Source organism: Zeus faber, assembly GCF_960531495.2.
Source record: "Zeus faber genome assembly, chromosome: 19".
Classification (NCBI taxonomy): domain Eukaryota; kingdom Metazoa; phylum Chordata; class Actinopteri; order Zeiformes; family Zeidae; genus Zeus; species Zeus faber.
The window spans coordinates 18071453-18141861 of record NC_137206.1 but is presented as its reverse complement, the minus strand read 5'-3'; the positions used below and the strand labels follow the sequence as shown (position 1 = coordinate 18141861).

General features: G+C 45.8%; 8 protein-coding genes across 8 annotated transcripts in view; 1 reads left to right on the top strand and 7 right to left on the bottom strand.

Moving 5' to 3' along the window:
- Nucleotides 1–8565, bottom strand: part of flt1 (fms related receptor tyrosine kinase 1) — a 40557-nt gene extending 31992 nt beyond the window's left edge. The window contains exons 1-6 of the mRNA XM_080019846.1: nt 8362–8565; nt 5054–5150; nt 4519–4730; nt 2899–3026; nt 220–385; nt 1–95 (exon numbers count right to left, since the gene is read on the bottom strand). The exon at nt 1–95 is cut by the window's left edge and continues 42 nt beyond it. Of these exons, the coding sequence (XP_079875972.1) occupies nt 1–95; nt 220–385; nt 2899–3026; nt 4519–4730; nt 5054–5150; nt 8362–8419 (756 nt within the window). The 5' untranslated portion in view covers nt 8420–8565. The remainder of the gene's footprint in view (nt 96–219; nt 386–2898; nt 3027–4518; nt 4731–5053; nt 5151–8361) is intronic.
- Nucleotides 8566–10629: 2064 nt separating this feature from the next.
- Nucleotides 10630–19656, bottom strand: LOC307244995 (suppressor of tumorigenicity 14 protein; the record flags this gene model as incomplete). The annotated part of the gene is made up of 19 exons (XM_080020406.1): nt 10630–10797; nt 10884–11020; nt 12121–12392; nt 12889–13072; nt 13227–13346; nt 13507–13620; nt 13747–13857; nt 14100–14204; nt 14526–14659; nt 14920–15029; nt 15153–15250; nt 15628–15770; nt 15880–16099; nt 16323–16418; nt 16622–16812; nt 16967–17034; nt 18235–18359; nt 18492–18678; nt 19573–19656. The coding sequence occupies 19 exons, from the start codon at nt 19654–19656 to the stop codon at nt 10630–10632; spliced, it is 2667 nt and encodes an 888-aa protein (XP_079876532.1).
- A 656-nt stretch (nt 19657–20312) lies between these two features.
- tmprss7 (transmembrane serine protease 7) lies at nt 20313–27268 on the bottom strand (the record flags this gene model as incomplete). Its single annotated transcript, XM_080020635.1, has 16 exons — nt 20313–20474; nt 20575–20711; nt 21122–21390; nt 21501–21696; nt 22579–22695; nt 22813–22920; nt 23030–23137; nt 23347–23483; nt 23799–23905; nt 24392–24504; nt 24629–24753; nt 24970–25198; nt 26528–26563; nt 26664–26857; nt 27005–27072; nt 27176–27268. 16 exons carry the CDS (start codon nt 27266–27268, stop codon nt 20313–20315), a joined length of 2199 nt encoding a protein of 732 aa, XP_079876761.1.
- A 2378-nt stretch (nt 27269–29646) lies between these two features.
- Nucleotides 29647–40283, bottom strand: spata13 (spermatogenesis associated 13; the record flags this gene model as incomplete). Its single annotated transcript, XM_080020405.1, has 12 exons — nt 29647–29914; nt 32479–32553; nt 32685–33060; nt 33171–33300; nt 33602–33834; nt 34041–34220; nt 34728–34907; nt 35802–35981; nt 36302–36426; nt 37745–37889; nt 39017–39484; nt 40212–40283. 12 exons carry the CDS (start codon nt 40281–40283, stop codon nt 29727–29729), a joined length of 2352 nt encoding a protein of 783 aa, XP_079876531.1. The 3' UTR covers nt 29647–29726.
- Nucleotides 40284–52779: 12496 nt separating this feature from the next.
- On the bottom strand, nt 52780–54212 carry c1qtnf9 (C1q and TNF related 9; the record flags this gene model as incomplete). The annotated part of the gene is made up of 3 exons (XM_080020404.1): nt 52780–53549; nt 53832–53894; nt 54026–54212. 3 exons carry the CDS (start codon nt 54210–54212, stop codon nt 52780–52782), a joined length of 1020 nt encoding a protein of 339 aa, XP_079876530.1.
- Nucleotides 54213–55572: 1360 nt separating this feature from the next.
- On the bottom strand, nt 55573–58231 carry tagln3b (transgelin 3b). Its single transcript, XM_080020185.1, has 5 exons — nt 58164–58231; nt 57388–57605; nt 56912–57086; nt 56667–56769; nt 55573–56542 (listed from the first exon to the last, which is right to left on the bottom strand). Exons 2-5 carry the CDS (start codon nt 57565–57567, stop codon nt 56401–56403), a joined length of 600 nt encoding a protein of 199 aa, XP_079876311.1. The 5' UTR covers nt 57568–57605; nt 58164–58231; the 3' UTR covers nt 55573–56400.
- Nucleotides 58232–58628: 397 nt separating this feature from the next.
- Nucleotides 58629–65002, bottom strand: abhd10b (abhydrolase domain containing 10, depalmitoylase b). Its single transcript, XM_080020568.1, has 5 exons — nt 64891–65002; nt 62446–62629; nt 61496–61607; nt 61061–61198; nt 58629–60257 (listed from the first exon to the last, which is right to left on the bottom strand). Exons 1-5 carry the CDS (start codon nt 64982–64984, stop codon nt 59916–59918), a joined length of 870 nt encoding a protein of 289 aa, XP_079876694.1. The 5' UTR covers nt 64985–65002; the 3' UTR covers nt 58629–59915.
- Nucleotides 65003–66701: 1699 nt separating this feature from the next.
- The window catches only part of ythdf3 (YTH N6-methyladenosine RNA binding protein F3), a 10190-nt gene continuing 6482 nt past the window's right edge, over nt 66702–70409 (top strand). Inside the window, exons 1-4 of the mRNA XM_080020153.1 lie at nt 66702–66937; nt 67800–67824; nt 68084–68163; nt 68512–70233. Coding sequence (XP_079876279.1) covers nt 66914–66937; nt 67800–67824; nt 68084–68163; nt 68512–70233 — 1851 coding nt within the window. The 5' untranslated portion in view covers nt 66702–66913. The remainder of the gene's footprint in view (nt 66938–67799; nt 67825–68083; nt 68164–68511; nt 70234–70409) is intronic.

Here is a 70409-nt window from a genome sequence, read left to right as displayed (position 1 = left end):
CTCCCCAGTGGCGGTGCAGTTCAGCACCAGCCTCTCTCCCTTCAGAGCCTGCACAGGTCCGGTGCTGTTCAGATACACCTCCATGATGTTATTCACTGGGGCAGGAAGACAGGTGGAGAGACAGAAGGAGAGGAACTTGCCTCAGGCTGATGGAAGAGGGCGATGAAGGACGTGTTTGGGATATTTGCAAAATATATATATTTTGTGGTGGAGACTGACCTTGTCTGTGTACATAATAGATGTGTGAAGAGTGCGTCACACCACCGGTGGTGGCCTGACAGCAGAAAAGGCCGGTGTAGAAAAACGTGGGACTGCGAATGGTGAAACCTTGCTTGCTTTTCCAAACTATATTCCTATGGTCTGGCTCCAATTTGCGGTCATTAACCTGTTGGGAGAAAAGACAAGAGAACTCTCAATCGGCAATCTTTTTTTTTTTTCTTTCTATAAAACTCAGTTCAAGGAACTTGGTGTCACTGAAGATTAACCAACGACGCAACTTTGGTTAAGTTGTCAACAATGACGGCGGCCAATATAATAGCAGCATGATGCTGTATGCTGTAATGCCTCCAGACAGTCATTGTCAAAGAGACAGTTTTGTCAAGTTGGACTCTCCACTACTTGAAATGGATGCTTGTATAACCCTGTTGTATTTTAGGAGGTGGACTCAAGGAAATGTTTACTTGAGTTTCTCTGACACAGTGGAGGCTTCCCACCCACTCTCCAGGGAATAGATGGACCCCCCAACCCCTTCACCACACGCACATGCACACGCACACACAGACGCACACACATACACATACACACACACACACACACACACACACACACACACACACACACACACACACACACACACACACACACACACACACACACACACACACACACACACAGTGCAGAGAGGTTGTAGAGGTGAAACCTTCGAGGCGCCACTGGGCTCCACCCCTTCCTGTTCCATTCCTATGTACAGTATTAGACGCTCCACCTTCCTCCCTGACTTCCACCTCGCCACGCAAAGGGCCCTTCGGTGGCCCCTCACTAACAACATTTTTTAATCCATTTTTAGACAGGTGAGCTGCAGAGGAGAGGTGTGGCTTGAGTGTGGTGGTGGAGGGAGAAGGTGGTGTGGGAATGTAAGCGGAGGGCAAGCGGACTTAGGGCAGTCAGGATGTGAGAAACATGACTCCATCTCCTCACATCCTGTTACGACAGGATATAGTCACTTTGACTGGAGCCCCAGGTCACCTCCACCTCGACCACCTCCACCTCTCCATCGTCTCCCGGACCGCCCTGTCACCTTCACGGCAGGAGCAAGTGACGAGGGTCCCGCTGGGTATTGTTCCCAGTGAGAAGGGTCAGATAACGAGCCAGGCAAGGTGCAAAATCCTCCCAGGAAAATAACACTCCCGACTGTGCGAGAGACAGCGGGTTGATCCCAGGTTGGGAACCGGCCCGGGGTGCTGCAGGGTCGCGAGGGCGGGCGTAGTAGAATCGCGAAGGGATGGGAGTTGCAGGAGAGGTATTTTTAGAGCCTCTGCGGCTTCGGGCATTGCAGAGGAGATTGGAGATGGAAACAAACACCGGTTAACCAAGGGAGAGAGATCAGACGTTCAGTATGTGTGTTGGCGTTTGTCTTGAAACTATTTGTGTGCTGCGTGAACCCTGTATCATGAGAGCTGAGGATATCATGCAAAGTCATCAAGGTGCATCTTCAACACCTATTTGACTGTTGAGTCCGTTTTTGCTCATTTGACGTGCCGTATGGCCGCCCTACTGCAACAAAAGCTTCCTACAAGCCTTACTGACATTTTAGCCAGCCTATTAGCGATCAATGCTGCGTGAGCCTGCCAAAAACAATTCCAGTGGTGATTAGAGAGCGTGTGCTGCTCTTTGATGTGCTCTGGTGGGGCCAACAGTAGCTGACCTGGCAGCCATTGTGCTCGGGCCACCTCTGCTTCCTCCACTAGTCATACCAGCTGTCTAAGGCATCAGGGGGAACTTGGCAGCACGGGCATCTCCTGGAAAGGAGGTGGTGGTACCAGGGTGGGCACTGGCTAGGGGCCAAGGGGGGGTGGGGGGCCCCCACGTCCTGTCTCCGGGGGAAAGAACAGTGCCAACAGGACGTTCAGAGGAAAAGCCGCAATAGAGGCTCATCTTTGACACACTGTCTAAAGATGCCTGTTCCCTTGAAGGCATAAACGGACACGCTCTTTTCTCAGAGACTTTGGGAGACATGGCCCGATTCACGACTGTGTGAAGTCGCTCACACATGTGCAGACACACAGGCAGACAGCGAGCACTTTTATGCACTTCATTGCACTAAGTAAGCGTCTCCAGTCGCTCGCTCACTCAGCACTCAAGCACCAACACTCACCGACACATCCGCCCACACTTTCACACGTAGTCAAACAAAGAGAGGAACAAACGGACACACACACATGCAGGCACGCACGCACGCACGCACGCACACACGCACGCACGCACGCACACACACAACACAGCAGCACGGCTGTCAAGATAAGAATGACGCGATGAAAGATCTGGAGAGGAAGAAACATCAGGAGCTCGGATGTTTTGGCCGCGGTGGAAAAATCGGCTGGAGTTGCAAACTTCTCCTTGCTAATAATTAAAGTGATTGTTTGTTGTAAACCAAGTTAATTATACTCTGCAATGTTACTACTTTAATTTTACTACTGTAATACTAGATATGAGTGGGCGTCACGAGACAAATCCAAACAAAAATTTTACTGGACTCCCATCACCACATCACCCTCTCCATGGTGGGTTCCAACCATTCCCTTCAGGGCAAGGGTTTCTCATTCCCAGGTGTGGCTCCAACAGGTAGAGAATCTCCTTAATCCCAGCCGCACACGTACTCTAATCTATTACTCATCTTACCTTGACTAAAGTGACGTTGGTGATGTTGGGATGGGTGACCCGACAGGGGATGACCAGCGGCTGTCGCTCCTCCATGAAGAGCACATCGGGACTCCTACCTCGCCCTTTCACAAATGGCTGCTGGCTGTCTGAAACCCAAACACTGCGGTCAGGGACGCATACAGTGCAAACAACAAGCTTTATATCATGAAACTACTTCATTCAAAAACAAACAAACAGGCGTGCACGCTCTGAAGCATAGGTACACGTACACACACACACACACACACACACACACACACACACACACACACACACACACAAACACTACTGTCAACAATAAACAAAAATAAACATACACACACCCCTAAACATATACAGACCCCCCACACCCAGTAGTTGAATACCCATTCAGCAAATAACTGTCTAAGGTCAACAATAAACATGCAGATTGTTTTGGAGGTAATCAAACAAGCCTTTTTAAACTCTTCCCAGGTCGGCTACTGTAATATTTCTGTGCCATTGAAAGGTGTGGGTGTTGCTCCCTGCATTGTTTGCTACCGTGGGGTGTTATTCAAGGAAAGCAGATCTCTGAACATTCAAACAAAAGTACCCCAAGGACTAGTGGATGCAGGGCTTCCTTCTCCTGCTTTGATTCCATATGGAGGACCAGAGGGGGGAGGTGGGGGAGGCGGGGTGAGAACCGTGGGCCAAGTCTGCCGCTTAATGGACATGGCGACCAGAGCGATTGATAGCTCCCTGGGGCCCTGTTGGCCAAACAGTAGCCTGGCCTGTGACCCTGGCCTCCAGCCCGGCCCCGCCCGGACAGCGGGCGACACCCTCCGGACTGGGCAGACATCGTGCCTCCTCTGCCGCTCCATGTCCCCCTCCCCGCCCTGCCAAGCCACTGGCCTCCACCCCGTCCTCTCCAGCCAGCGTCACGCAGATACACACACACACACACACACACACGCATGCAAATACTTGCCAATATACCTCCGTAACACCACCTTGCAGAGAGAGAGACAGCGACATTCCCGTCCTGCTTGGAGACCCAGCACCACCCCCCACCCCACCCTACACCCCAGGGCCCTCCCCGCCCCCCCAGCACAGGATGCTCCAAACAGGGCTGAGGAGAGCAGATAAGGCTGATGCCCTGGGAAACTCTTGCCCAGGCCTGAGCCTTTCAGCAGCTGCACTATTCCTGGCCTGGAGGTAGCACGTAAATGAAAGTAAAAAGGGGTTTAAATTTAGAACGAGAGGCAGGTTGGCCTGGGCTAAGAAGAGGCAGAGAGTTGGTGGTCGGGTGGTGTGTGTTGGTGGGGGGGGTTGTTGTTGGGACAAACAGGGTTTAGATATAATTGGCTCTCTGGCATTGGTCTGTATTTAGCACCCACTGCATCCTGTTTGAGCTGGGGACATAAACAATGAGAGCGGAGGGAGAGCAGGGGTGGTGAAGAGGTGGTGGTTGTGGCGATGGTGGGGGGCGGGGGGCGGCGACAATTCAATCATTGACAGAAAGAGAGTTTGCAGCACAGAAAGGAAATAAAAAAGAAAGAAAGATGATCTGCTTTGCAAAAGCAGCAGACGCGGGAGACAAGGGAGGAAAACACTCGGTCATCTGGCTATAGAGTGTCTTACCTGCGACGAAGACGTAGACGGAGGCTTGTTTGTGGGTTCGATTTTGGTAGTGGCAGCGAAACGGGCCGGTGTGCTGGGCCAGGGCTGGACTGACCGTCAGCTGGCTGCAATGCTGCTGAGCTGTCCGACCACAGCGAGACTCCTCCACCCGTATGCGCTCATCCTCTGTGGACAAGCCATCTGGGAAGGCCCACCCCAGCTCCCAGCGACCCCTGTGAGGCACCAGGCACAGAGCGTTGAATGTCTGTATCTATCTATCTATCTATCTATCTATCTATCTATCTATCTATCTATCTATCTATCTATCTATCTATCTATCTCTCTCTCTCTCTATCTATCTATCTATCTATCTGCCTGTCTGTCTGTTTGTCTGTCTATCCATCCATCCATCCATCCATCCATCCATCTCTCTATCTACCTATCCATCCATCCATCCATCCATCCATCTATCTCTCTCTCTCTCTCTCTCTCTCTCTCTCTCTCTCTATCTATCTACGTATCTAATCATTAATGAGGTCATTGAATAAAAGCTCACCTGCAGTTGAGCACTAGCGTTTGATTTGCCTGCAGGATGAGCTGAGGGGCCTTCACATCCAGAGATGGAACGCTGAACCTCCTCTTCTGGTCTTTATCTGCAGAAAAAGGCAGATGAGACGATCTGAACACATCCGAATAAAGGAATCTGAATCCAGAAAATAAACACACACCCAACAATGAATGGAAAATTGTCTGAGAATTGAATGGCTAAATGGCTGCCTGGTTCAAGGGCCCTTGGGCAGGACATCTGTATATAGGATATAGGAACCTGGCTCCTCTGGTTGAGGAGTGGTGGTGGTGGTGGTGGTGGCCTCTGGTTATTCATATTCAATATGAAACCAAAAACAAAAAGTTCAATCTGACTCAGATCCATTGCAGCAACAGAAATATTGACTCCCTCCAGCTGAAGGCGTGGATGTCATACCATGAAACCAGATCATAACGTGTTGGTTTTCATTTCTTTTTCCGTTGACTTTTTCTGGACTTGTAAGTTTAACCACCGAACCGGTGTGCGTTTCGTCCCAGGCCGGCGGAGCCTCGCTCGTCCATCCCAGAGTAACCCCTGATCCCTCCTCGTGAGGCATTTTTTTTCAGGTCAGCGGGGCCACTTGACAACCTCTGGAAATGCGTAAGCAGTGTCCCTGTTATTTACCAAATAACAGCACCGCTCCGCTCCACCACTCAGGTTTATTAATGAGAGATAAAGGCTGCTGTCAATCCACCCTTCCTTCCTCCAGACTCCAGGGGAAACGTCACTCAGAGAGCTCCGGCCTTGAATTTCGCTCCCATTTATACAGTTGCTCCAAAAACTCAGGGAGTTGAATATTGGTTAGAGGTATAGAGGCTGTTAAATGAAAAGTGTTGTGTATTTCTGTGCTTATTTTCATTATCCCTGTTCATGGTTGGCATTGTTTTTCCCAGTGGATGTCCCATTGAGTGCCTCAAGATTTACTCACCGCTGTAAGTGCTTCCTACACCAGTTCCTCAGTTTCACACACACACACACATACACACACACACACAGACACACACACACACACACACACACACAAACACACACACAAACACACGCACGCACGCACGCACGCACGCACACACAAACACACACACAGCACAACCACACACACACACACACAGCACACCCACACAAGGAGATGAGTCACAGAAATATCTGGCAGACAGAAGGTCAGCTCACACGCACGTTGGCCAATTAAAAAACACACAGCTTGAAGAAAAGGAAGAGCAAGAGGACATTTCTGACCCCATTCCTCATCAGTGAAACTCAAAGGGGTCTTTGGGGATCCCCAAGATCTACAAGTGTTAGAAAAGAAAATGAAAACAAACCCCAAAAAAACCCCCACAAATATCAAAATCTCACGTAGTACTTCTTTGTCATACAATGCATCACTATTAAATGCCTCTTTGTTCGAGACCAAGTTTGTATAGAAGATATAGTTAGAAAGATAGGCGTCATATTTTAGGATTTCAGTATAAAACAAAATATTTCTGCATTTGACTTTTTTATATTATTCCTGCATTTAAATAATTTGTAGACAAAGTTTCCAATCTTGTCTTGAAGCAAAATGTGTGGTTTCCTGAATTTGTCACACAATTTAAAATTAGAGGGAAAATTCGCGAGTTCGGATGATGATGAATTGATGTCTTTGGAAATCATTTCCAACGAAGGATTTCGATTTTTCTTTCTAAATTGCATAATATCTCGAAAGGCTATTTTAAGATGAGGAACTATTTTAAGCAGAACACAGTGTATATATAAAGTGAAGTGAGGGCCTATAATCCTAATTCCATTTTGTAATATATTTTACAACGAACAAATCCAAAAATCGTTGTGGATAACTGTGGAATTTTCTTCGAAAAATTACAATGAAATTGTGAGTAAGCTACACATTGTCACATATTTTACATATTTAGACAAGACAAACAGGGAATAAAAAAAATGAAGACGTGTAGGTCAGAAGGAGAAAATGTTTTTACTATCAAATATTACAGTTAAATATAACATTGTGTGAATTAGAACATTTTTACTCGATCGAAATAAATTCAGTCTCAAGGGACACTTGGCAAGTAAAAAGTCAGAACGAAAAGTTGAAAGAATAAACTTTTGGGGCCGACCATGCAGGGCCCAAATACCAGGCCCGGAGCATCCACGGATCCCTGATCCAAAGCGTCTGTTTTATCAATAAACCCTGATTAAGCCAAAGTTCCCACACACCCGGGCGCTTCCTTGGCTTGGTCATGACCCCTCCGGCATTTATAACACAGGTCCCATGTCCCAAAGCCATCAGCTCCAGGAAGCCACACGCCCTGTCTGTCTGCGCCGTCCAAACCAGTAGGATGGAGCTCTTCCACCCGCCCACCACATCCATAACAGAGGTTTACAATTTCCACAAGTGAGTAAGTTGAGATAAAAGATAAGATAGGGTAATTGATTGTGTAGATATATCTATAAATGTTTCATGAATAGTGTGTAAATCTTGTTTGAAATACTGAGATAACAGTGAGAAGAATGGTAATAATAATAATAATAATAATAATAATAATAATAATAATAATAATAATCTAGTAAGGGTAATAATATTGGCAGTAGCATTAGAAATAGAATTCGCACTAATAATAATATGGAAAACAACATATGGAGATGTTATTATTATTAGAATTATGATAATGATTAGCGACAGTAGAAATATCAGCCCAAACAGGAAAAGAAAGTAAAGACATCTGTTCCAGTTCCACATAATAACTCAAGGATTATAGATCCACAGTTTGGATCACAGCAAAGGGCCGCGCGAAATAACTCGCGTGTTATAATAACACGTAATAATAATAATAATAATAATAATAATAATAATAATAATAATAATAATAATAATAATGATAATAATAATAGGTCTTGTTTTTTATCATATCATAATAATAATAATTATAATAATCTGTGGGGGGGTTTCGTTTATTTTTCAGTAAGCGCACCAAGACGAAAACGATGTGAATATGCCGCATTCCATCTTCGATACTATATAAATACCGTAATAAACTTCTAGTCGATTATATTTTAATACCGTAGTATTTGATACCAATCATAGTGAAACATGTGCTTATGTTTTTGTTTATTACCTTTTCAAACGTACACTTTTAAAAATAAAACGAAAAATGAATAGAATCCCATGTATAGCTGGTAGTAGTATATAGTAGAATGTATATACTGCGGTGTGGTGTACTTGACAACAAGCTGATCTCCGGTTAGTGAAGCCGTCCGCGTCGCATCAGACACAAAACAGCGATACTCACCTTTTCCAAACGCCCCAAATGGAAATCCACACAGAATCCACAGAAACAAACGATTCATGGTGCGCGGCGAGTCCGGTGCGTGGGGACGAGCTCGGAAAAGTTATTCACTCCAATCCTGCGTTTCGACAGTGTTCCGCGGACACCCAGACGCACCCGGCCACTGGTTCCCTAAAGCCACCGGGGGTTTACGCGCCGGCGGACCAGTTGGAAGTCCGGCGCAACCGGGTCCCCATTCCATTTATACACTTCACACAGCCTCCGGGCGGCGGACATACGTGACGTCACAGAGTCAGGCGACGCAGCGGTGCCGCGTAAAAGCCTCTCTCCTCGTGGCTGCGCGTCTGGACGGGATTTTTTTTCTAAATGAAAATCCGTACGGTTGCTGCGTTGAAAAAAAATAAATAAAAATCCCTTATTTTATACTCCACTTAGCCGACACTTTATTCAATGTATTTGGATTACGTATTGCCTCTTCGTGCTGTCTCGTTGTTGGAGGCGGGGTCCGCCTTCCCTGGCAAGAACGCGCTGATATGCATGCGCGAGAGGTGAAAGGCGTTCCACAGTGAATTCGATAAATAGTCGATATCCATGTGTTTGAACATTATCGATAGGGATCAGCAGAAATAACGGCACCCCTGGGTGAAAACACTTGCCCCAGAGAAAGGCAAAGTTTGAAGAGAACGAATGTTGGAAAAAAAACTGGGAGTCCACTCAACACGGACGATTTCATGGTTTACCACTTTAAAGAGGAAGACGCTTCTATGATTTGGGTTTTGTGTAAAAAGTGTAATTACAATTAATTTATTCACTAGTTCATTTTTGTAATGTAATTTATTTATTTTTTTTTTGCCATGAACAAAGTCGTGTTCCTCCAGGCAGTAGGCTTTCCTTAGAATGTATCCAATAAACTCCGGTAGCCGTCGATCACAGTCTGTGAAACAAAAATAATTGAAAACAAGTCGAACAAGAGCAGCCCCGCTTATTCGACTTGTTTTCAATTATCTCATTAGCTCCACGTCATGACGGAAAGTCGAATAGCATGAGTGAAGGACTTTTTTTTTTTTTTTTAATTTACTCTTAAATGCACTTCAGTGACAAAATCCTCTGAACATAACAATCCAAATGCAGGTCAGATAAGTGGTGCCAATTTTATCGTATCATAAACGTATCATATTCAGTTTTTATCGTAACAAACATCATCATACAAACATAAACAAAACGGACACGGTGGGAAAGCACGACGACCTGGATGGCATTATACAGTCTCACAAATTGTAATCCTGTCACCGCGGTCTGTCTTTATTATGAACGTTTATCCTCAGATATTTATTCACAAAATTTTACAAGTCACCCCCCCTCCAGATCCTTTGGGTTAATATTCCTCACCTCCTCCCCTTGAGAAGGTAATACACCGGCTACTAGGCGGTGACGAGGGAAGTCAGTAAAATGGAGAGATTTTAAAGTGGATGTACTTTCGGCTCATCGCTGATATTCTGTAACTCACCCTATGCTATACGCTAAATGCTGTCCATTATATACTTCAAAGCAAAAGCACAGATCGGAGCGCAAAAAGGACACCGTAAAGATAAATAAAATATATCAAAGTGAAATATAAAATACTATGACATCTTCTATGTGGGGACTGTTCACTCTCCAACAGACAATTTGAGAATGATAATAAATGGACATGATACAAATGTACGCAGGTAGTTGTACAGTACAATAACAGGTGACATGCATACAGCAGTCATAAAACGTCATAAAATTAGAAACGACTTACTGGCCGGGAGAGAACTGTTCTCAACTCAACTAATTCAGTATGGGGGTTTCTGTGCGACACCTGCCTCAGACACAATGCGTGCAGGGAAAACTTAAGATGGGTAAGGCTGGGAGAGCCTCACTCAGAACAAGAAAGAAAGAATAGAAGCAGGATAACTGCAGATAAAAAAGAAATCAGTGGAGAAAAGGAGAAGGGAAACGGCGTCAGCGTAAGTACCGGGAGATTTTGTTAATGTTTTGACACCAGGACCGAGAGAATATAATAATAATAAAAAAAAACAAAAATAAAAAAAAAGAGCTGGATCATCCAAACGTTGTGATAACGTGCTCCACTGTTGCACCGTGATGGCCTTGTTCACCAGCAATTCACGGACCGGAACGCAGAACCGTCTGTCGTTCTCAACACAGACTCCAGATCTGAACTCCTATAATACGTCAGGTCTGTCTGCGCGGGCGTGTTCTTTTCCTTCGTCTGCGCGTCGGTCGCAGTCACACTTGTCCTTTGGTCTGCTGCTGGATCCAGTCGGTGAACTTGACGACCTGCGTGTAGACGCCGGGGCGGTTCTGCCGGGCGCAGCCCTCGCCCCAGCTCACCACCCCGGCCAGGAACCACCGCCTGCCCCGCTCCAGACACACCAGAGGGCCCCCGGAGTCGCCCTGCAGGCAGACACAAACACCCACGGCTTTAGCCGGATGATGGAAGGACAAGACACTCAAAATAACACCCAAAAAAGCATCCATACTTGGCAGGCGTCCACCCCTCCCTGCAGGTTCCCAGCACAGAGCATCCTGGGGGTGACGGCATCGTCGTACAGCTTGTTGCAGGTGCCCCGGTTGATGATCTTCACAGAGGCCTCTTGCAAGCGAGACGCCAGTTCCCCTGTGAGTGAGGACACAATCGTTTGCAACGGCACACAAATATTTTGGGGTGCTGAGGAAAAAAAAATTCAGAAAGCTCTTTTCACGGGAAAGAAGATCTGACCTTGAAAGAGCAAGCTTGTTTTCAAAAGGCTTGATGAGGTCGAAACTACATATTTGTCCCTGTACCTTGGACATATCCCAAAAGCCCACCAGACAGAATCGAAATAATTTATTACTCATCATTAGTGTTGTATATGCTTGTATTTAGGCGAAATACTGGCATGAAAGATTCCCAGGAGAAGATTCCCGGTGGGCCGCTGGTTATTGGGCCGGCGACGAGGCAATCATATAAATGTTATCATTGCATTTACAATCATTTTATCATCGTGACACACGCACGCACGCACGCACGCAAGCACGCACGCACGCACGCGCAAACACACACACACACACACACACACACACACACACACACAACACACACACACACACACACACACACACACACACACACACACACACACACACACACACACAATCTGTGTATGTTTAATGGGAACCAATCATTTCTGAACCGCAGTGTGTTTATTCCTGAAAGTCAAAAATCTATGTTTAAGACAATGCAGTGCTGCTGCTCCTGCTCAGAATGCACACTCTATAAATCCAGAAGAGATGGAAGTTGCCCCGAATAGAACTCAACACTGTCACACTTTGAACAGAGAGCGAGCCGTGCACGCTGAGGAAAATGTTCCCGTCTCCTCCTAACTCACCGCACCCAGAGACGTTCTACGGGGGCCAGGGGATACTGTATCTCCTCACCTCATGAATTTTTTTACGTCTTTGTCTGTATCAAAATCAAAATAAAATTAAATTGACAGGGCATGAGAGCAGCTATCCAGAGCCTGAAAGTCTGAAAACTACGCAAGAGTATTGTATTCATTCGGGGAAAAATTTTATTCAGCCGGTTTTCAACTGATAAACATCACGTTATAACGGCCGTTTGTCCGGAACTTGGCTGATCGCTTCCACAGAATGAGGTTAATAAGACACTATCCACACCGACACAAAACATGCCATTTTCTCAAGCCGGTTGTATAACAACCTCTCTGGAGCCCTCACCGTCCTCCATGAGCACCCCCCAGCCGGTGACGAAGCAGCTGGTTCCTGTGGTGAAGGCGTGCGAGGGGGCGGGCACACAGATGGGCTGCACCAGGTCGTTGAAGAAGACCGGGGCGCCGAGCTCCAGGAGGGCGATGTCGTAGTCCGAGGTGAACTGGTCGTACTGGGGGTGGAGGACGATGCGGCGGATCGGCCGCGTGGACGCCCCGCTGCTGCCCGTGGTCATCACACGCATGCCCATGTGGGCTCGCCACGAGCGGGCGTCCGAATATCTGCGGACACGGAGATGAATGGGAATTGGTGCAAAATGAGAGGCATTGAATTAAAGTCACCGTCGATGTTGGCCGGTGTTTGACCTCGGGGTGGGAAGCTCCACCCGGAAGAGCCAGTAAACAACTGCCACACTGACACAGTGGACAAAACACTGGCTTCTGTCTCCAAACCAAAACCAAGAAAAAAAAAAGGGGGGGGCCAGTTGAAGGTTTTAAAGAGGATCCTGACGAAAGACTACAGAAACCGGATTAAAGTTATCCACAATGTTGAAGGCGAGACCAACAGCATTGTCCAGCAAAATGGCCGCCGAGTCACCATGGTGTAAAGCAGCAATGACACTGATCGCCAGAAGGCATAGGAAGCCAGGGAGGGAGATTTTCTAAGCCGTGCCATTGCAAATGTTTTGCATTTGAAGTCAGGATTTCCAGACAGCAGCCTAACCTTCAGCTAGGAAGTCAAAACCAAAGATGAAAGAAAAAAACCCAGACGCCTCACTTGATGGCATCCGAGTCCTGAAAGCAGTGCGCAGCCGAGACGAGCCAGCGGCTGGAGACCAGCGAGGCTCCGCAGACGTGGCCGTAGCGATCCATCTGCAGGCTGACCTGCCAGGGCCAGGACCCCGCCCCGGCGTCAGATCCCCCGACTATCTTGGTCCGCTTCCTGGGCCTGGTCCCACAACCTGGCCGCAGGGAGGAAGAGGTCCGGAAATCCAGTCGTAGATGGGCGGGACGGGATGAGAACGGGTGGAGAAGGGGAGGTGATTAATACGCAAAGACAAACATAGAGGCACGCATAGAGCGGCACAAAAGGAAAAAAAGCATCACAGCACTGACCGCATCGCAGCTCGTCGGAGCCGTCAGAGCAGTCCTTGGCTCCGTCGCACTCAGGGTTGATCTTATTCACACACTTTTCGTTGGCACATTTGAAGGATGACGGGGAGCAGCCTTTGTGGTCTAAGCAGGGTCAAAGGGCATCGTTTACAAGGTCAACAGACACCTATCTCTGGTCTGTTTTGCGACACAACAAAAAATCACCGATTCGACGTGAAAAGAACCAGACGGGATGGTGGCGGGGGCAGCCACGGGTTATAAAATCGCGCAGATCAACACTCACAGGCTCTGGTGCAGTTGATCTCATCACTGCGATCCTTGCAGTCGATGACCCCATCGCACACTGAGGACTTTGGCACACACACCTTGTTGGGACACACGTGGTAACATTTTCCTGCTGAAATGGCCAAGATGAGACAAAAAAAAAACAACAAAAAAAAAACCACCAGGAAAAAAACATAACTACACCATTCCTTGAAAGCATGTGGTATAGTGCACTCCCAAAAATGTTTTCTCTACTCACCGCAGTTGCCCTCTTCGCTGCTGTCTCCACAGGAGCTTTGGCTGCCGCACTGGCTGCTGGGAGGCTTGCACTGACCACTTCCACAGGATAACTCTCCTGGCTTGCAGGATGCTAGAGATCCAACACACACACCCCCAAACCCACACACCGACACACACACCCACACACTCTCCTCAAACCCTTGAACTTGTGCCTAAAAAGAAGCATCTAAGTGACTAAGGCAAACCCGGTCACCACCACCCACCCTACTGATCCGAGTGTTTGTGGGATCTTACAACCAACTTCTATTTCTCACTTTTCAACATATTTCGTCAACGACGCGCTAAAAAAGGCGCCCACGGGGACAGACTCACGGCATTTCGCTTCGTCACGGCCGTCGGAGCAGTCTTTCACGCCGTCACACACCTTCCTCAGAGGGACACAGCGTCCGTCTCCGCAGCGGAACTGGCGAGGACAGGCTGGGGACGGAGAGGCAGGTCATGTGGAGTGAGGGTGGGTTTTCTAAGGATTAATGGTTCATTTGGGCTAAACAATCAGCAATCTTTCTGTTAAAATTGTGAATGGATGGTATCGCGTTTCACTGTTGTTCTACTCTCCACTCTAACACAAGTTTCCCTTGAAAGGACAGTAGAACAAAGGCATAAAAGCAGGTAAATTGGCCGGAACGATGCTTTCAGAAGAATTGAGACCCCAGGGCCGCATGGTTGAATCCCCAGAACCCCTGAAGGAACGTGTACCGGGTTCATACATAGCTCATATTCGGTTCACTTTCCACTCACTGCTCTCGGTGGAAAAGGCGCGGTACAGCAGGTAAAAGCCCTTGTGAGTGAGAGATTCATCGGAGTGGAAGTGGAGGGAGACCGGGGAGGAGTAGACGCGCTTTTTGCTGCTGTCTGACACTGGGTCACAGAGTCTGGAAGGAGGAACATTTGGATAGTGCGTGAGCACGTGCGGCGCGTAAACCTCCAACCTCCAACCTCCAAAGTAATGGAACCCACAATCACAATATCCAGGAAGTGACACAACAAGCATAAACATGTAAATATGTAGATACACATATTTGAGCTGCCGGTACGAGTTGGAGTTTCTCCAATTGGCGTTGACTTGACTCATACAACATTCATCTTCAGACATGACCCATCTCATCACAGGGCGACTTTTTTCACTTCTTACTTTATCCCGCCCACGTCCAGCCAGTCCTTTTCGCAGCCGTCCGAGGACGCGGCGTCCTGAACGTCCAACGTCACGATCGTCATGGAGATCAGGTACCCGGGCAGCGGCGCCTGAGAGTCAGCGCACGTTCAGAGAGAGCCACAGAGTGGAGAAGCTGAAATGTGGGCTGGCTGAAACGGGTGAGCTCCTCCTTCGCTTCTCTTTGAGCGTCTCCCTCGCAATGCATGGCTCACCCTTATTGTCCAGGTGCAGTCCAGGTTTGGTGGGTAGTGGGCTGGGTAGTAAGGCGTGGACAGGGAGCCATTCCAGGAGGATATTGACCCTCCGCAACCTGCAGGGGGGGGTATTGAGGCAGATAACCGCACGCTCAGGCACACAGGATCCCAATTCAACCAGTTGGACTCATGCAAATGTCCAAAAACATATTCAATCATACAAAAAAAGGAGTGTCATCCCAGAGACACATTCATTGAGAGAGAGAGAGAGAGAGAGAGAGCGATAGATAGATAGATAGATAGATAGATAGATAGATAGATAGATAGATAGATAGATAGATAGATAGATAGATAGATAGATAGATAGATAGATAGATAGATAGATAGAGGAGGGAGGGAGGGAGGGAGGGAGGGAGGGATGGATGGATGACGGACGGACAGACAGATAGATAGATAGATAGAGAGAGAGAAAAGAGAGAGAATCCACCCGAACCTGCTTTAGGAATGGCCTGGAAGAAGGCTTTGAAGATGGCTCCATCCCTCTGCCTGCTGAAGGAGAAGGTCACCAGCATCACGTTTCCAGAAGACGTCAGCTTCATGACCGGGGATGCACCAGAGACCGGCAGTCCACACCACCTGACGTAGACATTCCCGCCCCGCGTTATGTGTAGGTTATGAATTTTGCTAAATAACATGCGTTTCCGTCTTTGCAGCAGTCGCTACCCCCGCTTTTTCAAAGCCGCACCTGGCGATGATCTTGTTCTGCAGAGGCAGCAGGAAGTCGTAGGCCGACAGCTTATGTGCAGAGCAGCTCCCCGGCGTGGCCCCGTGCAGGGTGAGGATGACCAGCCGCACCACATGGCCCGAGGGCACCCGCAGGCGCCACTGGTAGTATGGCTTTTTTGGGTTCACCAGGCTCAGAGTGCGGTTGTTACCGAATTTGGCGTAGAGATCAAAAGACATTGCTGCAAAGAGGAAATCGCGGGAGAGATTTTCTTACACGGGGGCCATTAGAACAAAATGCTCTACTCTGGCTTTCCCTTTATATCCCCGGGCTATTGCTTATACGGTTAAAATATCCGTTCTATGGTGAAACAAATGTGATACAAAGACAAGTATGGGAAGTTAGAAAGGATTATGTGACCTATCACGGCAAAAACGACCATAGATACATCGCGCTCCACTCACCTTGGAAACCGAGCTGCCACTTCCCACTCTGGATGCTGTTGGGGTTCTTAATCTTCCCCGTCTTGTCCTCTGACTCAAAGTCATCGGGGTCAAAGCCTACACGGACAACATGGAAACATCATAAGGCATGACAAAGCCTTGAGTTACACTTTACTATGGTCTGTCGGCACTAACCTACCAAAATGGCATCTGTGTTCTGCTGGAAATCCCAAATCAAAGGAAGAGGCTGAACTTGTCCTCAACAGAGTGTGTGTACTGTGTGTACTGTTGTTATGTTTGCTATGTCTCAGACTCTCTACCCAGCAGTTTGAGCGCGTCCTCGTCGCGCTCCGCGTAGTAGCGTTCCTCGTTGCGACTGCCCAGGAACTTGTTGGAGCCCGGGAGCCGCCGCGGCGCCCGAGGGGGGCTCCACCTCCGGATTGCCGCGGCGATGTCGGCCGGGGCGGAGAACTTGCTCCAGTAGAACGTGTTCAGCCCTTCCGCTCCTTCGCTGTCACACAAACGCTTTACAATGATGCTATTCCAACGTTGAGGGGGCAACAGACATACGATGCAATACTTTCCTTTGTTAAGTGTGCATATAATAACTTGTGCTCCAGTTTGATTCGCATACTTCAACTCGTTGATTTTTCAGTTCTGCATACCTGAAAGCGGCGATTCCTGAGTGTAGGTGGTAGGTGCTCCACGGGGACGACTCATAGAGTTGCGAGAACTGTTTCCCAAAAAAGCACAGACGGAAGGGAGAGGGAGAGAACAGAGCGAATATATTCGTTCGCACAGGATGTGACATCACACGGACGCAAGTGAGGTCACCTCAGCACTTTAGCGGCACGATACGCGGGCACCGCTGGTGGAATCTGCAGGCTTGTGATCCACAAAAGCCCAGATCGAGTGTGTGGGTGTGTGTGTGAGATTGTGTGTGTGTGTGTGTGTGTGTGTGTGTGTGTGTGTCTGTGTGTGTGTGTGGAAGCTGACTTTGACCAGCACAGAGCCCCTTTGTGTCTGTACCTTGTAGAGGTAGACCAAGGGTTGTGTGGGTTCCCGGCCTTGGGTTCACCCGCTATTTAATGAACAGATGGCCGGACAGATATGACGGCCAACTGACTGGCACGGCTTATTCACCTGCAGGGCTGATTACATCCCTATTAGAGGAATCCCCGAACATCAATCAGCCACTTCAATGCTCCCGCATCGCCGGTCCCTTCAGCGCCTTCCCCGGCCCCCTGCGTCCCCCTGTCCCCCCCTGTCCCCGGTCTGCCCTACTGCCCCCCGTCTCCCTCGCTCTCCAAAAGCCGCAGCTCTCACTCGTCTCTCCGCGGCGTAGGGCACAGAGCGGCCGATTGTATGAAAGCCGCACAGACAATGTTTTTATTGAGGGGCTGCTCTTCCTCTCACTCTCACTGCTCGCCGAGAGCTCACAAACGCCAGGCTTGTCCTCGGGCCCTGAAAAGGCCCGGTCCCTGGGGGTCCCGACACACACAGAAACACACTGAAACACACACACACACATTGTGCCCGGCTCCCGTTACGGCAACTTTACATTTAACACCGCCGGAGAAGCAAGAAAGCAAAGAGGGAAAGTGAGAGATGGAGTATGGGCGAGCGAGAGAGAGAGAGAGAGAGAGCGAGAGAGAGCGAGAGACTACGAGATGAGTGAGCGAAAGGGGGGGAAATGGTAGGGAGGAGTTAAAGATTAGGGAAAGAGTAACGCAGAGATGAGAGGGAGAAATAAAAGCATCAATCGACTGCAGGAAGGGGATTATTTTATAACACGGTGGTGGAAAACCACATCAAAGCTCGGAGAGCCTTTATGAGCGGGGAGCTAGAAGTTCAGAGGGGGCTGGAAAGAGGCGGAGGAGGAGAAAGAGGGGAATCTAGCACCAATGACGGACAGATCTACTATTCCACTTACATAATCGTTTAAAGCCTGAGCCTGGAGGCGGAACTGTGGAGAGGTAGAGTCCGCCAGGTCCAATGAAAAGCTAAGGTTTGGGAACTCCACACTGCCGCCGATGTAAAACACTGAGGAGGGTGGTGCTGAGGAGGGGGGAGATTGGAGAGCGTGATATACTGATAGGGTGAAATAAATAACTTTCAGGGTGGATGGTTTGGCAACAATTTAGATGCACAGCATGTACTTACACACACACAGCGTAGTATTCTACTCACATGTTAAGAAGTGCAGGGTCAGTGCGATGGCGGCGGTGAAGGGGAAGAAAGGCAAGATGCCTAACGTCCATCGCCGCCATGAGCCACATAATGGAGCCTGCCCCCTCTCCACCTCCTGGCCTGCCTGACCCTCAGGCTTTGTGTCGGAGCTCTCCAACTGGGTGGTCTTCTCAAAGACCCCCGCTCCCTATCGAGGACCAGGTCATACCTCAAATATCATCGATCTATCCGCTTGCTTCCGTATTGTTTTCGAATGATATAGGGAAAATCCATGTTCACTATGTCGCTATTTAATGTGATGAAAACAAATACAAAGACAGAGCCATTAAAGTTCATTCAAAATTATTATCGTGAGAATTAATTGAGAATTGCTTGTAGTAGTTCAAGACTAATCATTTGGGGATAAATAATTCAAAATAAATAATAATAATACTCATAATTCAAAAAAAATTGCTTAGAAATGATCATGATTCTTCAATATCTTTTTTAAAAATGGATGACCCAAAACAGAAATTGAGCAAAATAAAATTTGATAAAATAGGTATTTCGATTTTTTTAATGATCATGCTTATCATTTGACTTTCTATAAATATTTATATCAATTTAAAACACTTTGCGTTGCATGTTGTGTATATAAGGTGCTGCACAAATAAAGGGTATTACATAATAATAATAATAATAACGTCATTATTACTATATTCTTCTTCTTATTATTATTATTATTATTATTAGATCCCCCCAGAGAGCACACAAAGGTTTCTACTTGGGTGTACTTTCCCACAGCCCACCACTCAGCACACATCCATGAGAAATAACTGAAACCCCCCAGAGAATTGAAAGATTTTGCAACTGAGATGAAGATGAACCATGTGGGTCAGCCATTGAGACTAATGCTCCCCTTTTTAATCCGGGGGAATTCATCAAAAGTTCACAAAAGTTTTTTTTTTTTGTTTTTTTTCACAACAGTGAAATGTTATTTAGAAGAAGAAAAAAAAAAAAAAAAGTCTCATGATTGTTGTATCACCTCGGGGGCCCAGAGGGGCCGGAGAGGCCACAGAGCCGCAGTGAAGAAGCCTCTTACCTGGGCAGCGGCAGGGAGGGTGCAGGCTCCATGGCCGGAGATGCTGTAAACCCCGCAGCGTTTACTTTTTGGGGGAGTCCTCATGACACCGTCCCGTTCAGCTCCGGATCCGCTTCACAAGACAAAGCCTCAGTCATAGAAACGATGAGCAGAGGAGCCCCGGCTGCCGCTGCTTCGGGGGGAAGGAGCGGAGGCAGAAACCCGACCTGAGTGGCTCGGAGGCTGCGGGCTCTGTCGCTGTGCCTCCCCGGACAGGTGTGACATGGGGACCCACAATGCACCGCGGTACAATGGGACCACTATGAAGGGGACAGTCCAGGCTCAGGTGGGGGGATGTAAATTATAATATAATAGTAGGAAACACTTTCATATATATGTATACATTTAAAAAATAATTTGAAAATATAAAATTCCAAAAAATAAGTCACCAAATGACGGTAGTCTGTTCAGCTGCATCTGTAAACCAGTATCATTTATTTATTAACTGTGTCATTTTTTTCAATACCTTTTATTTTATACTTTAAAATATTATATACTATATATAGTTATATTATGTATACTTTATATACTACTGTATTCTCTTTAGTATAATATGTAAACTGATGGAAATACTTCATTTTTAAACGGCAATAAAAAACACAGCACATGGTCACACGTTACATTTCTTTAATTGCATTACATTAAAGCATCCACTGGTGATAATGCAGGATTCAATCAAAATGAGATAACGGGCGTCTGTGTCAGGTGATATGGCCGTGAATCCAGGAGGTGAACTTGTGGACTCTGGTGTAAACGCCGGGCAGGTTGGGTCTGCCGCACCCCGCGCCCCAGCTGACGATGCCAACGAGGAACCACCTGCCCCCGCCCGGAGCCCGACAGGACAGGGGACCCCCCGAGTCTCCCTGTTTAGGAGAACGCACATGCACACAACACATGAACCATGACGAGTTATATGCTTAATCCTACTCCTGCTTTGCGTGTTGACGGCGGGGCTGGACTCACTCTGCAGGCGTCCTGCTCTCCAGACGGGACTCCGGCGCACAGCATGCGTGGCGACACCGGTCCATACTTCTTCTTACACTCGCTCTGGCTGAGTATGGACACTTCGGCTTTCTGCAGCACCGAGGGAAGCGCTTTATCTGTCGTGGAGGAAAAGGAAAAAGAGAGGGCGGGAAAACCGTCAACAAACCTTGTTCTTCTCAGGGTCCATTTGCATTGATTCATCCAAGGGTTGCTTTTGTGTCGATGGCAATAATATAAAGACAGATACATTCCTGTCTGGTTTCTGTCTGTTTTGTTTCTCCCCAAGGGGTTTACCTGGAATTTTTTTCCTTGGCCGGGTGTGGTTCACACTAGGGGGATGCCATTGATTTCTATGTGAAATGTGGATCCTGTGAGACTGTACTGTGATTAAGGGCTATAGAAAAAAACTTGAATATAGAATATTAGGGACTAATGGGATGTTGAGTAACATGGTGGGTTAAGAGTGCCCTTTATTCAATGTCAAGTCTAATCTTCAATCTATAAAAGGTCTGATATTGGTCCTCACCCTCCTCAGAGCGGTATCCCCAGCCGGTGACCCAGCAGTGGTGCTTGGAGGTGAGGGTCTGAGAGGGGGCGGGCAGACACACGGGTTGGACCAGGTGTTTGAGGGACGCGGGCCAGGGCATCTTCAGCTGCAGCAGGGCAATATCATAGTCGAATGTGCGGGCGTCGTAATACTCGTGCACCACGATGCGCTGGATCTCCGCCACGTGTTTGGTACTGCCCTGCGTCAGCATTCCCAGGTGGGCCCTCCAAAGCCGCGGGTCTGACAACCTGGCGGGGTGGGAGGTCCGGTTTCAGAGTCATCAATGGACGCATGACTGTAGCTAGTCTCTCATACTTAAAATTAGATCTTTTAATATGACAACCTGTTTCATGCCTACCTTTCTTTGCTGAAGCAGTGGGCAGCGGATATCAGCCAATCGGTGGAGAGGACAGAGGCGCCGCAGTACAAGTTACCAGAGAAGTGGAGGCTGACCTGCCAAGGCCACTCCCCCTCCACCGAGTTGACTCCGCCCACAATGCGCTCCGGCCGTGCGGATGTTTCCACCCTCTTCACTGGTGATGGATGACCACAGGCTGGAGGGCACACAATGATGGAGTTTGTTACATAATATACTCGTGATTTTGGCTATATTGGCCCAGGGTATGTAATCCATTAGGCCACAGACCCCATCTAATAGCATTTTGTCTCTGGAACCCCAATCCGAAAGGATTTTTATTGTTAGATGTGATTAAGTCCAAATGTCTATACCTGTCTATATACCTGTCTCCTGTCAGGGAGATAACAGCTATGGACGCCCATAAACCTCTTGAAGGACCCCCTGTTGAGACCAACTGATGTAGGCTACGCGTTTGTGTGTGAGGATCTGAGAGTGTGTGCATGAGAGGGGACATGTTGGCTTTAATTGACCAAAAAGTCAGTTAGACTTAGCTCTGGGCGTACAACGCAATATATGCTCATTGGCCGATTTGTGTTCACCTACATTGACCCAACAGTAGAGGAATGCTGAGTCACCACCATGACAGACACGCCTGCAGCAGACTTATTAAAAGTGTGCGCGTGCGTGAAAGCACAGTAGAGCGATCTAAGACAAGCCGAATCCCATTACCGTGATACCGTGACCACGATAAAATTATAAATAACAGAGAAAGCCATGAGAGGAGGAGGTCTAGCCTGTGATGCAGTTCAAAGTTCAGAGCACAAAGCAATGAAGTGAAACCGCACGTATCTCCTGCAACCACACATGAGTCACACGAGGCCCAGCAGCGGAAAACAGGCTGCGGTGAATATTAGCACAATTCAAATGTAGGACTGGTGCGTCTAATATTTCTAGTGTAAAATTCCTCTTAAATATCTCAAATATTTCTCATGGGAATCATATAAAGGGAAAGAGGCAACGTCAGAGCCCTGCGTGGGGAACATATCGGCCCACAGATTGTCAAGTGTGAGTTTCTCACCGCAGTCCTCCTCGTCGCTATGGTCCAGGCAGTCAGGAACGCCGTCGCACTTTGCGTTCTTCTTCAGGATGCAGGAGCCGCTGCCGCACTGGTACCTCAGCGCAGAGCAGGTCGTCTCTGCCAGAGAGAAAATAAATGAATCGAGATATGTGCGTGAACGCACACACGCACGCACACACACACACACACACACACACACACACACACACACACACAAAAAAGATGAGTCCTTACCCTGCGTACAGTTGACCTCATCCCTCCCATTAACGCAGTCTTTCTCCCCATTGCATACGTACAGAGGGTGCGGGGGCGCACTGCCGCCACAGTTTTTGGACGGCGCGGCTGTAAAACATCGAGACGAAATATCAAGCCTCCGTTGAAACCGCTTGAACGAGCCGCGATGAGCGCTGTCGGCGATTTCGAGTAGAGCGATCTATAGGGAACCACGCACGGCAGAAGACCTCGTCGCTTTCGTCCTGGCAGTCGTCCAGGCCGTCGCAGCGCCGGCGCTTCTCCACGCAGAACCCCGTGGAGCACATGAAGTGTCCCTCTGGACAGGCTGGCGGAGACACACGCAACCAGGGGCGGAGGGAGAAAGGTTAGAGTGGGGGACATGACAGAGGTAAGGCAGCCCAAACGCCAGAGGGGGGAACTAGATAGAGGATTGCGAATTCGGGACATATTTTGAGGTTGGGTCATCGTCGTTAAGGTCAGCGAGACAGCAGACTTAGGTCAAAAACGGATGCTCCCTGGAGTGTTGGTTCTCACGGTGACTGATGTTGTAGCTGCCGTAGGAGGCCTGGAAGGGCTGGTCAGAGTTTCGGGAGCTGCAGCGGAACTCCACCTCAGGGTTGCGGTCGGCGATCCGGAACAACGTGGAGTGGCTCACGTAGCTCCCGCAGTATCTGGGGCAGGAAGACATCCGCCAAAAACAATCCGCTCAACAAGTAGATTGTCGGGAAGGTGAGGCGGTGCGGGAGCAAGGCACGGCGGTAAACAAGGGCACGGACATTTTTATTTGGAGTGCTACTTCATAACATTGTATGATGTTGGGTGGGGATGGCGGACTCTGCCACCAACGAATGGAAACCGCACATACATAACGCCAATACATTGAAGGGCTGTTTCATGGGTTAAAAAAAAAGTATCAAATGTAGGACTTCCTAAACAAAATATTCTAACCACTTTAAACATACAGCGCTGCATATGACTATACGTACATGATCTCGTTGATCTTCCACCAGCCGTGTTCGCAGGCCTTCATGTCCTTTGGCTTTAGGACATAGTTCTGAAACGTCAGTGTGACTCCCAGGGCTTGGCTTGGAGTCTGAAATGGGACAACAAACTGATCATCCTGTAACATCCCATCATGACTTTGATGATTAACACCCTCGATCTGCCACCAACAACTACAGACATACTGTACACAGGGCCGCCCATAAGGGGGGAAGGGAGCTTTCTGGGGCCGAGCCGCGAGAGGGGCACATTTGGGGAGGGGCCCATTTGATCTCGGCTCCGCTGAGGGATCAGAGCTTCTCCGCTTCGCGTCAGAGCGATTTCCGAATAAAAATAATAAAAACAGTACATAAAATAAAAACAGCGAAATAAAAGCTGCGTTTTTACCGTAGATGTATTTATTTTAATCCGAATGAAACAAAAAAACTGCATAACGGGGAGACTTTTTCAGTCACTCTCTTGCACCGGCCCCCGGGGCCACTGCTGGACCTTTTCAGGGGCCCGGCCTTTTGCGTGGGCGGGCCTGACTGTACATACAAATGCACGACGGTCAAGAGTGTCTGTGGTGCGTACTAACCTGAAACCACCATGTGCAGGAGCACTTCGGGGGAAGGAGGCTGGGGTGAAAGGGACTGTAGATCTCACCGGTAAAATCGGGCTTTTGCTGGGTCTCAATGTGAGACAAACACACTGTAAAAAAAAAACGAAAGAAAAAGAAGACACCTCAGATCGCGCATATGAGCGCCACCGTTTCCATCGATGAGCTCGGATGTCGCCTATCGGTTTTAAATGAGACCACAAAGAAGTGTCTCACATTCCTCGGGGATGGCCTCAAAGTGTCCCCTGAAGCTCTTGTTTCCCTGGGCCATCCAAAAGGAGAGCAGCATGACATTGGAAGTTGACACCAGAGACAGCGGGGTAGTCACCGGCTCACACACCCTGTAACGTAACGGGACTTTATGCAAAAGTTTATCCAAAGACAGACAATTGAAATGACATGATAAACATACATTCTCACACGGGAAAAAACACTTTCTGGAAGAAAGATCTGAAATATTCACGAGAGGAATAAGTTCTATTGGTGCATGATAAACATGATATCTTCAGGAGTCTTTTTTTTTCTCCTTTCTTCTCTCCTGTTTCCATCAGACTGACCTGTGCAGAGTGCGCCCCCTCATGGGCAGCAGCGCGTCGTACACGGTGAGGGCGTCGCTCACACAGTCGCTGGCCTCGATGAGGAAGGCGCCGATGGTCAGACGGATCAGGGAGCCGGGCACAGAGGTCAGCTTGACGTGGCAGCTCACGCCGCCCCATGACGAGTAGACGTTCAACGGGACCCTCACCCCGGGCAGGCTGGCATACAGCTTGTCTACACACTGGGAGCCTGGGGGGGGGGGACAAACCAACGAAAAAACAGTAGGCCATGTGTGTCTGCAGGTTTCAGAGTTACACACTTTAAGACCTTCTTTAAGACAAATTCCAACCTCAACGGGACCGTTTTTTTGGATGAACCATCTCTCTCCTATTCAATCAAGTATTGCAGGTATGAACTACTGTAGATCAGTGGTTCTCAAACATTTTGAGAACCACTGATCCAGAGAGGGCCAGCCCGTGCATTTATGGAGGCCCTAAGTGGGGGGGGACTTAGGTTGCCATGCGTGACACAGCATGGGAAGCACAGGGCTTTTTTTTTTGTTTGTTCGTTTTTAGTTCAATCGGGAAAATCTCAAATAAACAACAGTTTTTAGTTGCTTTCTTTGGAGAAACTGCGAACGGGGACGAGCAGCGGATGCTTCGTATGCTTTTGCGTCGGGGGCCGGCACTGCAACACAGAAAGTTGCACTGATTGTGTGCCCCCCCCCCACGCACTGATAGTGCGCCATCAGTTGTGGCCCTAAACAACCGCAAACACCAAGTGTTTATTAAATTTACATTTAGTCATTTAGCAGACGCTTTTATCCAAAGCGACTTACAATTGTTCAAACACCGACGGACGCAGCCATCAGGAGCAATTAGGGGTTAAGTGTCTTGCTCAAGGACACTACAGCATGCTAGCAGGAGGAGCCTGGGATCGAACCAGCAACCTTTAGATCACTAGACCACCAGCTCTACCAGCTCTACCGCTGAGCTACCATCCCCGCGTTTATGCCAGCGACCGGCGACCAGTGTACCCCATCTAAGATATTCTCTTCAGCTGAGTACCCCCTTCTCTGGCACAAGACATTTTTGGGAAAAATAAATAAAAAATCAAAATCAACAAAAATGATGTTAGAATATGCATACATTATTGTATGTGTGTGGTATGTGGCAGTGTTAACATGGACATTAAAGGAGCGGCACAGATACTTACAATTGATGATATTCTCATGAAATAAAAAGGTTGCATTGAAAATATGTGGTATAGCAAAGATTTAGGCTATCAAACGTGTATAGATATTAACCTGGGGATTTTGAAAGGTTACCAATGTTATAACCAAGATTCACCCAACTGGACGCAGATTTTAGTGTAGCCCTAGGGGTACGAGTATCCCCAATTGAGAAACACTGAACTAGACGTTCCCTATTATTAGAACAAGCTTCCTTCAGGTCAGTGATTATAGGAACAAATCAAACTATTGCTATTATTACTACGACTGTCTATGACTTTCCCCCCATCCCTTCCCTATGGAGACAACGGCAACGAATCTCATCAACTCTGTAAAGTCTCATTTACCTGCTGCAGTCGATGTGTAATCCAAGCGCTGAGCAGCTGGGAAAGATATAAAAGGTCAATAATTCCGGGATCTTGTACAGTACATGAAGATATGTTCGCAAGGCGCGCGCACACACACACACACACACACACACACAATTGACGAGGATGGAGTCCATGTCGACTGGGAGACCCAGAAGGTAGCCGATAGAGGAGCGGTTCTCTAAGCTGGTGAGCACAGAGTCCCTGAGAATGGCTCCGATACACTCCTCACACACCGCCGGGCTCTTCAGGTGAGGGACGACGAACACCATCCAGAAATACACCAGCACGCCCCCCTGGTTGTTGTTGCTGCAGGAGGACAGACCAGGGTTTAGTTTTGTTTTGCTGACCGAACGGTCAAGCAGGATCGGGACAAACACTACGAAGTCTGGGAAAATAAACACTACCCTACCAACGGGATTTTGTAAGTGGATGACAGTAGGGCGGCCGCTGTACCTGAGGTCGGAAATGACGGCTTGCTTGTACAGTCTGGCCACTGACGACATCTTGTACACATTACTCACCTGTGGCAAAAAAAACCAAGAGATAACAAACGACATGAAGAGTTGGAAGAGCAGCGTCTACCCAAACCCCAAGTTCGCCGGTCGGACGTCGATCTGTCCGTACCACATGCTGTATCTTGTTAGCCATGGATGCAAACTCGTGGGACTCGGCGTGGCGATACTCTGGGATGAACTCCACGTTGGCGACGCGAAACATCCCGGCAAAGTACACGCCGCTGTTGCTTTCCCTGCGAACTTAGGAACTTAGGAAGTCAAACGGCGAATACATCAACCACCCAATAGAACAGAATAATTATGCATTAACAAATCAACGTTATGGGTAAAATCCCACAAATACTGCAAAGGCATTGAGTGTACTTTGAGAGATGGACAATGCGTTAAATAGGAGCGAAAATATCTTATTTCCAGATAGGAATATCCTCAATTAAAATAAAAAATAAAAAAAAGAATAATCGTGCTGTTCTGTACGGTGTGAGCGTTATGCGTACATATGAAGACCCAGAGCAGGGACCACATGATGACCACCAGCACGAACACCACCGCCGTGATGAGGATGGCGAGGTGCGGGAGGACGGACAGGCAGGGCCGCAGCGTCCTGAGCTTCTTGCCCCTCCGCCGGCGTCTGTTGTACTTCCTGCACATCTTCTGCAGGGTGTGGTCCACCGTGGCCACCTCCACAGACACATCCGTAGCCTACGTGAGGAGGCACTCTCTCCGTTATCGGGCGCGAGCAAGACAAATAAACCCCACTGCTTTTGACCTTTTGTAAATGGCGGTTCAGTCCGCGTCGAATCTGAATGAAAGGTGGTTAACGGCGCTGAATTAATAAGCGGGAGAAAATCTCACCGTCGGATCCCTCAAGCTCACATAGGAAATGATTAATTTAATTGCTTGCACAGCATGTACATGCTTCTGGTGGATTTCTATCAAGCTTATAGGTGTCACAGAGTTCACTGATTGAATAATCAAACCAAAGGAGCTGCTGCCTGCTGGCTTGTATCACAATATGCAAATGACCTCCAAAAGTCTCTGGGTCACACTGTGAACTATATGAAGACGTCTAAAGCAGAAATCTGCAACAGTTTGACAGCAACCAATGGTGGAAATTAAATGACATAAAATTTTGCACATATATGATCCGCCCCCCCCCAAAGGTAGATCATGTTTCGTCGTCCCTGCTCATTTCAATTCACGATGTGCGAGGTGTGTGTCAGCCTGAGAGCGGCAGAGGCTCATCAGATGCAGCACTGACACTCATTGAGTTACCTGTTACGTATACATTATTCATTTAGTGTCATCCCATACCGCCAAGTGGCACTTAATCCACCATGCGACGGAAGGGTATAGATTCACATAGAAGATTAAAAAACAAAAGGGGCTTTTATTATTATTTCAAAGTGCATGTCCTGTTTGATGAAAAGGTGCTTATTGGTCTCGATGATAGCCTACCTGCACAACTCTCCAGCTCCAAGTGAATCATTTTTATTTATTTCATTTTGTTCAAAAAAAAAACATGCTATTTTCGGCTGACCAATAAAACAGCCGTTTCTAAGTGAGTCGAGCGTTGCATCTTATTTGTAAATATGCCCGTTTGTGGTAAAGCATTCAAGGGTCAAGCTCGGGTCTTACTCACACTAGCCGTGTCCAGTTGAGACGCATCTTCATCACCGCTTGCCTTCTCGTTCTCTGTGCGCTCTGTGCCCATGACAGTGTCAGAGACATCCCCTCAGTCGGTTTATCACCAGCTTGCCTGGTCCAGGAGCTCCAAAGCCATTCCCCAAAGTCAACCGTTTCTGAGAGGGGGATTCAGACGTGTGGAGCAGCGCATGGGACACTGCTTCACGTCCCGGCTGATGGGTGCGTGAAACCAGATCTTATCGTAAGCCCCCGGGTGTGTGTGTGTGTGTGTGCGCGCGTGTGTGTGCGGAGGGGGGGTTGGTGTGGAGCTTCAAAGCACCATACATCCTCCAATTACCTGGCTAAGGTTTCATTTCTTAAATTCCATCCCCGATGTTCACTGGCTCCAAGGAAGTTATGTTTGCCATTCTCGTCGGACTGGAGACGAGCTCTGTCAAGAAGCGGCACTGAACAAACCAGTTTCAACAGTGTTTGACAACGATTCGCAAACACTTTCAACAGTCACCACAGCGGAGGATGCTTTTGTACACTTTTATTTACAGTGTTAAGAGTGGGTGTGAACACGTCAGCTGACTTGTAATTTGGCCAATTTTTACTGGGCTGACAAACGAAAGTTAAACTCGAAAAAGGATCCAGCCTTTGTGAAAATTAACTAAAACTTAACTACTTAGGTACTTTAAAAGCAGAATATACATCCTTGTCATAATCAACATAAAATGTTTCAGTCGGCATTGACACGGTGGGGAGGAAAAACTTGAGACAGTGTTGCTGTGTCTTCAACACACCAACTAAAAAGGAGGCATATTTTAAATACTTCCTCCTCAAATTGTAGGCACTGAACTTCAAACTGGCCACACAAAAAAATGGATATACATTAAGACATAAGAGACAGAAAAATAAAACATGGTAAAACACAACATTCACAGGTAGGTTTTTGAAAAGGAATTGATATAAAGTGTTCTTCGTGTGTTCCGGACTGTTCGCGTCAGGGATCGAGGCGGGGCGAGGCCCAAGCCTCATTTCTTGAACAAGGTGCTCCGGCTGATGCTGAACCACAGGTGCGAGGGCTTCCGCTTTGGCGGCTCGGCCAATGAGAACACCTGCTGCTGAGGCACACTGGTCGGCACGGTAACATGACGTTGGTGAAGTGGGTGCAAGTTTTGGTGCAGATTTTGGTGGCGCGGTGAGTTAGAGAAGCCGATCGCTACAGAGGGGAAAAAAAAAAAAAAAAAAAAAAAGCAGAACAAATTTGAAATAATATAAATATAATTGATATGCAAATGAGGGGTGGATTAATTGACTGTTTGCAAAAATAGGACAAATCCCGCCTCCCTTATTTACCACCATTATCTCCCAAAATGACACTGCCTTCCAGGCGCTCTGGATATTGTGTGTCGGTATTACTATTATTAGGGGTCCAGTCTGCTGGGTTCGGGTTTTGTATTGTAATTGTTCGCTTTAATTATACTCTTAATTTTTCGGGCTAAAACTGTCTGGAACAGAACAACTGCACGAGCTATGGACATGGTTGAGGTGTGGTTAGAACCGGGACGACGCAATCATGTCGTGGTTCAAGTTGATCCAAATTGAGTCCACCCCGACTGTGGGTATGAATGATGTGTTCATGTATTGTAGGAGAGCATCGGAAAAATAGAACCCGTGAGATTGTGATTGGTCACAGGAAGACGTCAACCTTTTTTGGATTTCATGTAAATGTAACCCATCAGAAAATGAATACAAAGAAAGGCGCCACAACTATAATTGCGTAACTTTGCTTCCCTTTATGATTTCCCCACATGAGACAAAACCTCAACTTCTGTCACTGTGACTACAGATCTACTTACACAAACAATAAGATGACGTTATGACAATAACAAGGTTTGGTTTAGAGGCAAAAATAGACTGTTGTTTTCAAGAAACTTCATGTACATGCAGCTTTCTACGGCTAAACGTAGCAGACTTAAATAAAAAGGGAGAAGGTGTTAAATAGTGGCAAGCCCTTCCATAATAATACCCCTTTCCCACTGCACCAAAAACCCGGTAACACTCGCTAACAGCCGGCATTCATCACCAGTGGGAAAGGAGAAACCCGGGTCTCAGTCCTGGGTCAAATGACCCTGCAATAGACCCTGATTTTAATCGGCTCCACCTCCGATCGGCTCTAATGTGAACAGGACACCCGGGTCCACCCGCTCATTTTGGCCTCTTAACCTGCGAGATTCGACGCATGTTAAAATTCCTGAGGCTGGTGCATTAATAGACAGGAATATCCATGTATCATTCCATCATTTCATATCCCATTTAGAATCCAAAATCAGAAGTCATTGACTTTTCACCGCACGGGGAACTGTGAAATGTGAGTGTGGGGATCGCACTGTAGCGACCACAGCCGAGAACCCCCCACACTCCTGACCGCCTAAGGACCGGTGTGCGCACTGGCCGGTGTGCACTTGCGGACCGGCAGCATGGAGTATCCATGTGTGGGTTACTCCATTCTGCTCCTTCTATAGTGCTGGGTCGTTCAGATTCTTTTGAACAGCTCAAAATACTTTTTCCTTTTTTCTTCCCTAAGTTTTACATGCGACGCGACAGAAGAAAAAACAACATTTCTCCTGGCAATGGAAAAGGTGTCAGTCGCCTATTTTTAGCAGGTTGACGCGGGTTTAAAAAACCCATGCTAAGATGACTGCCAGATGCCGAAAAATAGTCGAAAGTCTAAGGCAATAAAGAAGCAATTGTCCAAACATCCAGCCTTAGAGGTCAGTCACACTGTTCTAAAAGAAAACACTAAAGAAAAATACTGTGGAAAAAAAACCTTTGGAACAGAAATTGAAAAAAAAAAAATAATAATAAAAAAATAAAAAATAAAACTAAATCCGTAAAAAAACATAAAAACAAGAGATATTGAAATTATATCTATGAAAAAAGTTAATGTAGATGACAAGCCTTTAAATATAAGTGTTGATTCCCCCACAAAAATCAGTGACAAGAGGCTCATTTCATCAGGATGATTCACATTTCCAGGAACAAGAAGTGTGCAGCTATTAATTTAACAGCAAGATCAAGCAAATGGAAACAAAATGAACTAGACAATGTTTTAAAAAAAGGAACTCGTCTTTATCAGGATATTAATAAGTCTGGTTGAATAAAAATGAATGTCGCAGGAAAAGATTATATTGCAATACCGGAATTGCCAAGAAGACAAACTATGTTGAATACAACATTTAAAATAACGTATGATGAACCGTTTACTGGCTGCACTGGTGTAGATCACTATGACTGTGTTATATAATATAGCTATGCCAATTGACAGAGCAATTCAGCAGTCACAGTAAAAAAAAAAATGACATGTTTATTAACTACTTCTAGTAATACATTTTCAATGGTCAAACAGAGATCGTGGTATGCAGTTGTTGTGTCACACGCAAGGGGCAAAATGGGTGCTCGTAAAACAATGATTGGGTCCTCGTGAAACTCGAAAAACTGTAACTCGTGCTGTGTTTCACAGAACCCAGAAACTATAATAAGTATCTAACACGAACTAAACTGGTCCCTGTGTATTGCTGCCTGCAGCTATATTTATTATTTTTAGTCCCCCAACAGTCTTCTAACCACTTGTCTTTTGTTGTGAGTAATAAACGCTTTTTTTTTTAGCCTGGCGTGACAACAGTTTAGCACTGAGCTAAGCACGGATTGGTGGATCGCTCATGTCACTCTTTCGCAAACAGTGAATTACATTAAAGAACAAAAGTTTTACTCCTAGCTTACCCTTGATCTTCCCTTGTTTGACTTTTCGGGCGTTGAATAAAGCTTGCTTCCTTTGCTCTTCACTGATCTCCATCCCTGCCACGAGAAGAGTGGCAATTATTCAACACTCAAAACACAATGTGTTTCCTGCAGGTACATTCTTAAGTAAATAATTTCTGTATTTAAAAAAAACAAAAAACAAAAAAAACAAAACACCAAAAGCTCACCCATTTCCTGGTCCTCCTGCACCCTGCGTCGCTCCCTGACGAAGGCCTGCAGCCACCTCTGCTTGTCCTGGGCCTTCCTGCAGCACAGCACACACACGCTCTCCGAGGTGGAGGCGTGCTGGAGGCGCAGGGCGTTCCTCAGCGTCAGGCCCAGCTCGAGGTCCCGGCCGTCGGGCAGCTCCAGCACCTCCGTCTGGTCCATGTCCAGCCGCCCGCGGTAGTGCAGCAGGTCCCGGCGCAGGACGTCCTTCTTGCAGAAGATCAGCTGGTGGTCGAACAGGAAGAAGCTGCGGTGCTGCGTCTTGCCCTGCCGGACGATCCGGGTCAGCTCGCCGGAGTGGATCAGCTCTGAGCTGCGCTCCAGAACGTCTGCCCCCTGCGTGCATTCACACAAACACATTAACATGATTCAAGTTCTATTGGATATAAATTAGTACAACATAGTGATTACAATGCAAAGGGTTAAAAGACAGCACTCGTCATCACCTCCCAGTGAAGGATGGCGACTTGCCAGTGTGCGATGGCATCCACACTCTCCAGCCTCCTCTTCCTCTCGTTTATCAGACTGGCCACATTCTTCATCGCTTCGTAGGCGTCGCTGACGCCGCTGTAGTCGCTGTCAGAGTGGAGACGGTTTGTGTAGAGAGCCACCTTGTAACACTCAGGTCTTAACAGTTGCATAATCCAACATATCTGTTTTTAATCAAATGAATCGTAGAATTAAATCACAGCGGTATGATAAAGAGTAGAATGAAAATTGAATCAGAAAAAAATCTTTACAATGCAATTTGGGTTCAACTATTGATACATCCAATGGGAAATAAAAAAATCATAAAATAACTCTTTGGCAACATTTGCCGGCCCTGTTCAAAAATAAAAAGCTATGATCAGGCTAATAACAATTTGTCCCGGCCTACCTGTGGTCCTTGGGGGTGTATTTCAGTAGCTCTCCCAGTTGCAGGGGGTATTTGCAGATCTTCTGGACAGGCGTGAGCAGGAAGCCCGCGATGGAAATGTCAATCATCTGCTGGAGGAGTCGGCAGGCCTCGAAGAAGTGTTTGTAGCGTCCGAGTTTCATCAGACGCTGCAGCTCGGCACAGGCCGCGGGGTGGGTGTTGCAATAGTCAGAGTAGATGGAGAAGCCTTCACCCTGAGAGAGAATGAGGAAAAGATTTCATACAGATACGCTTGTATGTGTGTGATAAAATCAACAAAATATGTGCATATGAATTCATGAAATAATGTCTGAAATTTGCTGTGATAGGCCACCATGGCATCATGTGGGATTTATGTATGCATTGAACATTTGTGCAATAACAAAGTGATATGATAGAGTGACCCCCCCCCCCCCATTACCTGCAGGAGGAAGCAGGATCCTATTTTGCTGAGATGGGGCTGATCCTTGTTGTATTTCTTCTCCAGGTCCCGGAGGAACTGCCTCTGGAACAGGTAGATGTCTTCTATGTTGCTGAAGATGGTCTTCAGCTGCAGCTCAGTGAACATGGTAGGGTGCTTACGACACTGGCGGATGTAACCCTGGAAGACACAAAGGTCCCTGACGTGAGTTCAGATGGCAGCCAGCAGGAGGTGTCCAAGTGGAGGGAGTTGAACATGTTGCTAAACTGCAAGAGCTGCATTACTCAGGAGCCTGGAAATCATGTAAAATGATGTTCTATTCATTTTTTCCCAAGTGTCTTTTTTATTACAAATGCAAGTTCAGAACATTTATTGGGAACAATAGAAATATTAAAAATAAAAAATAATATAAGTTGCTTTATTTTATGGCAATTTAAGTCTTTGCTAAGCTACTGAACACCATTTAAATTGTCATATGAATTACCATATAAATACAATTCCATAAAAATCGAAATTGTATGCAGTCAACTCTACTCTCTCAAAATAAAGTGTAAGACTGGGGTAAATGAGTGCCCCTGTCACCAATCATCTCTCGATAAAAATCGTGGAAAAAAAAAAAGAATTTAATTTTAAATCAACAGCAAGGGCTGGATCCAAATCCCTGTCGCAGTCAGGTGGAGATTGTACCTCACAGATGTCTCTGAGGTGCTTGATGTAAATGCGTTCCGTTTTCATGATCTCCTGAACCACGTTGGTCCTCATCTGTTCCCGGTGCTGGACGCTCTGCGTGTCCCTGGGCGCTGGGTGTTCCTGGCCCGCCATGCTCTCCACGCTCTCCGAGCTGGAGTCCTCCTGGTTCACGCGTACCTGTTACACACACACACATTCTGAGTATTCTTCAAAAGACAGAAGTACAAAATGGTCCATTAGTTAAATCCCTTTATGGCAGGGGTTTCCAATTTTTTTTCCCCCCATCAGAGACCGCCCTAAATCAAACCTGACTCAATCTAAGACCTGTAATTTCAAAGATTAGCGGCCTTTCACAGTAGAGAGAGCAAGCACGATCCTTGACTTCATACCGTATCGTCATGGGTTTTGTTACAATTAGTATTTACGCTGTGGATTTTAAACCAATAATTAACAATTAGAAAACATGCCTCAAAATCATCCACAGCCCTGCAATCTCTAGGGACCTCCTGTGGGGGTCTGGCACCCCTGCTTGGGAATTACTGCTTTACGGCAACATCTAGTCAGAATTGGAAGCTAAAGCAGTGATTGCTTCACTTAACATGAATAAATAAATGAAAAATTAAAAAAAAAGGAAAAAAATCCAAATGGTAAAAATGTAATCTATTGATTTTTCAGAGGAAATATTAGTTTTCAAAGGGTGGGGGTAAACATTTGAAATTTGAAAATCCCCGGACTACACATTTTTATAGCAGGGCTCCACCAAGTTCAGTTCAATCACAGCCCGTTCGTCAACATCCGTGCCAATACAAGCAATTACTGTACACAAGAGACGCCCATCTGCCAATCAACTAATCTCACCATGGTTACCACAGCCTGCCTAATTAAGACCGGACTGTCAATCAGCTCCAGTAACCACAGAAACCAGCGAGGCCTCTGAGCAGCGAATCTCTTCACAGGCAGCGTTAAGAGGGCGAACGGGGCTCGTCTTGGAGAAAAGCCAGTATGTGGGCCTTCGCTGTGGGGTTGGAGAGCAAACATGCTTTAGACACGCAGGTCAGGGTTTCCACTTACCCGCACAAAGCTGGAGGGGAACCAGGCTTCCTTGTCGGCCCCCCTGCCCCACCACCAGTCCTTATGAGAGGCGTCCAGGACACGGATCACGTCCTCCGCCTTGAAGGCCAACTCCTGTTCCTCCATGGTCACATGGTCCCAGAGGGCCTCGGCGTACACCGTGTGTCCCGAGCTGATCCACTGAACACACGCAAACAGATGGATAAAGGTACAATTACATGCTGTGCAATCCCATGTCCGACATATAGGATTACATCTGGATGTCTTGGATGCTGCACTGGTTTGCTGTTCTGCTGAGCTTTGGCCGGTGCTGTGCTGAGTTTTTTGCCAAAACATGTGTACAAGCAGCGGACACAAAAACGACATTTGTGGCTGTTCGGGAGACTCACACGCAGGGGATTACATTCAGGACCCATGTGGCACCCCACGCACACGTTCTGCATGGTTGGGCTGCCGAATTCTTGCAGCGTGACAGAACAAATTCCTGTGTGTTGCCTCACCTCGTTGAGCAGAGAGAGCTCCACCCCTGGCTGCAGGTAGGGCGTGACATCGCTCAGCTCATCAAAGCTCCCGTCCTCCTCGCTGACGCTGTCATCCAGCACCGCAGAGGCCTCTGACACTCCGTCTGCAACACAAAGCACAAATAAATAATAGCATGAGACTAACGGTAGAAGTACACTAGGTGTGTTGTCGTAGAGAGAGAAGGAATATTGGAAGCAACAGCAATTTAAATCTTTTTCTAACAGACAGTTTGATAATACTGTGACGTTTGGCGGGGTTGCCCAGTCACAATGGAGACGACACAGAAGGTAACCTCCGTGGAAAGCCGAAGCCGGCTTTATTGTCTGCCGCAAGGCTTACAACTACCCCGGGGTTGAGGTGTCCAGTCAGAAAACAACAACCTGGGATGGCTGTGTCCCTTCGGTCACTGTCTCTCGCCCCCATTGCACGCCTCACTTCTCTCTCTCTCTCTCTCCTCGCATAATCCGCCCCGTAGACACCTACCTACTATCCTAGGTACTTCCCCTCCAATCACATTAACTAATTCAAATTACAACAACTCACCAATGAACTTTAAACCCCGTCTCACCCCTCCCTCCCACTCACCCCTCCCACACACACACACACACACACACACACACACACACACACACACACACACACACACACACACACACACACACACACACACACACACACACACACACACACACACACACACACACACACCTTTTTTATGTGTGAAATACCACCAATGCTTGAATAAGTTAGAGTAAAAAAAATCTGCTTATTACTTGTTTAAAAATGACATAACATGTTGATCTTATTTAGAGTGTCTCATAATATGTCCTATGATATCTGCAGACACTTAAAGTTAAACAAGGTCTTGCAGTTACCCAGTTAAAAAGTATCAAAAATAGTTTTTATAGTAGTCTGCCATAAATAACTTAAAATACAATTGAAATTTGAGCTACAACAGTAGTTGTTGAAATTGGTCAGTGGGACGTGTTTGTATGTATTGCGTTACTTCTACGTGTTACATGTGTATTTGTCCTTTGTATTTAAAACGGGTGTGATCATTAAGCGAATCCGATAGCAGCTCCAGTCTCTGGTAAAATGTAGGGTCATAAAATAAGTTTAAATTGATTGCACTCTTTACAAAAACATTTCCACGTAGTTTTATCTTGTGTTTCTACAGAAAAGGCTGACGTAGCCGCCCACAGTTGAAAAAATAAAAATAAATAATGGACCTCTTGTGCAAAAGAGAAAAAAAAAAGACGACAAAGTTTTATCACAAAATCAGAAAACATGCACAGGCATATTACAGGACTGCTTCTATACCAATGTTTTCCTTCGACATGCATATTAACATTCCCAGACTTCTCATCTCACAGTAAGACTTGTGCACTCCGCTCCCTGTCTCACTCACACGCGGTTCTTACCACTAAGCACTCTGTGGAGCTTGCGCCTTCCCAGGCGGTCGAGTCCGATGGGGGTGCTCTGAGAGAGGGTGGAGGGGCGGAACCTGGCAGACACCGCTCTGTAGGGGGGCACATCATGGGATGGGACTGGTGGTCGTGACAGGGGCTGCAGGAGGGAGTTTGGGGGAGAACACAAAAAGCATAGAAGCCTGAGATTTAGAAAGCCATTCTATTCTCAGCATTTCCCCAACATGCATGTTGACTCACTGTTACATCAACAGTGTTCCGCCAAGGCCAGCGTCTTCGTGAAGTGCATCCACCAAAACCAACAGAGAGTGAAGTTTGGGACAATAATATTCTTTTGTGTCAAATGAGGACATTCCTGTGTGTACATTTTTCCCTTCTTCTTGACCAGAGAAACAACACGCTTTGAAGGTGCATGCAAAGAAATGTATACTGTAAACATGTTCACAGGGAGACAAAGAGATAAACTAATATTTTGCTTCAATAGAGAGTTGTTTATCTTGTTTGTATATTTTCTAGTCATGGGGAAACTAAAGCTACCACAAGTCCAGCTTGAAGGTAAACAGAGGTGCATGACTCCTTAAAGGAAGTTATTTTCCTTTTGTTCGCATAAAAATCACTGGATATAATCCAATTTACTTTTATGACCTTAAAAATACTATTAGTCTATCTCCTTTGCAGGTTTCATGTAACCAGAGGAGCACTTCCATTTGCAAGAGCCCTATGAATTGATAGCAACACTGAGGTACCATTTACACCTGGCATTCTGTTTCAAAGATCATAGGGTCCGCATAGTTTTCTAATCTCTCTTTTCCTCCACACACATTAGAGGCTGCTGCATATCTCAATCTTTTGAAGCCACATCAGAAAGGGGCGGAGTGCCTCTCATTTTCAATATAAAAAAAAAAAAAGTGGAACAAGTTGGCTGAAACAACCTTCATAGCATAGGCTACGGCTAAAGATTTCATGCAGCGTTTGTCAATACAGCTGTTGTCAAAGCCACAGCTGAACAGAGAAATATTTGGACATGTGGATGAAAGTGGTGGGAGAGAATGATGCTTGGGAGGGGTTCACTGATGGTGACTGGCTAAATACCATTTGAACATGCTGAAAATTCACCTCTGGATGTGAGTTAGATATTGAATGTACCATGGGAGCTTTTATGTTCACTTTTATGTGCTTTTGTTCTAAGTTATGACAAAATGAGTCACAAATCTTGCATTTCAGAAATACAATGTGTAATGGTATGTGTAGTTTACTGGTTCTTACAGAGGGAAGGCGGATCTCTTTGTCATCAGCACCAGGAGAGGAGAACAACTCTGCAACTCCTATCACGGAGATTGGCCTCTGCTTCCTACCCAGAATGTCCCCGTTCACGGAGCAACTGCCAGGGCTGTCTGAGCTCTCAAATTTGTCACTGCTGGTACTGTCTTGTCGGGATGTCCCATTTGAACTCCTTCCATCAGAATACAGCTCTGCCTTTTCCTCAGGGATGGGGTATTTCCTGGAAACCAGCTGTCCGTAGTCAGAAATAGGCCGAGGCCGTGCTCGCCCTGCCCTCCGTCTGGGGTTAATGGACGGCGTTGTAGTTTCTGGCAGGGTGTTGGAATCCTCCCCTGTGGGCGTCCTAGGAGACTCCGAGAGGCCTGCCGGGGAGAGAGGATTGCTGCCACTGGCTGTTGGAGAGGCGTCTTCCTGCTGGAGAAGTGCCTCTCGCACCTGTTGGTCCGGTGGAGCCTAGAGGTTAAAGGAAGAAAAAAATAAAAAACTGTCAATGGGAGCAATGATGTTGACCTACCTGCTCAATAACCTACACCGATACAGTGGTGGATGGGTTAGAGAACAGTATGTGCATGAGAAAGAAGATTTTTGATTAATATATTTTTGGGCATTTTCATGCTTTACTTTATAGTGACAGCGTAGGGAGAAAGGGAAGGAAGGGGACAGACAGGATTACATGCGGCAAATGGCCTTGTGCCGGAATCGAGCCCGGGCCGCAGCAGTAAGGACTCAGCATTGTACATGGTACGCTCTACCCGGTGAGCCACCGGGGCGCCCCAGAAAGAACATCTGTTAATCAGAAACCGAGCAGTGTTTAGCGAACGTGTCTTAAACCTATCAGACTGTTGCTGCACAGCTATTGCAAATTTAAAGCAGCAACTGAATTTCAAGGAACTTTTGACAGGAATCTCATCAGATACCTGGCATAATAACCATGTGAAAGTATTCAAGTTCACACAGCCATTTAGCAACAGTAAACACACTCACTACCCTGAGCCTTATCAAGTTCAAACAAGAATGTCAAGAGACACTGCATTATTATGACTCAAACATTATCCTAATATTTTGTTTGTATGCAAGTATCGCATGGTCAGTGACCAAATATTGTCAAATAATAACTCATCTGGAAATGAGTGGTTCTAAGTTGGTTAGTCATCCAGGGATATCAAGCTGAAAACCTCACCTCCTGGTTTTCGTGGTCTGAGTCTGGTCTCCGGCACATACACTGGAAAGGCACACAGTGGACCAGCACCATTGTGAAATGCAAGCAAACACAAACTTACACTGACTGGCCAGTGTCCACAAGACCAGAGCACCAAAGGCTGTCCGAATCTCCCCTCACTCTTTCTGTTTTTTAATATCAACAGGTCTACTCTTCACATTCATCTTCACAGGTAGCACCCGACTATCAATCATATGTGTTCAAAATACATTACACTATAGTGATGCATTCATAATCCTGACTAGCTAGCTGTGGTTCTCTGCTGGTCGCGGGGCCCAGTGTGCATGCTGCTGGACTTTGATCCGGTTGGGCTGCTATGAGAGGGAGGGCAAGCCGGCTCTAGAAAAAGGAGGAGAGGGAGGAAAGGGACAGCAATACTTACTGATAGCCACCCACACAGCCGCAGGGCTGTGGAGTTGGAAGCTTTGCGCAATGGCTACTAATCATAAACAAAGCCTAATCATTAACTCTCGGTCTGCTCCTTCAGTACGCCAAGTAATGCAAGCATGATGATGGCCTGAGCATGTGACCCTCTTGCAGCAAAAGTTAGGATAACACGCATTGAGGGCAATCCAGTGGCTGGGGGTTTAAAGGCAGACAGCGGATGGAAACTTATCAGTATGTTGAAATTATGCCAGATTCAAAGATCATTCATAAACTGTGACTTGCCAGGCGTGATGTGTTCTATTTTACAAGAGTAGGGTCAATGCCATTAGATCTGATGATCCTCTGTCTCTCAATGATAAAGATAGGATTAATCATTCCTTTGTATTCCAGTGAACCCTTTGCACTATGAAACACCACACAATGTGTAACCCTCATGATTTCCAATCAATACTGTTCCTCTATTCATGTCAACTGATTTAAGACTCATGAATTATGAGATAGCTTAGTAACCAGCCTGTGGCCTTCAGCTGCACTGTACTTTACTTCCATCAAACTGAGATCAAGCCCCAAGTGCATCAAGGTAACTTCTTATTTTGATATCTCATTTTGTGTGACTTCAACATCTCCTGAATGTACAGAACAAAGGGTGCTGAAAATGATAGCTCTGCATTATGCATCTGGAAGGGCCAGGAGGACCCAATTATTTCAGAAAAGGTTGTCACAATGCACCTTGTCCATAAACTATAATCTCCTTACCTCTTTTGGTTGTGATGTTTGTTCCTCACTTCCAGGGGGCTCCTCTTGGCTGAGAGGAGGCAAATCCCTCCCCGTTTCCACTGCTTCCACGGTATGGCTACACGTTGAGGTGGCAGATTGTGGGTCATAATGAAATGAGATGCCAGGTAAAGTCTCTTCTGTCTGATCTGAAAGCCTCATTTGGATTGGGCTGATAAGGACCTGGTGCTTGACTGGGCTGGCTTCTGAGTCAGGTTGTGGATGTGACACTGTGGCGTGTTCTAGAGTACTCTGTGTTCTGTCTGTCCTCTCTGCTACAGCCCGGGTTCGAGCAGGCGACGGCCTTCGTTGTCGCTCACTGGCTGGAAAGCAAGGAGTACGGCGGGAGTAGTCATCATGGAGACGACTGAGGGGTGAGACGGGAGAGGACGGGGAAGGGCTAGGAGAGGGACTCTGCCTGCGTCGCACGGTCAGGTCGTTCATACTGCCAACTAGCTTGAGCATGTGCCCCTTGGCCCTCAGTGGACTCCTCCACCGTTGGGCACTGCGCCCCCGAAGGTCCACGGATGAAGCACTGGCTGTCCTCTGGATGCCAGATGTGCCAATTGGTCTGCTCACCCCTGGAGAGTCTTGCTGCAGTGAAGAAGGACCAGGGGAAGAGACTTTGCATCTAAAGGGGCTCTTGAACACGTTTAGAGTCTCTGTGCTCTTGCTCAGTCTGTGTTCTGTCATCACATTTGTGTCCTCATGACGGCCCTCTGTCTGGAAATCGACATCTGAGCCAAGAGTTGGTGTCTGAATTCCTACAGGTCGACCTGTACGAGTTTGTCCCTGTCCTGTATCCAGTAAAGAGATGCGTCCTGCTCCATAAGCCCTTCTGATACTCCTTGAGAAACGTGTGTTCCTATGAAGACCCTCTCCATCCACATCCTCCTCATCCTCGTAGTCCTCATGATCAGAGCCGTTTTGGGTCATCACTGCCAACTTTTGGTCAAAAATAATTCCATTAGGTACACTATATCCCTCAATAAAACTTAATTGGTTTCCTGTATTGTGGTTGCTGTTTATCATTTCCTGGTTGGAAATGGGGAATTGGGCTCCATCTAAGTTGGCTGTTCCTCTATTCTGTAAACCCTGAAGCACAGAGGAGCGGAGCTTCTTGAAAGAGTCTACTACACCTAGACCAGGGAGGACAGTCCAGGCTTGAGTAGGGGTAGTGTTGTGAAGACCCTGAGCAGAATGGGTTGTATCTGCGGTCTGATTATGCCCAGGACCAGAGCCCTTTCTTGGGTTAGAGAACAACCTCATGATCCTTGAGGAGTGGGTCTTTCCATCCGGTTGGCCTATAACAGGGCTGGACCAGGCGGAGGAGTTGATGGTGCCATTCAGCCTACTCACAGAGAGAGGACCGGAGGTCACAGGCTGTACCTGGGCAACACATCCAGACAGGAGGGATGGTGCACTCCTCTCAGCGAGGCTCTGGAGTGGGTAGATATTGCTCAGGGGACGACTCTGTGTCAGGGGCGGAGAATCAGCTTCAGCACTTTTGAGGCAAGGGAGGGAGCCTTCGCTGGTGGAAAAGAGGCGACCATTTTCATCTACCTGCAGAAAGAAATAAAGCACAATGTTTCTATGAGAGAGCACAGTGAAACAGAAAAAGCTCCCTAAGGGGGAGGAAATGAGCTTAATCTGGAGCATACCCTTCCTGGCCAGTTTGATAAATAAACTTCAGTAATGTTCCTTTTAACGGTCTGTGGCTTTACAGACCTTGCAAAAATAATAAATAAATAAAAACAACATCAACAATGCCGAAGTCCCTACAAATTAAGCAAAGACCAAAAAACAGCCCTAAAATTGTTTGACATGAGAAATAAATAATAGCCCTCCGTGCAATCTAGAGTAGAGTTTTGCTGTAAATATAAACCGGTACATGGAATTTGATCTAAGCCTGCTTCCAATAAGGTCCTGGTACCCTCTTACAGTTGAAGTAAATAAAGGCCCTGGTTACTATTTTAGGAAAGACGGTATTCTTTCAAAACAAAAACATTGGAGTGTATAAAATGTGTATTGCCATGTAAAGACTGAAGCATAGGCATTGATTAAAAAAATATATATAGGCTCATGTTTATAAGGAAGTGGAGGAGTATGGATATAAGAGGCTTATAGCCAATGTACTCTAATGAATGTCCCAGGTATTTAATAGACTGAACAAGAGTGTGTGGGAGTCAGGGGAGTACACTATCTTCCAGTGCAAGAACACAACAGGCACTAAGTGCTGTACTACTATGTCCAAGGAGAGTTGAGGCCCAGGTTGGGGTGGTGTGCTTAGCTGTGCTCACTTGGTGTGTGTGTGTGTGTGTGTGTGTGTGTGTGTGTGTGTGTGTGTGTGTGTGTGTGTGTGTGTGTGTGTGTGTGTGTGTGTAAAGCAGGGCACTCAGCCTTTGATGGGGGGCTTTGTGACTGTGAGCATGACTAAGCAATGAGACTTGCTAATCCATTGTGATTAATGCAATAAATTGCCCAGTTTTCCTCAGATTGTGTAGGTGGTGGGGTGAGGTGATGGTAAAATGGTTGGGGGTTATGTGGTCCCTGCTTCTTTCTCAACTCCAAGGGAGCATTTATTTACTGGTTAACATTAGGATCAAGGTTTCACTGAAACCCAACTTTTGCCACGTTAAATTCTTGACGGGATCAACTGAAAGCATCTTTGTTGATGTTTAATTGTTTGTATAGAAGGCCATATTACACCATACCACCAAACAAATATTTTCTGCCAAAGCCATGCTACTTAACTGTTTGTAGATGTCTGGAACGTTTCCTTATTGTTTTTCTAGGTGCAGAGAAAGCAGGCAAGCATACAATTTGGCTGTGAACCTACACTCAGAGAGATGACACAATCCTGTTTTTGTCACATGGCCACAGCTTCATGAAAGATGGCATTTTTCTGACAGCTTGAATGCAGTGCTGCCGTCACTGCTATGTGTGTGTGTCTGCTGCAGCAGATGTGCTTTCTCAGTCAACCTCCCCACGGAGTCTGCTGTCATTTTAACTGGCTATCACAGTGAACCCTTATGTAAACACAGAGCCACCGCCAAGCACCACCGACGATGGACAGTAAACACGCATCGTGAACAATGTGCTGCTTTCAAAGCAATGCTGAATTCTTTTCTTGTCCCAACATTTCCAGCCACTGCCATTCAAAAAGAACAAAAAAAAACCCAAACAAAAGCACATTCAACAGTAACTGGAAGAAAATAATCAGGAGGAATATGTCAATGAATTTGCTGACCAGAACAACAGAGAGAATTCAAATTTAATTGTATGCTATTTCTAGTGGCATACATGTTTATGGCAACTCACCTGCAACAGTTGGCACCTACTAATGCTTGACAGTACGATAATCCAGTACAAGGCTCAGACAGGTGAGCTCCCCGTATACTTTATATGGGTGACGGCCAAGACATTGGCCTGACTCAAAAGCTACATCTCAAGATTGAGGGTGAACCATTACATTTCAAATAATATAAGTATTTAAAGTACTGTTACAACTATTAACATAGAACGACAAGAGTTATTCTGATACAAAATTTTTGGCTGAGATAGCGATACCAGGTTTGCTACCTCAATATCAATGCCACTGTAAATTATTGAGAACCAAAAGGTTCTCAAAAAATGAAAACATAAACTCAACTTATGTTTTCAGAAATGTTTATTAACGAAATAACTGAGAACATATATCTGTGTGTGTTTCCTGAACATCTAATCACTTGTTAAACCATAGAAATAGCTTAATAGGCACTTAATATAAATAAATAAACAGACACGCTCAGAGTCCAGCACGCCCACTCCATCAGGCACATCAAGCCATAAGAACTGTCAATGCTGACCTCACCAGGGGTCCTCACTGAGCCACACACATAGCATGTAGCATACCGTACCGCATACTGTGTCACTGTTCTGGGTTGTTCGGTGTTACCGTATTGCTGCGCCGTACTGTTGTATACTGTGCTGTATTATCCCACAAACACTACCTCACTTTATTCACATGCCACTTTAATGCACATATCTGTATATACATAATTGCCTATCCCATATACATAAGTCTATCCCATATACGTAAGCCCATTCCCTTTATCTATTCCATTTTATTTTATTTTATTCTTCATATTTTTATTTTATTCTATAAGTATTCAACTTACTGTATTACGTTTTAGGAATCAGTTAGTTGGTCTAGTAGAAAGAAATTTTCCTAGGACATATTGTCTGTAATCACCGGGTGCGTTGCATTGCATTTCACTGCATATATGTATGAAAGTATGTATATGTATGTGACGAATAAACCTCTTGAATCTTGAATCAACATCACAGTATTTATTTCCTAATCTTCTGTAGCTGAATAACGACACCCTACAGAGGAGATTCGATTGGCTCTGAGAGCCGGGAAGGGACCTCTTGTCCGGGTAGAAACTATTTTCCCTTTTTAAATTAGTTTTATATGGAGGTGTGGTTACGCAAGATTATTCATTGCCAATCACAATTTTGCTGCAATAGAAAGCCATTTAAGCCTGTCAGAAAAAAATGTAAAGTATCAAATTTAGCAAAATGATGTTATTGTACAATTTTACAAGTTTGTAACTGCAGTCCTTCTTTGGTACCAGTGTCCCGCGCAACAACACATTATGATAATTTTGAGTTCTGTATGCTGGATACTCCGCTGGAATTTTCAGCATTGTAACCAAGTCAGAACCATGTACTGCTTCAAGGAGTAGGATTGCAGCTAAAAAGTCAATTGTAGTGGTCGCCAGGTACAAAATGAAATGATCTTGCCGTTGTGCAATCAAATCGCCACCCAGCATGGAGTTGGGATTGCGCACCCGGCACGATACTCTTCCGTAGTTTTCCCTGCTGAGCTGTCGATAGGAGCTGTGCTCTGAGACCATGGTCCAGAGTTAATTAAGAGCTCAGGGAGGAGGAGCACCCCCCGGTCGCCAGCTGGAGCCAGCCGCAGATTAGACTTCCAGAGAAGAGGGTGGACACACATTTACAAGCACACAAACACACATACAACAATGTCAGAGAGCCTGCACCATGCAAACACACATCACAGATGCAGCATCAGGACATTCTTTCCCACAGTCCAAGACACATGTGCATTCCGACAAGTGCAGATGCAAAGGCTCACAAACACATACTGTAGACGCGGAGCAGGGAGGAGGGCAGTTGACATTTGACTCTTATCCCGTTTGGTGAGAAAAGGCTCTTACGTAAGAGGTCATAAATGCACAATGATTAGTGAGGTCTGCATCCATAGTTCACCTCTGCAGAGGTATGCTGGCCTGAGGCTTGAATAAAACTAATTTTGTCAAAATGAAACTAGAATTAAACCAGACACTGCCAGACGGTATCAAGGGAAAGTAAGCCTTGTCGTAATTTTTCTCTCTCTAGCTACGGCGCATTTTTTATTTTATTTTCTAACCTACCCCTGTAGGTGCCATAAATATTAGGATATGTTGAAAAAGCACAACAGTTTAGTCATAGTTTACATAAGTGGTCAGAGGGAATGTCCTGACCTAGAGAATTTAGTATTAAGATACTTATGTTTTATTGTCCTTTGGGTTAATTTAGGATCAAAAATATTAAAAGCACAATCATTTAATATGCCACTCAATCAAGTGCAGCTTCAGACATTCATTGTGTTTGTATTAGTTGTAAATACATTTGCATTTGCCGAAGTTGCATTGTCTCACCTCAGTGCGGCCTTTCTTTGGATCAAGACAAAGGCCAAGTGTTTCCAGGGAGATTCTTGTTTCTATCTCAAGACTGGAGTTTTAAGGGGACAGTGTGTTGGGCGGTGTGTGTAGCCTGCTCCTCTTCCCTCCCAGTGCTAATATGATTACCAGAGCTTTACCAGTCTGTGGTCGCGACTGGTTTCATCCCCACATTAATCAGAAGGCCACTCGGATATTTGGCACCGACAGAGAGTGACACTCCTAGGCTTTGAAAATGTACATAGGCCTTCTCAGTGTAACTTCAAGTTACACTGAGAAGGCCTATGTACATTTTATCACTCAATATTAAACTACTCAATATACTACTTAATATTAATACTCATGACGATTCAGTGAGTAGAATCCTATCTTTATCTACCTAACTACCTCCCTACCTCTGGAATTATAGATATGAAGGATTTTTTTTTTTATTATATATAAAAGATAACATTTATAGCTCAACCAATCTAAATTACAACCTTTGTATAGATCCTCAATAAGACCATCAATATTTTAAAAAGTTGTATTGTGTTAGTTTTTATTCATCACACTTTTGCCAAGTTGTTTTACAGTATTATACCTGCAGTTTTATTTTATATAAATACATGTACTGCATATAGGGCTCAACAGTAACTTTTAAAACCAGGTATCAGCTTTTGGTTGCTGAAACTGAAAATATGGTTGCCATTTTTAGTCACCTTATATTTTGAGTAATTAAGATACTATGCAGTTATATGTCAGCTTAATAACGAAAATATGACAAAATAATGTTTAAAAGCAGTATCCAAACAAAATTCTTTGAAGTTTGTGTTTTATCTGATACTGGAATTAGAATCTTCAGAGGGGAAGACAAGTCAAGACAGAGAAGAGCTGTGATAACACTAACTCCTCTGGTCACACTTGGCCTAATCACACTTAACTTGTGTCTCTGTCTCTCTCTTACACCCACATGTACAGTATGTGCTCACCACACAGACAATGAGAATCTCAACAGTCTTGTTTGTCCCCTCATTGTTAATAGTAAATTCTGACTTGCATCTTCCCATTAAAAAGTATCTTTCCACCAGATGAGGTGTGAGCCATGCTCATTATTAATGGTGTCTGTCCGCAAAGATAAGAACTGGTTATTGTATTGTAACGGCTATATGTTGACAAATATATGTAGACTAAACCTAAAGCCATTTCCAGTATATTTTTATTTTATTTGAGTTTTGTAAATACACAATATCTTTTAAGTTAGTTTTGTTTTATTCTGTCTAGATTTAACAGTGTTCCCCACTTTAACTTTCTCTGTGTGGAAAATGTATGTATTCACATCACAGATGACAAAAAGGCATTTAAACGTGAATCTTACAGTACAGGTAAAATGTAGGCTGATAAAGGAGTTTTGTGTGGAGCTGAACTGAAAAAAAAAAATGTAACGAATAGTCGAATCTTCCTACTGAACAGCCAAATCCCATTTGACTGACAAAATTCTGAGTCAGGTACAGCTCCACTATATAACATACTAAGATCTGACGTGTTAGTGTAAATTAGCCTATAATGAGGAAATAGAGCAAATGTTACCTCCTGCATGCCTGATCTGTCCTGTAGCTTGTCAGTCGCACCAAATCACATTGGCCTCCCAAGACTTCACAAATTTCCTTTTTGTTTTATTGTTCAGGTTCATCTGGTTCTTTGCTTGTTGAATCAATTTGCACATGTGTTTGTGGTGTTGACAGATTAGTTAAGCATTTTACCCCACAGCCAAATAACTGAATTTGCTACGCCACTGTCTCTACTAGGTGTCTGTATGCACTGGTGCGCTCATGAGTAAACGCACTAGCGTTCGGGTTCCGACTGAAAGAGCAATATTGAAATATCACCAATGCAACAAATTTATTTATTTTGGAGGGCACGTTTTAGTGTTTGCTGTCCCTATATTTTATGTCAAAAAGCGGTTGCCAAAGGGTTCAACCAGAGGCCCGAAAATGGGTCAGAGCATCTCCTAAACGGCAGGTCTTGTTGGGTGTTCCAGCTATGCAGTGGTTAGTACCTACCAAAAGTGGTCCAAGAAAGGCCAACCGGTGAATCGGCAACAGGGTCATGGGCTCATTGACGCGTGTGGGGAGCGAAGTCTAGCCCGTCTGGTCCAGTCCACACACAGTGCATTGCAGCTTTGCTTCGTATGGGGCTGCATAGCCACAGACCGGTCAGAGTGCTCATGCTGACCCCTGTCCACCAACGAAAGCACCTACAATGGGCCAACGAAATCACCTACAATGGGCACGTGAGCGTCAGAACTGGACCATGGAGCAATGGAAAAAGGTGGCCTGGTCTGATGAATCACATTTTCTTCTACATTATGTGAATGGTTAGGGTTAGGGCCCGATTCAGTCGAGGATCTGTGGGATGTGATGGAACAACATGCCCGAACAATAGGGGCCCCACTTTGCAACTTACAGGACTTAAAGGATCTGCTGCTAACATCTTGGTACCAAATACCACAAGACACCTTCAGAGGTCTTGTGGAGTCCATGCCTCCACGGTTCAGAGCTGTTTTGGTGGAACGAGGGAGAGCTACACAATATAAGTGGTTATTAGTGGTGGTTTTAATGTTGTGGTTGATCTGTACGTGTGTACACACACACACACACACACACACACACACACACACACACACACACACACACACACACACACACACACACACACACACACACACACACACCTCTGCTGCATATCGTATCGCCAAGTCCCCCCCCACCCATACAGTGCTTTCTATCCATAAAGTCTTTTGAGTTGCTCTTTATTTTAGGAGCCAATGAAAAAGGGCAAAGTGGAGGAATCAACGCCCACTTCATAGATCGTGGGAAGTGTCAGACATAGGCCAAGCCTTACACAGGCAGCCACTTACTCACCTGATCTGCTGTGGATTGTCATAGAGACAGTCCACTAGAAATCCAACTCCGCACAGTGTGCAGAGCTTAATGAGGTCAAAACATTACTGGGCCTCGCTCCCAACAGTCAACATGATAAACGGACACAACAAAAAAGTAAATAAAGTGACCGTTTGGATAACAAAAAATTATCCAAACGGTCTTGTATGTTATACATCTATGATGTTACTGTATGGCCACAACAAACCTGCTCCCATGCTCACCAGCTAAATTCTCACGATGCTCACCCTAAAATGATACAAACTACTATACCTATGTACTTGTGACAAAGAAGTGCAAACATGGGAGAATTGTAAAAGCATCTTATTTAGCAAGCAACGAGAACAAATTGAAATAGTAAAATTGACCATTTCTCCTTATGTTGAGGCTTTTTGATCGTAAACAAACAATGCCAAAGGTCAGAAAAGAGACTATATTGGCAAAGTATAGCCAGTCAAATGAGTAAAACAGAAAACAAGGTTGCTTTTTGGATATACTACAAGGAAAGGAGCCCGATTGAAAACGAAATTCACACAACAGAATCCAAAGCACAGAACAACTGACAAAAAAGGCTGGATAACAGACTTAATTTTGACTAATTTGGGGAGGGGGGGGGGGTCAAAGTTTCAACAATAATGTATTACAACAGCTTCTTATTAAATTTCACAAACTTTGATTAAAAATTCAATCCATTCTTTTATTTGAATTGACATTCACAATTGATGTAGTGTAGTCTGCCTTGAGAGACATTCAAAACAAATGGATGCAAGAGGAAAGACACATTGAAGACAACGGACTCCGATAGAAAGGGTTGTTATTGTTCCCAGATAGGAGTTAAACTCTGTGGCTCTCTGGAGAGTACACCGAGTGGGTTTGGAGTACAGCCCGCAGGGAACCGGGGAGAGCAGCAAACAGCTTATTTATTTGTGCATTAATTAACTTGCTTTCGGGGGTCGTAAAGCTGTGGTCGGTCCAGCCCCCACCATCACATCACATCCCATCACTATAACAACCGCCGCCGCACGCACCCCCCTCCAGGCCAACCCAGAAGAACAAAGAAAAAGGGAAATTTAAAACCAAGAACAAAGTATCGGAAGAAAGTGGAACGACACCGCGGACTCGCAGAACAACGCTAGCGGTCACTTTTTTCCTCTTACGTCCGTCGGTGGAACGTCGGCTTACCCTCCTCATACTCGCAGACATCCCGGAGGCAGCCGTTATTGCGGTTCGGTCATCTCGAAGGAACACCTCCCTCAGAATGCGACGTCCAAAAGGGGTCTTCCAAGCTTGAGGTCGATGTTTCACTCGCCCGAACGCGTATTAAAAGAGAGGGGTCAGCGTGCGCTGCCACTGTGGCGGCCGACGTCTCTCCGCAACATCCTCAAGTCGAAGTGCTAGTCAACTTCTTAGCGCTCGGCTTCTCTTCGCTTCTTTTGGCTCGGACGCTCGTCAACGTCGAGAATTAAGTGTTTTCGCCTCTATAGACCACCGTGCACCGACTTTCGAAGTGTGCATTTGGATTAAAAAAAAAACCACAAGACAACAATTTTAAAAACCGCAAAAGACAATTAAACAAAACCGCGACCCGTTGCGGCGAATCCAGCAGCTCCGGAACATCGGCGCACTTGTCGCAGTGATTGGAGGGGGGCGGGGTCTCGGCGCGGCCGGGAGCCGATTGGTCGAAATGCAACGCGATGGGGGGGCCTTTGCGTTGGCCAATGACGGCTCGTCTGAGCGGGCCGTGACCGCAGAGAACACGCCCACACCGGAAGTCCCTTCCAGACCGAGGGGGGTGGGACGCCTGGAAACGAGCGACGGAGGGCTCGGTTCGGTTCGGTTCGGAGTCGTTCGATTTACCGCACGCTGTCCGGTAAACGGGAGTCGGGAGTGTTCCGCCGGCTCTCGGTCGTGAATGGAGGTCCCGCGGGACGGAAGGAGTCGTTCAGCTCCGCCGGGACAGTCACTCGAGGCGGAAGAATTCAAACCGCGGGGGGTCCAGAAACTCCCCGGACAAATTTTGGCAGAGAAATGCGAAGCGAATCACACACACAAAAAAAAAGAATTTACCATATAACGCGTAAATCAGCGGCGTTCAAGACACGAAGTGGACACTCGTGAAGTATTCAGTAATTATTATTATTATCATTTTGTGATATCGTCGTGTCTTTTGTTGGGGGGGGGGACTCATGCCCGCTGGGTGGTTTAAAAAAGAAAAAATCCGTTCACTACGAACGAATCGTTCCGAGTCTGGCGTCTCGTCCTGCTCGTTGCTCGTGGTTTTGGGGTTTATGTGGTTGGCGCTGTTCATTGAGCTACTGTTGTAAAACAAACAGGACTAGACCTTCCGATTATAACACTGTTGTAATGCTTCCTCGTGGCTGCCAATTCACCGGTGCCTGTCCGTCCTAAACAGCCCCCCCCCCCCCAAAAAAAACGATGTGATACAATGACTTTTCAACTGTGCGGTGAGTGTTGTTGAGCATTCTTCGCCCAAACAGCCGGTAAAGAGTCGGACATTGTGAATCGGCGTGCGCATGTTCCTTCACCGCGACGAGAGTGCGAAAAGAAATGTCACCGTCCATGGTTCCCCCCCCCTGTCGCGTTGTCACACAATGCTGAGTTGTTGTGGCGGTGGTCCACAGAGCATCACGGTATGTACGTACTATGCCCCTGTGGTCTGTCAAGTCACACCGACCGCGACGCGTGAGGAGACCCGACCCGTTACGCCCCGAAGATTAAAAACCCGGAGAAGGTTGTGTCGTCGTCCTCGTCGGCGAACAGCCCGTTGAACAGCTCCCCTCCAGCCACCTGCAGCCACACTCTGTCCCCCAGCTCCAGGTGCAGGACAGCGCCCCCTGCTGCCTGGTCCTCGCCACTCTGGTAGATGTCCATGGTGTGGATGACTTTGGCCCCGTTCTTCACCAGGGCCACTTTGACGTTTCGGGCGTACACGGTGATATGATAGGTGAAGTAATAAGCCCCGGCTACGGAGCAGGTGAACCGGCCTGTTTCTGGATCGTAGTGGTTCTGTTGATTATATATGATCTTGTTAAATCGAATGGGGACGTTAACTGCCGGGAGTTTAGTTTGCTCTGTGAGACCCACAGAGAAGGCACTTTTGGGGTTGATGAATGTATCCCCTTTCTCGCCCATGTGACCAGTTTCTCCTCGAGCCCCTCTCTCCCCGCGGTAGCCCATGTTGCCTTTGTGACCTGGAACCCCGATGTCCCCCTTCGGACCTGGCCTCCCAGGGGGCCCGAGGGGACCCTGGATACCTCTGTCTCCTCGAGGTCCGACTTCCCCCTTTGTAGCCTCTGGTCCAGTAGGTCCTACTTCCCCTTTAATCCCTTGAGGTCCTGGTAGTCCAAGTTCCCCCTTGTTTCCTTTCGGGCCGATGGGCCCTTGGACACCTTGGGGCCCCATTTTGCCAGGTGAGCCCTTTTCTCCATTATCACCCTTCTTTCCTTTAGGTCCGACTGGGCCAACTGTGCCTGTAGATCAAATATTCTTATTAAACGTATCTATGTGACGAATAAACCTCTTGAATCTTGAATCTTACTGTAAATACCTCTACTCTTTGATAACAAGGAACTACTAACCAATTATTGTCAAGGTCAAGCTACAAATATTATACACAACCCGGTAAAGTAAGTCTGACTCAAACAAATAAACCAAATGGCAATAAATGCTGATTTGACATTATTCCAAGTGAGTGCAAAGAGTGGATATGCATCACTTCTGCTTTTTCAATGCCTTTTTTACAAGCTACTCACCACTCTCTCCTTTGTTTCCTTTGACACCATCTCTGCCCGCTGGTCCATAGGCACCAACTTCACCTGAAATTAACAAAACTTAGCTTGATGCTATTGAAAAAGGTTGAAACAAATACGTCGGGAAAATATATTGTAAGATTAACGCCATTTTAGAAAGGGATTATACTTAAAGCAGGTATTTTCTTTAGGCTTACCTTGATCCCCTTTGTCCCCTCTTAGTCCGTCTCGGCCATCTCTGCCAGGCATACCATTATGTCCAGGGTCCCCTGGTATTCCTGGATGCCCACAGAGACAACCTTTAGTCTGGGCGTCCTGCTGTGCAACACACCTTACTGCCAGCAGGAGGAGCAAGATGGTAATACAAATCCTGCTTTGCAACATTTTCTTTACACAAAAGACAATGCCAGTGTCACTGATCTCAAAACAACACAATGACACACTTCTAAGACTAAAGGAATATGCAGGCTATGTGAGAACTCTGGTCAGGCATGCTCTGTGGTGGAAGAACCCATCTGAACAACACCCAACTCAACAACGAAATTAAACACTGACTGGGACAGAACTTTGGACAGAAAGTTAGCGCGGTTCACCATGGCTGCAGTGCAGTTGGTGTGACTGTGTCGTTTGGATTACTTATTGTGTCTTTCCCTGCAAGCGCTACTTAAACGCACCGTCTAGATGCTCCTTTTGTCTCTTTGCGGCTAATAATAAACTTGAACTCATAGTGAAGCAATGCCAGGCATGGCAAAGGCCACAGCGTGTCATCACAGTTGTCCTTTGATACAGGGAGGCAATCAGCATGGTGGTACATTGTTAATTTAAATCAACATGGCTGAATGCCTCTTTCCAAAATAGAGCAATAAATATAATTGTGCTGTGTATGCAAGTGTAAGATTTATATCAGTTGTCATATTTTATTGACATTTCATTTTGAATGTCAGATTCAAACCGCAGCTTATCAGTAGCTTATCAGCTTATATCGACAAGACCATGTATCAATTCTCAAGAGTTCCTTGAAACACAAATATACCTTAAAACTTGACCCCAATAAATTGCATAGTTGCTATAAACTTTGGCCTTTTTTGTTGGTGGGTAAAATGCTTGGGAATCTTTCTCATTGCACTGCTGCCTCACAGACAGAAGGTCCTGGGTTCGATTCCCGCCTGGGGCGCTGTTGGCACCGTGCTCCGGCGGGTTATCTTCCAAAAACAGGAGCCTTTCTGTGTGGAGTTTGCATGTTCTCCCCGTGTTCACATGGGGTTTCCTCCACCTCACGTCAGTAAGGACCCCCACCAAAAACATGCACCCATCATCGTCTGACCAGCGATGGACACTTATCATCTGGTCCCCGGGCGCGTCCACGTACGCTGCCCACTGCTCCTGGCTGTGCCCCCGGAGGAAGGACAAGCCAGGATGGGTCAAAAGCAGAGGAGCCATTTCACCGGCCACCATCAAGCATGTGCATGTGTGTGTGTGTGCAAGCATGTGTTGTGGAGTGTCGTGTGACAATTAAAGACTGTTTCTTCTTCTGTTTCTTCTTCTAACTGAAGGCATCCAAAGCACACCTTTGTTCACTTAGGGTGGCTACCGAAAGAATTGCACTCAGGATTTAGTAAGTAAAATGGACAATATTTGAGAACAACGGCTCCTGATTTTAGCCGAATTTAGAGGACACCTCAGTGCTCAAACGTCACAGATCTCACACGCAATTCTATATTTCCAAACTTTATTTATTCCTTATTTCACTCACAGATACCAACATATTTAGACATTTTAAAATATAAACGTGGCAGAACATGAAAGCGTACATCTGAACAATAATCTTTCCTTAAAATCAAAATGTAAACATCATTATCACACAGGTATCTGTTGCACACACATTTACCTGCCTGAGCACATAATAGACGATGTCATTTAACAAAATAAATTGCAATGGAACAACTCTGAAAGAGACAAAGTCTTAGATTTCTATAGAATGAGGCAAACATCAGGACACAGTCTGCTGATTCCTTAATCCAGGCACAACGTGAAGGTGATTTGGTTTCTGAAGTTATTACAACATGGATATACAAGTCTTCAGACACAGAAGAGACATCATCAGTTATTGAGTTTTATGAGCACTATAAAACAATTACATAATAATAGCACGAAGCTCTTAAAGTGATGACGGATGACACACATAAATATATTTACATGTGAATACAAAAAATGGGAGACGACATGCTATAACACTGACTTGAAAACACTGAAAATGTATAACACAATTAACTTGTTTTGCTGAAAAACAAATCCAAGATCACTGCAAGAGTAAATTAATGGTGAATGACTTCATTGTATCATGTTTAGCAAAAAGAAAGAAAAGACAGCAAACAAGATCATGGTGCAGATTACTTGGCCAAAGACTAAAGGGAACAAGCTTCATGACCATTTCTATAGTATTTAGCGGCAGCTTGGAGGATAGAGCACAGTGTTTGGGAAACGCAGCATTTGCAGGGAAACAGTGAGGTTAACACAGCAACAGGTACGGAGGATACGCAGGCTTTTGGGGTGTCGGGGTGGACGAGCGGAGCTACATGATCTGGCGATGCATGCCGTAACCCGTCATGCCAGACTGGGAGGCCCCGCGGTTGCTGCCCATTTGAAGGCCGATCAAACTCTGGCCCTGGCGCAGCTGCTCGTCAGTGAACTCCCGCCGGTAACCCTGGGCTTTTCTGCGCACACAAGACAAAGACGGGTTGTCTTGAGACTGAGAAGCAACACAAGGGCGGCCATGACCACACGCAACTGCAGGGGAAAAAACAAACAGGTTTTGATGTGTTTTCAGGTCGTCACTACCTGTGGAACCAGTCGCGGTCACCTCTGTAATGGCCATCATCCTTGGTGAGAGCCACGCTGCCCAGAGCCATTAGGGTCCTTTGCACAGCTGCCATATCTTTTCCTGCAGACAGAGGAAGACACAGTGAGGGAAATGTGTTGTTCGGGGAACTCGAGCCTTTCTGCATTTGACTGCAATCTTGAAAATTGATAAACTGTTGGCGCGAGATAGGGGGACATAGGTGAGGTCCGTAAAATCTCTTAACCTTCCCACAGGTCCACGGTTTGGAAGACGTCTGTGGTTATGACTCCATAGGCTTCTGCTGCTTGGAGAAAGTGAGAAATCTTCTCCATCTGTTTGAAGGCCATCAGAGTCTCTGGAATCTTCTTAATGGGCTCCTTCCCTCTTGGGTAGAGGCTGTTTATAAGCCTGCAGAGAATCTGGTAGACGGGAAGACAAGGTGGTGAACTTTGCTATTGGAGCTGCACTAAAAACCCTACTTTCATTTTTGGCAAAGGCATCACAGGATGAAGAATATGACAATAAAATTCAGTATTCTTCTTGTAGAAGAAACCAGCCTGGCACTATATGACTATTTTTTTTTTAAGAGGAGGGTTTGTGAAAATTCTCATGTTTTTTGAATGGGCCCTTTGGATTTTAGATCTCTGGTAGATATACCAGTGTGCTCTTAATAATTCAGTGGCTAGAACTATTTTCAGAACACGGTACTAAGGCACTCACTGTTCCATCCATCAGCCAGTTCTGGAAGTTCTGCTTGCCTGGCTGTGGTCTCTCCAGGTTTCCTCCACACTGTGCCACTATCCAGTCCACCAGGCGGACCTCTAGATCTGGGTCATACTTCTGATCGATCTTCTCCTGCACTTCCCGACTCAGTCCGTAACTTGGTCCCCTGTTCGCCATGGCAGCTTTTCTTTCGGTCTAGACCTGTCTGGAGGAACCTTGAGCAAATCACACAAGTGATGTTACTCAAAATGCATGAAAGAAAAATGCTTGGTTTGATAAATGGCTTTAATTTTTTAGCATCACTAGTTTCAGAATAATATCAAGGACTGTCTAACTTCTAGAATAAATCAATTGAAACTAATTTCCTAACATTGCCTCCACTGCAAACACCTGCCTCCCTCACAGCCTATAGCAGCCACATCCCTAGAGACTGTACTCCGAGACGGGTGGGGTCCTTGGCAGCTGTCCCATGGAAGGACAAACCACTTTAATCACTATGGCAACAACCAGGGCTGGCCGTGCATGCATGATTCAGCTAAACCAGGCAGATACAGGCCTACATTTCGCTGTTAACAGAAGGGAAAGGCTGCAATCTACGATCTCACCTTACAACCCTCATTTGATGTTACATCGTCAAACATGCACAAATCGGTATGCAGCTTTAAGTTCTAATGACGGCATTTTGCAAGCACACGAAAAAGCAAAGCTGAAAAAGCAAGATGAGAAAAGTACATAAAATATGCTCATTTTATTTGATAGTCCCGATTACTTACTTGTGTAGACTGCGTCCTTCCGTCCCGTGATGCTGCAGGCTGGAGGATGCAGGACTGAAGCATCCATGTAGTGCTGTGGAGGGGTGTGCGTGCTTGGGTGGGTCGAGGCCAGAGCTCAATGAGGGAGGGAGTGGTCCATCACGCGTTTTATACACGCACGGCTCTCGGAAAATCCCGGGAGGTGGTCCACTCCACGCTCAATGCGACACACATCACAGACCACACCAGCCCCGGACACTGACTGAACTTCAGTGGGCAGCCCTGTTATACACTCCGTGGCACATGACTGCACTTAAAAGCACTAAATCAGATGCATTGTGGTTTTGTTTTACTTTAAATTTTTTTCAATTTAGCACTAAATTTATGAAGGCGTGCCACGTGTTTCACACTGATTTTTCTACATGGACCTCTTTAAGGAATGTGGAGATTTGAATCTTATGTAAAAAAGGAAACCAGTCACAGAGGCCTATTGTCTCCTGCAGCTTGTCTTTCAGTTGCAATAATGAGAGCCACTACTCTCGCTTTATTGAGTTAAGTTATTTGAGGTGGACGAATGTTCCAAGGATAGGCTGTCTGCAGAGGGCTGCAGTTCAGTGCGGACAACATGTACCCAAGCCTCTGAACTACAAGCCAGAGAACAAGCACACCACATTCGCCTTCGTCCATTTTTTACAACACACTCAAGTCACATTTCCAAACAGGGACCGAGAGTACACATGTTTCTTTGGCAATCCTTTTGGAATAAAAAAAAATGGAAGCAAACATAACTTTAAGGTGCTGTTTTTTTTTTTTTTTTAATATCTAACTGAAACCAATATTAATATTTCTCATCCCTGTGAATGTGCATGCATCACAAGAGCTTTGCTGACACTTTAATGCATTTTCCTGTTAATGCATTTGGCTTTTGGTTGTGAGACTGAGGTGAGTGATTGTTAAAGCTATGAGCAAAAGGTCAGAGCTACAGTTAGGAGGGCTGGGAGTAAGTGGCTGCTTTCATCCCATTAAGCACAGTCTGGTTAGGGGCCGGTTACATGTTAATCAACAGCCCAGGGGCTCAGCGGGGGCTGGGCTACATAAAACTAGAGCACCGATAATATTGATGTCTGCTGACACAGATCAATCCCACAGAGCTGCATTATCAAACATTGGGTTGCGAGTTAGACTCACTCTATAGAGCGATGATGTCCCCAGTTCACAATCTACAACACATATTTGATTTGTATTTTTGGTTTTCCTACAGAACAGTGTATAATTTCAACGTTGACTGTAGTCAATAATCAGCTAGAAAGGCAAACTAAGAGCTTGCATGGCTTGTTTGTGTGCAACTACACCTCTGGGTAGTGGTGTTTCAAGTACAGAGAAGTGCACTGTGGTGTGCGGAGGCTTTATTGGCCACAACAAGTGAAAAGTGATTTAAAAGGCACAGGGAAACTAACTGTCTAATAAAAAGGACATGGAATAGAAAGGTGGCCCAGTAGAACAGCAGACCAAACAACACTCAAACCGGAATAAGTACAAACACCACCTGAAGAAATAAGGGATAAGCCCCCTTTCATTATAGTTTGCACTGTCTGTAATGGCAGTTTAAAGAAAGAAATGGCTACAAAGAGAGAATATGAGGATGAGTGAATGATGCAGGACAATGGATCACATTTGGCAGAATACTGGGAACATTGCTATAGTTTTGCATTTCCTTTGCTGGATTCGCTCATGCACCTTCTGCACCCCTCGAATCCCCCCCGCCCCCTGCTCTCAGACCATGGTGGTCAGCTTGTCTATGAGGTCATCGATGGTGTAGACCATGAGCTTGATGTCGTCCTTGTCCCCCATGCGGTGCTGGCCGTGCCTGCGCAGGATGATGTCCACGTCCGGGCTGAGCACGCGCTCCGCCACCTGCATGGAGATGTGCCAGGGGACGTCCTCATCCTTCAGCCCGTGGATGAGCCGGATGGGACAGGTGACGGGGATGGGGCTCTGGAGGACGCAGTGGTTCTCTGCCTCTCGCAGGAAGTCCATGTTAAACCTGTACACCCCCTCCTCCGAGTGTTTGGTGGGCACCGTCCACTCGCCCTTCTCCTCAAACTCCTTACGTGTCTGCGGAATTCCAATGTTGAGAAATTAGGTTTGGGGGGCGGGGGCAACAACAAAACAATTCTGACCGTGCTGACTGACTTGGAAATAAGGGATGTGACTGAACATTCTTATCCCAATGCAACACTATTCTATCCTTGTTGTTGTTAAATGATATAGAACTACTACTACCACGATGAAACTGAGAGGATATAAGTAGAACTGCACAGAATAACCACAAGACCACTGGAAGCGGCCAATTTGGGCTTCACAAAGTACAATTGTGTCAATAAAATTTGTATATCAGAGTGCTGAAATCTGTGTGTGTTTTGTTTGTTTAAAGTGCCATTTAGCCGTATAACCTTAGCAACCTTGTAGTTGGGAGAGTGTTAAAACTCAAGACATTTTGCAATATGCTACTAGAAAGTGTCAATGAAGTTGGCAATCTGATATGTATTTGCTGCAATCAGTTCCCAGGGAACCAAATCAAATAATGAGGTAACACCTGTTAATGAACAGATACATGAGCAGGAATTGCTATTTTCGTGACGCTTTACTGTGATTGTTTTGCCTCATGTGAACGGCAACAAAACTATTGGGAATTTTATTAAGAGAAATTATTTTAATTTAGTTGACACGGTTGTGTCATTTTATTTTGTCTTTTTGAAAAGGGAGTGAGTGTATTGCATTATATTTTATGGTCTGCATTACAATTGTTAAAATCTGTTTTGGCAATAGCAGATAGGATTTTCGGGAATGCAGTTTTGATATCGGTCCAAAAAATATTGTTTATTTTCTATTTATAATATATCTTGCGGTGTTCCCACCTCCAGAGGAAGAGAGTTGAAAGCTGTGACAAGGTGATCAGCCGCTGTCGAGATTCCCACAAGTGCAGCCGTCTTTTCTGGTCGTGCAATGGCTGCCAGAAACATGAGCCAACCTCCCATACTGGAACCCACCAGAATCTACATATATGCGAGGAAGAAAGCCATAAGTATGCTGCAAGAAAGGTTAACTGACACATGTCAGGTGACAAAAGACTAAAGCAGGCAGATAGTATGCTTTTCGTTAGGGATAAAAAAAAAAAAAAAAAAAAAAACACCAACTGGAGAGTAGAACAGTGCCATCTTCTGGACACACTGTAACATTAACTTTGGCGTATCACTGAGTTTTAACACAGTAGCATGACGCGACTATTTTTAAATATCATCAGTAACAATGAGAAACTTGCGAGGGGTTCAATAAACCAAATGCATATTTACCTGGGGCCCCTCTGCTAATTCATCCAAAACGAAAAGCACATCTTTCTTCCAGGTACCAATGGTCCCCTCAGCTAACACTCCCTCTGAGGCTCCATGGCCCGTGTAGTCAAATCTGCCAAAAAAGGAAACAAATCACAAAAACTAAGACTTACGACGTAAAAATATTAGCTTTATCCACTTAAACTTGTATATATTAAACCCTGCTATAATGGAGCCCACTGAAGAAGATTAAAAGCTTGGAACATTAGCAGGTTAAGGGCCAGACTATGCAAAACAACATATCAATTAGGCTGTACCTCACCATGTCTTTCATTTTCAACTAGCTAGCCAACACCTGTCAAATGAGGGGAATACATAGCTCCATTCAGAATATTTTTGACATCTAACACTTTGTGCCGAGCGCTGCTACTCACCGAAACATGGCGATGCTGCAGGGTTGCCAGTTAAGTCAACTGAGATTTGTTGGCGGTAATGTTCTGGCGCAAGGCATTGAAGTTCTTACCTGGCAACCCCAACTCAACTGAAGCAGCGTTTCACAGCTATTCACTATACCTCGTGGAAGTATACATGGTCTTGCATCAAAAATTGTTCAGAATGTGGATAAAAACTACAATCTTGTTTTATCTTTAAATATATTTTTACTTATCATAACGACGCAAGATGTATCGCTTAAATAACTCAGCTCATGAGATGCTGGATCCCCTAGTTTTCAAGAGGCTAGGCTAGTAGATCCCCTCTGCAGCCTTAAATTGAGCTAACACAGTTAGCATGTAGCCCGTCCCATACTGGACGCACAGGGATAAAATTGGCAAGATAGACAAATAAATATATATTTCCCCCAAAAAGTGGAATATTCCCTAAAAGGGTAGTCCAAGTAATACCAGATAGTCATCTTTAACTTAGTGACGTGCAGCCTATTTGCACCGTGTACGGCCTTCTTAAAAGCGTACCGTAGGTATGAGTGCCCCAGTGACCTGCAGAACTCCTCCAGCGCCTCAGCCTTCTGTCCGTTCATGTTGGAGCCGTACCCGGGCAGGAAGACCACGCCCGGGCTCTTCCCCTTCACCCGCCTGTAGGCCAGCTTGGGAAGGTCTGGCCGGGCGGCAAACTGCACCGTGGACTTGTGTCTGATCCCTGGAAGACACCACACAACGTCACGGTACAGCTGACTGTTTCGTAATAGAAGAGGAGGTTAACCCTCCGAATGTGTTGCACCTTCCAGGGGCATCAGAGATCAAGGGGTCAAAAGGACCCCGCCTCTGTTTATTCACCCAAAAGTTGTCAAAAAAATAAACAAATAAATGTACTTCGTGGACAAAGACTGGAAACAACATTTTCTGCGATGGCTGTTCCCTTATATTAATCACTTAACTTGTTTTGTTAAAAATGTTAAGCATCCGAGACAAGCGCTTAGTCTACGTTGTTGAGGAACATATTGTAGTGTTATAGACACATGCTAGTCGGTCTTATTCTGAAGGTGCTTCACGACCTGCACGACACATCACAGAAAAACTTTGTCAGTTGAGCAATAGCCTGCGTATTTTGTATCGAAGACGAATATTTATGTTTTTATTTTTTGCAGAGCGGTGACTGATTAGAGACAGGCAGACAGACACGCAAACACACGTTGATAGACGGATAGATACACATGTAGATAAACCGATAGATCCACATGTAGACAGATGGATTTACACACATGTAGAAAGACCGATAGATACACATGTAGATAGATAAATACACAGATAGACAGACATACAGACTGGATTAGAGGTGAAAACCAAGCACACACATATGTATATAGACATATGGATATATAGAAACATGTAGATAGATAACTAGATAGATAGATGATAGATATACACATGTCGATAAATATAGATAAATAGATAGATTGATATACACATGTCAATAGATCGATAGATAGATACATACATACATGTAGATAGATACACATGTGATAGATATATATACACATGTAGATAGATATATACACATGTCGATAGATATACACACGTAGATAGATATACACACATGTCTATAGATAGATACGTACATGTAGATAAACAGATTTTATATATATATATATATATATATATATATATATACGTAGACAGATAGATATACACACACGTCGATAGATAGATAGATAGATATACACATGTAGATAGATAGATATACACATGTAGATAGATAGATAGATAGATAGACACATGTAGATAAATATAGATAAATAGATAGATTGATATACACATGTCAATAGATCGATAGATAGATACATACATACATGTAGATAGATACACATGCGATAGACAGATAGATGTACACATGTAGATAGATATATACACATGTCGATAGATATACACACATGTCTATAGATATATACGTACATGTAGATAACCAGATTATATACATAATATATACGTAGACAGATAGATAGATATACACACATGTCGATAGATAGATATACACATGTAGAAAGATAGATAGATATACACATGTAGATAGATAGATAGATAGATAGATGATAGATAGATAGATAGATAGATAGATATACACATGTAGATAGATGATAGATAGATGGATAGATAGATAGATGATAGATAGATAGATGGATAGATAGATAGACACATGTAGATAGATAGATAGATAGATATACACATGTAGATAGATAGATAGATAGATAGATAGATAGATAGATAGATATACACATGTAGATAGATGATAGATAGATAGATAGATGGATAGATAGATAGATGATAGATAGATATACACATGTAGATAGATAGATAGATAGATAGATAGATAGATATACACATGTAGATAGATAGATAGATAGATAGATAGATAGATAGATATACACATGTAGATAGATAGATAGATGGATAGATGGATATACACATGTAGATAGATAGATAGATGGATAGATGGATAGATATACACATGTAGATAGATAGATAGATAGATAGATATACACATGTAGATAGATAGATAGATGGATAGATGGATATACACATCTAGATAGATAGATAGATGGATAGATGGATAGATAGATAGATATACACATGTAGATAGATAGATGGATAGATGGATAGATAGATAGATAGATAGATATACACATGTAGATAGATAGATGGATAGATAGATAGATATACACATGTAGATAGATAGATGGATAGATGGATAGATAGATAGATATACACATGTAGATAGATAGATAGATAGATATAGGGGTTAAAACCATGCACATCAGAGTGCGACGCTGCACCGTTCACATGCTCTACAATGTTTGACGGGCCTGCGTGTGCCACACCCCCTCTACTGCGTTCAAATGCCGTGCGAAGCGTGAGACCGGCGTGGAGCCGAGAGAGGTTCGTGTGCACGGGTTATAAACTGACCTTCCGACCGCTTGGACGAGAGGGCAGAGAGGCCGCCATTGTTTATAATCTGCGAAAGCCCTCGGCGACAGGACCTCAGCGCAGCGGCCGCCATACTGCTCCGGCGCGAACTCACGCGGGAAACATCGCGAGAGCGGCAAACTAGTCTTCTCCGGTGGACGTGAAACTCGTGGTGCGTTCCAATGTGGTAGGAATCCGGAAAAACTCCTACCGTACCCTTGGTGAAATGCAAAGCTACTAGGCCATTTCAATCGGAAACAGATCTGATGATACACGGTGGCACACTCCGTTAACGTCGAACCAGGTTCCCTTTCGCACTTGTTTTATTTGAGAACACGTTTAACTTCGATCCAAACGAACGTGCGGTTTTGTCACGCTGACACACGTTCTGTTGCTTGTAGCGTTCACAAGTTTGCCCCAAAAAAAAAAACAACAAAAAAACCCCCCACATATCGTTGCGTCCTTTTTTCCACCAGTCGGAACTCAGAATTCACGATTTCCGAGTTTTAATAGAACGCATCATAATGTTGACCCAAGGTTTTTTTTTTTCCCCTCTACTTATCTAATATTGTAATGGAGTTTAGAAAAGGTGTCTGTTCCAATTCGACCGACAAATCAGGCAAATTACATTTTATTTTAGTACGATATAATACGGCAGGAATTACGTGGGCACAAATCACAACTACATATAATACAAATAAATACAAATACAAGCGGAAAAAAGATGAATGCACGCTACCATCCACAAATATTTGACAAAATGCAACAGGAACATAAATGTTTGTATAGATGACTATCCGCAGAAGTCACCAGCGCACCACTTGTAAACCAGTATGCAAATAAACCGGGATCCGTTCATATGTATATTCATGTTTTGTGACGCACATACCACGTCGGGGGGGGGGGTCAGAGTCAATGCGCGGAGCGGGCCCGCGGGCGGACTGGACCCCGGGTGAGCGCCCGACTTCACGCGTCGGTTACGGTCGCCGACACGGCGGGACCGTAACGAGTTAACCGTAAGTTTGGGACCATAACTCTAACCCGCCACAAGTTCACTCCGGTCCAGGATCCGCTCCGACCGCCTCCCCTCCCGCCACGAGACCTGTCACAAAACACCAATTCACAGGCAAATATTAGTTTGTTTGTTGTTGTTGTTGTTGTTTTGTTTTCATTTGTCTTAATACAGCTTTGTGGATTGCAGTTTAAAATTTTCTTCCCATTTCGACTTGGACATTTCTTTTATTAAATGTATTTGTGGATTGTGACAAACCCCTGCCATACTATAAAGTATAATAGCCCGAAAAGGCTCGTTGTGTTGATTGTCTCTTGTTTTATGGTGCATTGGAAAATTGAATATAGGGTATAATAATAATAATAATAATAATAATAAGAAGAATATAATCAAAGACATGTCCGTCAATACCGAACAATATTTGCACGGGAAACTATTGAAAGATCTTGTACAGATGCAAAACTTGTCTAATATGACAACTGTTCATTTATCCCCGGGGGGGGGGGTCATCGGGAATAAAATTAAACAAAATCAATTAAAATAAAGACCGGGTCGCTAAAAGCAACCCCACTAAAAAAAAAAAAAAACAGAACCCCGGCTTGGCCTGGATATCAGATGTAATAAATGGAAGCACCTTCTGTCCGCGTCGCTGTGGCTCGTCACGTGAAGTGTGGGCTCGTTCCGCGACTCGGAGCGTCCCGGTCGGGCGGGCGGGCGGGCGGGAGGTCACGGAGCACGGAGCTGCACGGAGCGGAAGCGGGAGTAAAGAGCCCGTCCGCCATTGTGGAATATGGTGAGGGATACTCCAGTAAGACGTTAGTCAGAGGCAGACCCTGGTCGGATCGGGGCCGTTTTGAGTCGAAGTCGACCGTCAGGAGCGGGCAGCAGCACGTCGTTTCCAGGTTGGACGCCGGGAGGGGAAGCATCGCTCGCACGGAGCGGCACAGAAGCACCGGAGCGCGGACAAACCGTGGACGGCCACAAACAGCGACCAGTTCGGGTTCCTGGAGGATGTCTGCCACCACAGTCGATCCGGTTTGTCTTTTTTCTTCCTTTTTTTTTTTTTTTTTTTGACACCCTAATGTCGCCCCGCGCGTCCGATCGGACGTGGCCAAATGTCCAGAAATGTGCATGCAAACTTGCGCAATTTCCCTATTTTTGACAGTTTGAATTGTTGACCCAGAGGTTTATTGTTTTATTGGTCATTTGTATTTTTTATTGTATATTTACATTTTTTCTATTCAGTCCATTTAAGGTTCATGGTATATTGAGTTTTTCAAATTTCTACTTAAATTTTTAGCTATATTATTCTATTAGTATTGCCTATTGGCTTGATGTGATTTGTGTGTGTGAGCTGTGGTTACAACTACCCTATCTATCTATCTATCTATCTATCTATCTATCTATCTATCTATCTATCTATCTATCCATCTATCTATCTATCTATTCATATCTATTTATATCTATTTATCTATCTGTCTATATATTCATATATCTGTCTGTCTATATATTCATATATCCATCTATTTGTCTGTCTGTCTATATATTCATATTCTATCTTTCCATCTACCTACCCATCTATCTATCTGAAACTTTGTCAACACTTGGATCGGCTGCTGTTTTTTGGCCTACTTACAGAAAGCCAATAACACGGGGGAAAAGTGTGTGATATGTGATAGGTGTGAGCTGTGATGTACAGTGGGCTGCTCTCTGTTCTTTCACTGCGACACTGTCACTGGATGTCAGAGGGTTTGACATCGAACCAGTAAAACAAACCGACCCGTAAATGCTATATTACGCATTGTTAGGTCACTGCAGCCATGTAGGATGTATTTTTGCTTCTTAATATGGTTATATTAATTCTAACATGTTTTTCCACTGTGCCGGCTGATTTTAGAGACCAAAGGGACAAGGAAATAAAGGTAATGTGCGAATAGATGATGGTGATGAAAATGTGTTTTGTCTATTCATTTGAGCAAGTTACTGTATCTCAGTGTCATGATGTATAATTACTTATATCTGTTTCCAAGTGCCCTTGTTTCCAAAATGTTGCCAAATTCTAAAATATCTGCACTATCACTTGAGTCCGTGAAGATGCTCATCTATCTCAAGACAGAATTTGAATCAGATTTTGGGAATTGGTTGTGTTATGTGATGAACTAATGGCCTGTCTTTACACAGTGCAAAACGGATCAATGCATCAAAAGGATGGAGTGAATGATGATGACTTTGAGCCTTACCTAAGCGGCCAGACAAATCAGGTAATGTACCGCAATGGACCCTTGGATTATGCAGAGCGATCAAACACTTTAACTTGTTGCCAGCGTTCAGCTAATAGCCTCATTTTTTCTTTCCTGTGGTTATCACATTGCTATTCTTGTGGTGTGGGTGGCTGACAAACATGGAGCCGTTCCCACAGAAAAGTTTCTGAGTTGTGCTTCCGAGCCAAGAATTACATGATCATGGTCCATTCCAAGTTCCCTCAGATTTTCTGTTAATTTTTATCATGAACATGATACAATCGCCACCATAGAAAGGGGTATATACTGTTGATACCGAATACAACTAGTTAATACAAGTATTAACTAAGGCATCTCTTCCCATTACAGAGCAACAGCTACCCACCAATGTCTGATCCCTACATGCCCAGCTACTATGCTCCATCTATTGGTTTCCCATACTCTCTGGGAGAGGCTGCTTGGTCCACAGCGGGAGACCCTCCTATGCCCTACCTTACCACCTATGGACAGATGAGCAATGGTGAGCCTCACTTCATCCCCGACGGTGTGTTCAGCCAGCCAGGTGCCCTGGGGAACACACCCCCCTTCCTCAGTCAGCATGGCTTCAATTTCTTCCCTGGCAATGCAGACTTTTCCACTTGGGGCACCAGTGTCTCTCAGGGACAGTCTACACAGAGCTCAGTGTACAGTAACAGCTACGGCTATGCCCCCAGCTCACTCGGCCGTGCCATTGCTGATGGACAAGCAGGTTTCGGCAGCGACACACAGCTAAGTAAGGTTCCGGTGATGAACAGCATTGAGCAGGGCATGGCGGGGTTAAAACTTGGTACGGACATGGTAGCGGCTGTCACCAAAACTGTGGGCTCCCCTCTAGGAGGCACAGCTGGCATGAGCAGTATGGCAGCCAATAATATTCCCCAGTCTGTCAGCTCATCCACACCCAAACCTGCTTCCTGGGCAGCCATTGCTAGAAAGCCAGCCAAGCCCCAGCCCAAGGTCAAACCCAAAGCCAACATGGGGATGGGAGGAGGTGCCGCCATTCCCCCACCCCCGATTAAGCACAATATGAACATTGGCACATGGGACGATAAGGGTTCCCTAGGCAAGCCCCCGTTAGCTCAGGCAATGATGCCCCATCAGCCCCTGGTGCAACAGCCTATACTGGCCCAGCCCCAGCCACTGCTGCAGAACCACTTGCCCCCACAGCCACAGCACCAACATCAGGCCTACCAGCTGCAGTCCCTCCAGTCCCCCCAGCATCCTCAGCCTTTACCCCCAGGCCCGCCCCACTCCCACCCCCACCCCCACCCTCACCCTCACCCCCACCCTCACCACCACCACCACCTGACCTCTCAACCTGGGCCACCCCAGGCCCTGCATCAGCAGCACCCGCCGCAGCCTGCCCCTCCCCCCAACCGCTGGTTGGCCCCCAGGAACCGAGGTGCCGCTTTTAACCAGTGTGGTGGAGTCGAGGGCTTCGGCATGGGCCCGGGGATCCCACTGAGCGCCTCCCCTTGCTCCGGAGAGCTACACCCGGTGCTGGAGAAACTGCGTGCCCTTAACAACTACAACCCCAAAGACTTTGACTGGAGCTTGAAAAATGGACGTGTTTTCATTATCAAGAGCTACTCAGAAGATGACATCCACCGCTCCATAAAGTACTCCATCTGGTGCAGCACAGAGCATGGCAACAAGCGTTTGGACGGCGCCTACCGCTCCCTGGGCGGGAAGGGACCGCTGTACCTGCTGTTCAGTGTAAATGGCAGCGGGCACTTCTGCGGCGTGGCTGAGATGCGCTCACCGGTGGACTACAACGCCTACGCGGGCGTCTGGTCTCAGGACAAGTGGAAAGGAAAGTTTGAGGTGAAGTGGGTCTTCGTCAAAGATGTGCCCAATAACCAGCTGCGACACATCCGTCTTGAGAACAATGACAACAAGCCAGTGACCAACTCGAGGGACACTCAGGAAGTGCCTCTGGAGAAGGCCAAGCAAGTGCTTAAAATTATCGCCACTTTCAAGCATACCACCTCAATCTTTGACGACTTTGCACATTATGAGAAGCGCCAGGAGGAAGAGGATGCTCTGAGGAGGGTGAGATGCGCGCACACACACACACACACACACACACACACACACACACACACACACACACACACACACACACACACACACACACACACACACACACACACACACACACACACACACACACACACTCAGTCATACCAACTCAGACCCCTTCCATTGTGAATAGGCTGGATGCATGT

Excerpts from the sequence above, each read along its gene's own strand:
- tagln3b (XM_080020185.1), bottom strand. The coding sequence starts at position 57,567 with ATGGCGAACAGGGGACCAAGTTACGGACTGAGTCGGGAAGTGCAGGAG. Across the intron at positions 57,087-57,387 it reads ACTGGCTGATGGATGGAACA|ATTCTCTGCAGGCTTATAAA; the intron begins GTGAGTGCCTTA and ends CCCGTCTACCAG. Across the intron at positions 56,770-56,911 it reads AACCGTGGACCTGTGGGAAG|GAAAAGATATGGCAGCTGTG; the intron begins GTTAAGAGATTT and ends CTCTGTCTGCAG.
- abhd10b (XM_080020568.1), bottom strand. The coding sequence starts at position 64,984 with ATGGCGGCCGCTGCGCTGAGGTCCTGTCGCCGAGGGCTTTCGCAGATT. Across the intron at positions 61,608-62,445 it reads CTGGGGCACTCATACCTACG|ATTTGACTACACGGGCCATG; the intron begins GTACGCTTTTAA and ends CTTTTTTGGCAG. Across the intron at positions 61,199-61,495 it reads AATTAGCAGAGGGGCCCCAG|ATTCTGGTGGGTTCCAGTAT; the intron begins GTAAATATGCAT and ends GCATATATGTAG.